Source organism: Cryptomeria japonica, chromosome 8 (assembly GCF_030272615.1).
Source record: "Cryptomeria japonica chromosome 8, Sugi_1.0, whole genome shotgun sequence".
Lineage (NCBI taxonomy): Eukaryota > Viridiplantae > Streptophyta > Pinopsida > Cupressales > Cupressaceae > Cryptomeria > Cryptomeria japonica.
This window is the reverse complement of record NC_081412.1, coordinates 52580009-52651969: the sequence shown is the minus strand read 5'-3', so window position 1 is coordinate 52651969 and position 71961 is coordinate 52580009. Positions and strand designations below refer to the sequence as shown.

Sequence of the window (71961 nt, the reverse complement as noted above, 5' to 3'; positions counted from 1 at the left end):
ATGCTTTTAAATTGCCAATGCATTTGCATACAGTAATATGTACTAGAGTTGTTTCTGATTATGTCCTTATGGATATAATGTTGGCAGTGGGACGCGGGGATTCAGGACATGGTTTAACAGTCTCCTATGGATTCTATAAGTCTAGTGGTTGTATTGGGCATTGACAAGTCGATCTTTTGGTGCAACGGCAACCCTAGCTTGTAACAAGTGGTATTAGAGCTTGGTCACAGGTTCGAATCATGCAGGTTGCGGCGAGTGACGCTGGGAGGGGGATTGTTGGCAGTGGGCCAATGTCCTTCGCGGGAATTCACGACATGGTTTAACAGCGTCCTGTGGATTCTATAAGTCTAGTGGTTGTATCGAGCATTGACAGGTTGATCTTTTGGTGCAACGACAACCCTAGCTTGTAACATATAATGGGTTTCATTGATTCTATTTTATCCAACTTATGCTAAGACTTCTATTTATATTGTGTTCATATATCGGATCTAAAATACTTTGTCAATCAGTTGCTTTACAGATTGGCAAAATTGAATGTGAGCATGCACCGTCGGTTCATGCCAGAGGTTCAAATACTATCATGTATACATTAAAATTTGAGTACCCAAAATATTGAGCTCCAAATTTATCAGCTCTTCTGGCAAACTATTCCAGCTGATGTGTAAAATTTAACAATCCGTGAAGTTTACCTTGCAAACTAACAATGAGATATTTAGGCGGGGAGCTCAAACTCAGATGTTACTAGGAATTATGGGCTAGCATTTAAGCCCTGCAGGTCTTACATACCCAAATAGATGCTATTGCTAATATGCCTTGCTTAAAAACCTTACACAACTTCTTAGTATCCAGGGGAAAATCTGGGCTATTAGACTCTTTATTACACAATGAGTGAATTGTGCATTACCTTTGTCCAACTCTTGAGGGAAAATGTTAAACTACAATGTGCTAAGGAGTGCCAAAAGGCTTTTGATGATATGGAATTGTATCTGATGAATCCACTAGTTCTCATTCCTATTATTCATGGTAAACCTTTGTTACTATATATTTTTAAATTAACTGTTGGTTGTTGGCACAAAATGGTGAAATTGGTAAAGAACATGTCTATTACGTTAGTCATACTTTATTGAATTATGAGACATGATACACTCTCAAGAAAAAATTATCCTTACAAGATCTAGAAGCTATCGTTAATAAGTCTTTGCCTACTTTATGGATTACGAGACATAATACACTCCCAAGAAAAAAGAATACTTAAAAATTTAGAAGCTCTTGTTAATATGAAACATGATGCACTCCAAAGGAAAAATAATACCTAAAAGATCTAGAAGCTACTGTTGATATGTCTTTGCGTAAAAAGCTTCACTTATAATCTGCAAGGGAAAATCTAGGCTATGTCTTTGCCTAAAAAGCACCACTTTTTTTTACAAGGGAAAACTTTAGTGTCTGCAAGAGAAAATTTAGCCTATTAGGCACTTTATTGCACAATTAGGGGACCGTGCAATACCTTTCACTAAACTTTTTAAGAAAGATGTTAAACTCCAAAGGAGTGAGGAGTGGCAAACAGATTTTGATGAATTCAATTATATTTATTAGTTCCTGCCAGGTAACTATAGCGGAGGCTCCAACACTGTTAATCCTTTCTTCATCGGCCAATCAAACTGCCAGAATTGCTGCTGCGCTAGTCCCTGTGGCTATAACCGTCCACCCTTCTCTCTGAATTTGAATTTGAAACTTTATTTTTTTGCACTGGTGCAAACACACTTTTGTGTGAACTATATAAACCGTCTACATACCTTGTGACAAGTCGAGCATGCTATGTTAATATTTTGATAATGGTGAAATTATCAGGTAAAGATCTATGTTTTATTTTTAATTTCTGTATATCTCTTATAAGAGTGAATGCATGTCTTATTTTTTATTTCTCTATTATTCTTATAAGAGCGAATAAATCATTTCATCATAATTGATTTAACAGATGCCGCAAATAGTATTCACGAAGTTGGATGGGAAATTGTTTTTATGCCTGCCTGGAATGGACGGACTTGGTAAGCAAATTTTGAGAAACATAAATTTTCAAAATGTATATAATATCATAATATTTTAATATAATGTGATACTACAATGAAAATCTCCAATCACAATCTGTAACTCAAAAAGGCTTAACAGATAAGTACAATATTTTTAATGTCCCTTAATTATTTTGCTTTCTTTTAGATGACATTACGAATGACCAATCCATTTTAATAATTCATTGGTGTTCTAAAGCCTCTTGGAGTTCTTATATCTCAATTTACAGCATGTGTTAATCTGTTCACCAATATAAAAAATTAGGTATATAAATTCACTGAAATATGTAAACAGGCAAAGGTATTTGTGTTTGCTGAATTCTCATAAATCTCTCAATGCTTCCATATTTTGTTCTTCAATTTTGATTCTTAGATTCAATCTTGAACTTGCGGTAGTTTTGCAAACCCTCCAAAAAAAACCCGTGTCTTTCAAGTCAGACTTCCTATTTATGTAACTATTCAAAGTTTGTTTTGTTTACGTTTGGTTTTTGTTATCAGCCGTAGTTACATTTTCAATGGAGGTGATGATAAAGGGCAAATGACAGTAGTCTTATCATGTTGCATATTCAACAATTCTTGATCTCTATGGGACTATTTTTGTGAAAATGTGTAGAGTATGGAATAAATTCTATCCATTCCTTTTCTATTATTGCACTAAGTGTACTAGTTTTTGTTTGCAACATTTTTTTCATCCATCGACGAGAGATCCTTTGCCATAAGGACGTATTTTATTGTTTTTGACTATATCCCATTTATGTCTTGAACCAATTCAGTTTTATATTTTTCCTTATCTTTTAAAAGACAACTAAATTTTACATCATATATATTTTTTAGTTTTCTGAAGCAACAAATCATCTAATCTAACTTGAGTTTTGAACATTGCAAATCTCCCCTTGGAAGTTCCGAATTAGAATTTTTATTGACGAACAGACTCCAGCGTAGAAGGAACACATATATATGATCCTCATCAAATTTCAGTTGAGAATTTTTATTTACCAAATGGTGTTGGGCTTGGAAGCTTTTAACACATTTAGGGTCTTAATCTGTCCCTTATTTTCTTTTCAGTCATGCATATGTATCCTTTCCTTCTACTCTTTTATTTCTAGCATCTATCTCCTTTTTGACATCATATGGTTTTTGGTGGTGTTTGTGCCAATTTTTTTGGTTTACTAGTCTCACTATTGCTTTCCACTAATTTTGTAATAAATATATCCAGCATCTATCTCCTTTTTGACATCATATGGTTTTTTTGGTGGTGTTTGTGCCAAATTTTTTGGTTTACTATTCTCACTATTGCTTTCCACTAATTTTGTAATAAATATATGTTCTACAATATCATTACTTATGAGTTCAAGGTTGATATTTGAATCAATATTTCTAGCCCACTAGTATTGCATCATTTTGCTTTTTTTAACTATTAAAAATCATTTAGATTTCTGTTTTTATAAATTAGTGGTGTAACCCACACTCATTGCACTTGACATTTGAGAATGTTGTATTTCATTATATCAGTAGCTTGTATAAATGAAAATTTTATTACTTTATTTTCATTTTTTCCGAAGACAAAGAAGGAATCTATGTTTGATACAGATGTTTTGTAGGATGTAACATTTTTTTGTCAGCTGTTCTTTTGGCTGTCTTTTTTTTTCTGGGTTGTCTGAACTTTCTGTTTGGACAACTTTCTGGTTGTGGGTTCCAGATCCTTTCAAAATCTATTTATAAAAGGTTTCGGGTCCCTTCAAAACCTGTTTTTCCTTTAATCAAAAACATGATAATTAGGGGATTTATAGTTTCATTATACGTTGTCATTCATATTTTGTGCAATTTTCATATTTAGATAGCTAAGGTACAATTTTTTCTGTTATCCATTCTATTGACCAAAGAAACAAATTGAAAGATTACCCAAACCCACTAGATTATGAATAAGGGAGACTTCATTTAAATTTGCCTTGTTTCTCTAGAAAAGAGAAACTTCATTTATATTAACCCTAGTTCACAGTAGGAAATGATCAATTATTTCCACACAAATCAAAACTTCATTATTCGAGACTAGAAATTTTATTATGATCAAATTTGAATGTATTTTTTAAGGGTTTAAATGCATGTATAAGATAGGCAACATAAACAACCACTTAGTTTCCTTCAGTAACGCGATATCTATTAATTTGTAAAATCAACTTTAGAAGACCAAATTATGGCCTTGAATCTAAGAAGCGCTAGCAAGACAAAAAGGTGGCAGGGCTTCTACATAGAAAAATAGTTTAAGGTCTAAATCCAACAATGTTACAACAAAGATCTAGAAAACTGTAGAGCTACTTAATCCAACTCTTTCAATGCTCTAGAAAAACTGATGTTGAACATCAAGTAAAATAGATATGATGACACCAAAAATAATTGAGTCCAAATGCTAATTTATCTCAATAAATCTAAGTTGGTATAAAGTACATGCCAAGATACCATGCATGAAATTTGCAATGTTACAACTATGTCATCACCAAAACAAAACAAACAAACAAACATTACAACTCTGTCATCTACAAAACAAAGACAAGCGTTTTTGCACTCCTTGGCAGGAGCTTCGCTGCTCTGCAACACTTGTTCCTATTATTCATGGTAATCCTTTGTCAATAAAAATCTTTATTGTTAAATTATCAAGGGTTGGTGGTGCAAAATGATGAAAATGGTAAAGAACACGTCTCTTACATCTATTATTGCAATTGGATTGCAAGACACAATACACTTACATAAAAAAATTATGCTTAGTTGTGTTTTTTTGTCACAAAAGTAGAGAAACTATATGTTACATACTGAGACATGTGAATATAAAAGATCCTTTGAAATAAATGTTTTCCAATGCTAATATCTCAAACCATGCGGTGTGATGGGTCATGTTACTTACAAAGTTTGATCTTAAATTTATTTCTCAAAATTCTATCAAGGGGCAAGTCGTAGTAGATCAATTAATTGTCCCACCATGTCTTAATCACATGCCTATTGATACATTCCCTCTTTTTGAGCATATACAACATATTGATGCTTTCTTTGACAACTCTAGGGTGGAAATAAGATTGATGCCACCCTTTATTAATTTGATTTTCTTATCATTTCAATTAGATTTGCATGTACCAACAATGTAAGTACGCACAAGGCATTGAGGGTTACATGCAATGATTTCCTTAAAAGTCAAATCTATTAGCATACTTCTAGTGGACTAGTCACGCTTCAGCTCGCCTCCTCCTCCCTCAAAACTTGGCAAAAAAGTAAGACCGGGGCAAGGGTGGTTGAGATTGCTGGGTTGAGTTGCAAATCGAAGCGACATACCATGAAGGTTGAGGATAGCACTAGGTTACCAAAAAAAATACATACACAAGATTCCCAATTAGTGGCTAGACATACTAGTGATTACAAGACCAAGGATGCTAGAATTATAAAATATCATGACCCAAATTTACATTTTTCTGTTCTTGTGACTTATTAACCACTAGTGTCATTACTTGCAAAGGTAATAGATATGCTAATGTTATGGCTAGTGTTGCCTACCTCAAAGTATGAATGATGGTGACCCTTACTTTACCTTTCTTATTCATTGATTATCCCAATTAGCTATATAAGATGTCTTTGTTGGTTTGGTGTTGGGACTATGAGTATAATACACCTTGTGATTTCTAATGTTTAATTAATTTAATTATTTATTATAATGTGTTCTCATGAAATGAGATGTCCCAATTTATGCATTGCCCATTATACAATGCACAATTATTGACATTTACATGTGTAAAGACTATCTTTTCATGGAGGATGTGTAAGAGATCTATGATAAAGATGTTGAAGATATTATGATGCGTAAGCACATGATTAAGAGGGAGGTTGCAAATTGTGTTAGGAATCTTGACCCATTTAAGAAAAATATTACGAAATGTCATAAAACATCTTTCTAAAGGAGGTAACGCGAAATAATGGAGTGTGGATCATATGTATTTTTACCATGTTATTTTTTGACCTTCTTTGGGCCCATGGTAATGCCTTATGGTAGGGTTTTAGGCCTTCATGAGTTTGTATATTGAGGGTTTGAGACAAAGACATTGTGAGAGGAGTTTTTGTAGGATTATGTTAATCAAATTTATACAAGAGGAAGAATATGTTTTTGATTAGTAAAGCAATGTTAACTAGGGCACCGACCCTTAACATAGTAAAAAACTATCAAAAGAAAACAAGCAACATCAAGAGAGATGACGTTGATCTCCATAGGAAGAAGATGTTGATCTCCATGGAGGAAAGAACTTAATATTAAATTATAATGTTTATTGTTGCTAAGTAATACATTGGTTTAGTGCTTTGTAGGTTGGATTATTCTTGAAAGGATTTCCCAAGGTATGCATGTGGTACTCTCTTAAAGTTGGTTTACCTTTCATCTCTTTCTCCTCTCTTTTCTATGTGTTTTTTACATGTCAAAATGCTACAAATTTTTTCTATAGAAATGATTAATGTGTAAAATTCTTTAAAGGGTTATTGTAGAAATTCATTACCTTGCAATCTTATAAATATTTAATGTAAAGACCCTTGAAAAATGTTCTTGGATGCTTAGGGAGTAATTAGAAAATAATTTGTAGTAAGATTCTTTGAGAATATTGGCATTAGTTGTATATGCACTCATGAAGGAGTTGATAGTGGTAGTTACAAAACTATTTTTAGCATTTTTCTCAGTTTAGGCACGAGAATTGAGAAGTTTATGGTGGGTCCCATATAAGCTAGGTGATGATTTTGGATACCTATCTTGGGATATGGGCAGCTATGGAGAAGTTTCAAGTAAAAATGATATAACCTATTGTTAGTGTGGATAATATTTTTGCTATTCATGGCTCATTGGGAGTTATATTTACTATTATGAAAAGAGCCTCTTCATTTTAAATTTGGGAGTTTTTATATTTCACCATAGTCTGATGGTATATTATTTTGAAAAACCATTTACATTATTCCTCTTCCATTTCTCTGTAAGCTAGAGGTACATGTGATAGTACTTTCATAAGTTCATTTTATAAGTATAGAGGTGTTGCCAAAGTGAAGAGTGTTACTATGTTGGATGTGTTTCTTTCTTGAATATTAATACACTTGTCCTCTTTTTCATGTGGAGTTTTTTCCTAAAAGTGTTTCTCCACATAAATATTGCACTCATACGGCTGACTAGTTTTGTTCCTATTGTTGATTTTATGTAGCTAGATAATCATCATATGGTAATCCTTGGATAAATAATTATATACCTAAATTTCATACACTTGTAATAGATTCTAATACAAGAGTTTTAGCTTGTTTTTCAATATTTGGTATCATTGCTAACATTTGTGCATATAAAAGAATGTCTTAGTATAAGTGTTGAAAGGTATTTGGTTATAGTGAGAGATTTTACATTGAGTTGTTTTGCAGATTCATAGAAAGGATTGGAAACCATGTCTTCTCCTTCTCATATGAATATTGAAAAATTCAATGGTATTAATTATGAGATGTGAAAATTGAATATGAAAGATCTACTTGAAAAAATAAACTAATGGTTGTATATTTCAAAAGAAAAGAAGTCATATGATGTACTTGATGAAGATTGGTTGCAACTATATAAATGAAAAACCATTTGATTGGTTCTTACAAATTTTGTCTCTTGACAATTTTTGAGGAAACCAAAAACTATTAAAGTTGTGAAAGTTGATAATTGATATCTATCAAACCAAAAGTTTTACAAGTATTTCTAAAGATGGTTACATTTGTTAAAAATGAAAGATTGTGATTGTGTTGCAAACCATTTAAATGTGTTTAATTTGATTTTAAGTTAGTTGAATTTTGTAGATGTTAAGTTAGAATAAGAGTATAAATGAATCTAATTACTTTTCTCTTTATCTAATACTTGAGAAAACCTAATTTTTTCATTAGTGGTTGTGGTGTAGAGTAAAAATAATAATTTTATTGTAACTTTTCTTTTAGAGGAGATAAGAAGGAAATATATGAATGACGGCTCTAAGATGATTTGTATGTACGGGGAAGGTCCAAAGAAAAAGGAGGGCCTCAAAGGGATGAGAAGAAAGGTAGATCAAAGTCCAAAAGACAATCTAAAACCCTAGAGAAAAGTAGACTAAGGTGTTCAAACTACAAAAAGAAATAACATGTGAAGAAGGAAAGAAAAATAAGAAAAACAATTCAAATTATTTCATAGATGATGATAATGATACTGTGTTTTTTTTTGCTAACACAATTAGTGATGATGCTTGCCTTATTGATTTGGGTTACTACTATCATATGACTTCTCACAAGGAGTGGCTTTCTACATATACAACCCATAATTGAGGACATATTTTCCTTGGAGGCAACACTACCAAATATATTGTTGGTAAAGGAAAGATACAATTGTGTTTTAGTGATGGAAGAGTTAAAAAGATTGATGATTTACATATTCTAGAACTTGCAAAAAATTGCTTTCTATATCTAAGTTGAATATTTTTCTCTACATCTAACATTTGACAAGTTTAGTTGTAGGTCAGTAAGATGGAATTAGGTGGAGGTGAAGGGCACACAATATACTGAGATGGGTGGTAAATCAATACATACCAATTTCTACTTAATTAAATATGAATTGCCATTAATAACTTCTCCAAGGATAAGCCCCAAAAATATTTAAGTACATTTACTAATTTCCTTAAAGATGTAGCAATTAACCAACACATAAAACACACATCCACACAAAAAAACAATAAATTTATGTGAAAACCTAGGATGGAAAAAGACATAGTGAGAATAACTGCTTGGATTTACTACCCAATCTAGCCTCACAAAATAATATCACTTACAATATGAAGTAGGCACCAAACTACTAGAGACACCAATCCCTTACACCGAGATTTGAGCACCAATTTAGCTAGTGAGATGTACCTATCCCACCAGAATACACGAGATGAATTCTACACCTTTAAACTGAATACATAGCCTCCTTTCAATTTGAACACTCTTCAAAATCTCCTCATATGATGCACATGATCTTTTGATAAAATTACACAATGATTGGAATGCAACTCACATTGCATTGCTTCAATAACAAATACTGAATAATTACATTAACACGCACACTAGGAATGAACCTCTCCCTCCCCCTCTCTCTCTCTCACACACACAAAATGCACATGATCTTTATGTATGTATGTATGTATATATATACACACACACATATGTATATATATACACATATATACATATGTGTGTACATATATGCATATACATATACACGTACATGTGCGTGTGTGTGTGCGTGTGTGTGTGCGTGTGTGTGTGCGTGTATGTGTGTATGTGTGTATGTATGTATGTATGTATGTATGTGTACACGTGCACACACACATATATATTACAATAACAACCACATTCACATGTCAACCTAGGATATGATTAATGCATATGCAAGTCAGCCACAAGAATGACCCTTAACAAAAAGTATAATAGGTCATGTCTAAAATCCCACACGTTACTCCAGAAGAGGGAGCATGCTAGGTGTTACCCAATGTAGACTTATCTAGTCCCAATGATCATCCACACACCATTTATATACATACAAATTATATATATATGTATATATGTACACAAACACATATAAGACATGTATACATGTGTGTGTGTGTGTGTGTGTTACATTAAAAACCACATTCACACATCAACCTAGGATAAGATTTATGCATATTCAAGTCATACACAAGGATGACCCTTAACAATGTGTGTGTGTGTGTGTGTGTGTGTGTGTGTGTGTGTGTGTGTGTGTGTGTGTGTATTAGATTAAAAACCGCATTCACATGTTGACGTAGGATAAGATTTATGCATATTCAAGTCATACACAAGAATGACCCTTAACAAAAAGTGTAATAGGCCAAGTCCAAAAGTCGTCACTTTACTTTGTTTATACTAAATAGCTTGAATATAAAATGAAAGTCTATGAAAACTTTTATTTTTTGTAAACTTGATTTTTAAAATATATTTAAAAATAAGTATTTATCATTCTTTCTTATGTACTAGATATTTAGATTTGCCATGGTAAAAGTGGATGCCAATTAATCTATTTTTTCAACAATTAAATAATTTTCTAAATTAATAAAAATATATATCCAAACAATTTAAAAAAATATAAATATTTATTATATTCAAATTTTTAATTTTTAATTTATATCATTTAGGATTCTAAAATACATATTTTAATAATTAAATTAAAAAATTATATCTATATTAATTATTTCCTTTCCTTTATTAGTTTTAGTTCCTAATTGAATACTTTGCATTCAGTTTCTTTCAATAATTTCACTAATCATAGCATAGAATTAAAAATTCTGAACAATATTTCTATAATCATATTTAATTTTCTATTTTAAATGATTGTAAAAATATCATTTATTTGCCTTTCTATTGAAAATCAAAATTTTATGTTTTTAAAGGATGATGTCTTAAATCATTTAATTCACCAATCAAATGTCATTTTTTTTAATTGAAGAAAGCAAACAAAAATTACAAAAAATACAACTAGAACAACTAATAAATCAAAAGAACAAGAAGTTCTTCAAGAACATATGAAACAAATAACCAACAATGGTGGCACCAATAAATGTAAATACATTGCAAACCAATAGTAGTTGCAAGCAAAGTGATCATGACCTCTGAAAACTCTTTCTAAGACCTCTGTAGCTTCATGATCCAAAATGATCTTGTAGAACAAGCAATCCAACCAACATGACAACTAAGATGTCAACATAAGAAGTAACCAACTCAAAAGTGCAACCCCCCAAGTGGTGACAAGCAATATCCCCTTATTAGTACTTGTCGTTAGGCTAGTACTATTGCAATTGATTGCTCTCCATTTTTGTTAACTCGTTATTATTCAATTGTTTCTCAACCAATTAGACCTACAGATTTTTTTGCTCGGTTTTAGAACTACAGATTTTTTGTTTTGATATATATTTTTTAATTTTTATAAAGTTAAGATGAATAATTTTTAAGTTTGTAAATGATAGAAATTAATTTTCTCTAATGTGATTGGCTTGAGAAAATTGCATCTTATTACCAGATTTCACGGATCCACTATCTAATGAATTTTTTAGGCAATTTTTTAGGTACGTTAAAATAATATTTGGTATGTTTAAATTTTCTTATGAAATTTATTTTACATATCCACCAAACAAATATTTAACAATTAATTTTGACTGTATCTAAATCTTTTAAAGCTTTATATAAATAAATAAATATATATATAATATAAAAAAAATTAATAATATAATTTTAATTATCCTCATATGTAATAAATTAATAATATGGAAGATACTTGATTAGAATCAAAAGAAATATCAAAATCTAGGCGGTCTATAACTAGGGTTTGATGTGGACCCCCTAGTTGCGCCTGAAGATTGGGGTCTTCGCTCCTGCGTGTGGAGGTGGTGGTAGAGCTCCTCCACGGTGGTAATTTGCTCTCCCTCTCTCTCTTGTTTTTTTCCTAACCCCTCACCGAGGCTCTCTCCGTGCGGTTTTTGCAGGCGCGGGTGGAGGCGGGCGCATTCAATGCTCGATGGAGGCGGACTCAAGTGGACTGAATGCGTCCCAACTACCCTCCTCAAAAGCCATGGAAGAAGGACTTATTGGCAAGTCCTTTCCAGATGCCATCGTCGGTGATGCTCTGCAGGTCCCCCGTGAAGCCAAATTCCATTTGGTAAGTGCTTCATCTTCTGGTTGCCATGGCGGAGATGGAGGACAAGGTAAGGACCCTTCCTCGACTCCCTGTACTTTTTCTATTTCCCCTAACGATTCCATGGTGGAAACCCTTGAAATAGAAAATAAGAAGCTCCAAGATATTGCCATTTTCTTTGTAGTTACTAATTTAGATAAATGTTCGACTAGGAAATTTCTAGATGATTGAATGAAAAATGTGTGGGTTAGAAATCTAGGGCTTAATTTTTCTTTCTGTAGAATGATTCAGAAGGGTCTATATGTTATTTTCTTTAAGGATAATAAATCGCAGTCAGAGGTCCTCCATAAACAATTCTGGGCCGTTGGGCAAACCACCTTCAGAGCCCTCAAATGGTCCTTTGATGCGATTAACGAAGAAATTCTGGCTATTTCCTGCCCGTGTTGGCTCCTAATTAAAAATTTACCCCCCATTTTTTGGACTTTCATTCCTCAAATTCTTGAATCTATCGGCAAAGTAATTAGGGTTGATCATTCTTCGAATCTTGTCCCCCACCTGGATGCTAGAGTCCTAGTATCCATTAATCCTGGCATTGATATCCCTAGATTTCTCGAAATTAAACTTCGAGACAACACCTTCACTTGTGTTTTAGAAACCCTAGGGGGGTTGAAATCTTGTTTCTTGTGTAAACTGGAAGGTCACATCAAACGATCATGCCCTATTCTCTCGGCTAAGAATAAAAATATTGGTAACCCCTCTGGAACCGCTAATAAAGACGGTTTTGCCCCCCTCAATTCCTCCTCCAGGAATGAAGAATCGCCACCTATCTGAGTTAAACTAGACTCTCTCTGTAAGGCCATTAATAATGCGATGGCTAGTCTCCCAAAAATTCAACCGGTTAACCCCCTTGTTATTGAAAAAGATGCAGACTTCGGTTCCTTTACTGTAGACCCCCCTCCCCACTCGACTGTTTCTGCTGCCATCTCCCAAATGGAGGGAGTTGAGGGCTCTGGCTTCCAGGTGGTCTCTAGAAAGAACAAGAGGACAAAAAAGAAGAATGCCCAACAATTGGCTTTGGAAAAAATCAGGACTAGAGGGCACCAGAAATCATATACTTTTGAGACATGCATGGAAGACGATGGATGTAGGACCTTGCCTGAGACTCTAGTAATTAACAACCCTGACAAGTACTCTCATGTCAAGTCAATTGCTAGGACTTTTGAAGGGATTGATCATGGAGGTGGTGATAATAGAAGAAGGGATGTAACCCCCCTGCCCCCTGCGATACTCAGGCTGCTCCTACCTCTAATTTGTTCCAAGCCTTGGATAATTTATCCAATTCGACCTTAATTCAGACTGGCATTGATGATCCCCTGGGGTTGGAGATTGTGCCCCTCCTTCTATTGTCATTGCCTCCTCAGATTCTATCCCTATGAAATCAAAGTCCGTGATTGACGATGATAATGTCTTCTATGAGGTTATCTCGACCGCTCCAACGATTGACAATCCTAAATCTATTTGCCCATCTGAGACAAGCCTATCTGGGGGAGATTCCCCTTAAGTAACCTCCTCAGTTGACTTTCATGAGTCTGAGGTTGAGACTGATTTAAGATCCAACTTACCAATTATTAGGGGTGAGTGATTGAAGGATAATGATAATCTAAATGAGGAAATATCTGAAACCGAAGCACTCATTAAGAGGAAAAGAGGCAGACCATTAGGCTCTAAAAACAAGCTCTCTCCCCTACATAAAAAATCTAACCAAATGGATAGCTTCCCCAAGTGCTTTAGCAGCTTTAAGGCTGACAAGAATGAAAATTAACTATTTGTCCTCCATGAAGTGCCTATCTTGGAATGTCTGGGGGTTAGAATCTCTAGACAGGAAATATGTGGTGAGAAGAATGCTCAATCAGCATAAGGACTTGGATTTTGCCCTGCTTTAGGAGGTCAAAGTCGTCAGTTTTTCATTAGAGGTCAATCTTAACTTTATTCGGAGGGACTCCCTCAAATTATTCACTAAGCATGAGAAAGGCAAAGGGGGAGCTGCTATTCTTGTTAACCCTACATGGAGAAACTCTATCCTTTACTCAGGAATTTCCCCATGCAATAGAGCTATTTGGGTTACCTTCCAACATGGTGACTCTTCCTATGGGTTGTGCACCATTTACGCTCCCAATGACTATAGGGATAGATCTGACCTCTGACAATGACTTACTTCACTCCCTGACATTCCGTGGATCCTGGGGGGAGATTTCAATATGATTGAACATAAGGAAGACAAAGTAGGAGGAGCCATTGTTGACTGGAAAGGGGGGGAGAAGATTCATTGGAATAGATTGAAAAGCATTAAGAGACTCTTTGATCCCTTGGAAGGTTTAAAACAAGTCTATAAGGGCATCTGGTTTACCTGGTTCAACTATCAGAAAGCTGGCAACATGATCTTTTCCAGACTGGACAAATTTTACACCAATAAAGATGTCTTTTCTTTTATCCCGGATCAACAAGGTTGCCAGGTGGTTGTTAGGCCCTCCTCCCTTTCTGACCATCACCCCATTTTTTTAGATATTGCCCTTAGGAACTTGAGCAAGCCCATTAATAAGAGTGGTGGAAAATTCATTCTTAACAATAAGATTCTTAAAGATCATGATGTCTTAGCTGCTATCCATATTGTGAGGCTATTCAATAAGTGGAACTCTCAAGATGTTTCTAATATCCATAGATGGAATACCTCAATAACTAGTTGGCAGAAGATTCTTTGTACCATTGGCAAGAAGAAGGCCAAGGATGCCAGGCAGGTAGAGCTTATCATATCCTCTAACCTGCATAAGGCGGAACAAGACATTCAAAATAATCCTAACAACTCTCACCTTACCCACTTGGTGGCGGTGGCTAGAGATAAGCTCAGAAATCGTCAACATGATAGAGCCTTGGGAGCCCGAACTAGAGCTAGGATGTTATGGCTATCTCAAGGGGACAAAGGCTCTAAATTCTTCTTTAACCTTCTGAAACAAAAGCAGTGTAAGGAAAAAATTGACAAACTTTGGGTTGACAATAGGGAAGTTTCTGTTGATGAGGAAATCTTGAGTGAATTCTTCAACTTTTACAAGTTGTTGTTCTCCTCAGAGGACTCTCCTGCTTTCATGATTTCTAGGGACAAATGTCGGGCTCTTATACCCAATATTTTATCTCCCGAAGAAGACAGGATTCTTAGTAGACCCTTCTCGATTAAAGAGATCAAAAGAGCCATCAACTCCCTTCATAATGATAAAGCCCCCAGACCGGATGGACTTACCATTGATTTTTATAAGGCTAATATCACCTGGATTGCTAATGACTTGCTTGAGGTCTATAATGAAGCCTCCAAGTCAAGGTCTCTAGGAGCTGACATCAATAGAGGACTTATCAAGCTTATTCCCAAAGAAGGGGATAAGGCTCTTATAAAAAACTGGCGCCCTATTACACTACTTAATGTTTCCTATAAGATACTTGCAAAGATGCTTTCTATTAGACTAGAGAATATCCTACCCAAATTTATCTATTCCACCCAAATTGGATTTATTAAAGGGAGATACATCCTGGAAAATCTTATTACCAGTTGGGAGGCTATGGAATGGGCTAGACTCTCGGATCAAAAGGTGGCCATGCTCTTACTAGACTTTGAAAAGGCCTACGATAGGATTGAATGAAACTTTATCTCCACCATGCTTAAAGCCTTTAGATTCCCTGAGATCTTTTGCCATTATGTTCAGGTTCTTCTTAGGGATGCTCATGCCCAGGTGGAAGTGAATGGGATGATCTCGCAGCCCTTCAAGCGTAGTAGATCTATTCAACAGGGGTGCCCTCTAGCCTCTGCCCTTTTTGTAATAGCCTCTAATGCTCTGTTTTACCTGCTCAGGGACAACTCTCTCCCCCCTAAGGTTAGAGGAATCTCCCTTTCAGATAAATCTGAGTTGCTTAACATCTAGTTTGTAGATGACATTGTGATCTTCTTTGAGTTATCCAAGGAGAACTTGAATGCTTTATCTTCCAATCTCACTCTATTCTGTGATGCCTTAGGGCCAAAGATCTCTCAAACCAAATCTACTATGCTTGGATGGACTGAGCGACCTCCAAATTGGCTCTCCACCTATGGGTTTCAATGGGGAGGACCGAACACAATTGTTAGATATTTGGGGATTCCTTTTGCTATCTCTCCTTGCCTTAAGGATATGTGGGCATGGATTAAAGGCAAGATTGACTCCAAACTTACCAAATGAAACAAACACTATCTCTCATTGGCAAGGAGAATGCAAGTGTGTTAGAAGATCCCATCCTCCTACAATATATTCTATGCGTCTGTTTGGATGTTTAGTAACTACCAAATTAATGAGCTGCAGAAAACCATTAGGGATTTCTTGTGGTCAGATGGTAGAGGTCACAAAAAATCCCACTCTGTGAAATGGGAGTGGTGTTGTATGGACAAATCTATTGGAGGGCTGGGTCTTAAGGATCTAAAAGTGCAAGGGATTGAACTTGTTGCCAAATGGATTTTTCATGCACTGGAAGGTAATGAACCCTGGAAAGCACTCATTCGTAATAATATCAGGCTGGGTGTCCCCAAGAAGGCTGAATCTTGGAAGTTCCTCCCTATTAGTGATCTATTAGCTGGATCTTTCTCAGTCTCTACGGCAGGCTCTGTTGTCTTTAAAACTATTTGGAAAGCATGAGAAACCATTAGATTTAGCATTGGCAATAGTTGGATCAGCCGAGATAACCAAGTCCGTGGGGAAAGATCAATCTAGTGGAACTTAACCCACAATGGTAAACTTCTCGCCCTCACTCAAGGGTGCTCAGCCAAAAAATGGGCCAACAAAGGTATTTGCTGTCTTAAAGACATTATAGCTAATGGTGCTCTCATCTCATGGGATGATCTCTCTGGAAAGTATCAACTCCCTATATCTAATAAAAGGACTTATAACATAATGTGCAATGACTATGATCTCTTGCAGCTTCCTAAAACATGTGATGTGAATGAAGATCAATTTCTCTCCTTCTCATGGATTGATGGCAGCCCGCTTGGTAATTTGAAACATATTTCTATCTATAAAACTCTCTTATAATGACAATATTCTTAATCATGTTAATGCTAACTGGTATTCAGATCTCTCACATGCTCAATGGAGTAATATCTTTAAGGCTCTTTGGAGTTCTCCGTTGGCTCCCAGGAAAAAAATGTTCAGATGGTTGCTAATGCTTGATAAGCTGCCTATTAGATCTGATTATAGTAAAGAAGAATTGTGCACTATATGTAAAGTTAAGGAATCCAATAGACACGTCTTTTTTGATTGTATCATAGCTAAGGAAGTATGACTTATGTTTGGTTTTACTCTTTCGATTCATAGTTGCATACTTGATGTTGTTACTGGGTGTATTAAAGGCATTAAGAAAGACACTAACCTGTTCTAGAATCTGCTATCTGGTGAAATTCTTTGGTATTTATGGAAAATTAGGAACTTAGAAAAATTTCAAGGGCAAGAAAGGGCCCTTACTGAGTCTCTTCGAAGACTCACTTTTCATTCTATTTTCTCGCAGGTTACCATGGTCATTTGGTTGAATAAGGAGAAGTTTCGTAGATTTCTCATAGACGGGCACATAAGAATCTTCATCTTTGAACTCTCTCATGGCTACACCCGGGGAAGGATGAATGCTAAACGAACACCCTTTGTCAATGCCTTAGATGCTCTTATGGAAGAAATAAGAGGTAATGGTCAAGTGGTTCGACAACAGATGGTCTAGTCTGCCAGAATGTTGGGTGATCGAAGGCTGGTGTGGATGGAAGGACATTCAGGATGGATCGCTTGGATTTAGCACAAAACCGTCTCATGGTGGTTATGTTTAGATGGACAACTTTTTGTTTATACTTCCGTAGCTATATAGATAGGCATATTTTGTACACGACTCTGTAGTTATATAGACATGTATATCGTGTAAGGCTGTTTTTTGTCTTAGCATGTACTTCTCAGGTAGGGAGGTCTTTTGTCCTAATCTGCACATTTTCTCTAATATAACTGCATATCTGGAAGGATACCATGACACTCTGATGAAGCTCTAATATAACTATTGTACCTCAGTTTACTCTCTATATTCAATATAAAAAATAAATAAATTAATAATGTAGTACTAATATATATAATAATAAATTAATAAATAACAACATAATAATAAACATATAAACATTTATACAATAATATTATAATATATTAATAATATACTAATTAAAATACAATATTATAAGAATCTTAATGTTTTTCTCTATGAATATCTCTAAATGAACTTTAACATATTTAACCTAAGCCTAAGCTAACACCAACTTTAAACATAACTCTAATTTAATCATAATCCAAACTTAATTTTTGAATTGTATTTAGTATATCATGTATTTTATTAGTAGACAATTAATATATAAATAATATAATATAATTAAAATACAATAATATAAGAACGTCGAAAGTACTAGCCACTACATGGCACTTGTTATTTTATGACTTGAATGACATATCACTATTGCATATTTCATATCTTCACTTTATTGTATATTTTTTATTAATTGATTTTAGAAATGGTCATTTCAAAACTAATTTGTCATTCAATTTTTATAAAATAAGTAATACTTTAAAATCTCTGTTTAAATTATTAATTTTTTAATTTAAATTTTTAATATTTTTAAATATATTAAATTATTTTAGTTATATTTGTGGTCTAGAATTTTTTCATATTTGTATACTTTTATTGATGTATTATCATTTGAAATTTTGATGTTAAAAAAATTAAAAACTTAAAAAAATATTAATCTATAGACTATTTAAAAAAATAATAATTTCTGAGAAATTAATAAAACAAATTCTTCTTTATATTCTTAATCCAATTCTTTAATACCACTGATTAAATTTTCATACTACCTAATACAAATAATCACACTATTTACAGAAACTTATCAATACCTCTATATCACACTATTTACACGCTATTTACACACTATTTACAGAAACTTGACCAATACGTCTATTATTTATAGAAGTAGCTTTCCTCTATTCAGAGAAGTAGGACACACATATTCTTCGAATAATTAACATTTCTAATACAATAGATTCTTTATTTTTTTACCCATTTTACATTGGATTACCTGCTATTATTTAATCTTACGGTTTAATGTCTTTTAAATCTGTACATTATTCTCATCTTAACCTTCCATTCACTCGGCATTTGGTAAGCCTACAGTCCAGAAACAACAGTTTTATGTTCTGAACTCGTTTTCGATATCTCGTAAGTCTTTATCTCATTTTGTTTGCTGTTAATGCATCTAGTTCTGTGAGCAGTTAATATCAGAAAACCATTACTGCTTAGTGGCTTTTAATACTAGTGAAAGAGAAGTTGAATCCCACATTTTAATGAAAGTTTATTTTAATTTATTTACGGTTATTTTGCTCACATGATTAAAATTGTACCTTTTAGAGAACTGTAAGCGTATAATTTGATGAGAACAGGCATCATTCTATTGATTACGTGCTGTGGTTTAATTTTCTTAACAGTACTCCTGTTTTGGGTTAATTTCATTATCATCTATCATCAGAAACAGATTATTGAACCTAACGCTAGTCAGTCAAACAGTAAGTCAAATTAGACAAAACCAAAACCCTAACCCAAACAATTTTCAAGCAAATCTTCTTAATCCTAACTCTAGAAATACAAAACTGTGAGCCCCAGTTTCTCTATGCCCTAAGCTTTGTTCAAATAACTTTTTTTGGTTAATCTAACATAGTACTACACGACCAAGCAACAGGTGGCTTCTCATCTTCAATGTCATACATTTGAGCTGGGGGTGGGTGTTCTGTGCTTGGAAGGTTTCGATCGCTTGAAATTCTTCGCTTGTGCAGGTGGAAGTGAAACACTAACTGAATGGGATCCCTCACATAGTAAAACATAATGAATCGGTGCTATAATTGTCTTTATTGATTGACGTTTTTTCATAGCAATATATGCAAAACGAAACAAACTTAAGTCCATTTCAGTATAATAAAAAACCATGGTAGCACAAATCACAGCTGATCAAAACTGAAAAGATTCAAATTTTCAACGGTATGTTTATTAAATAATTAGATGTGGGTTCTAAAGGAGCCCACTCCAAAGAAAAAACTATTGCAAAATGCATAGTGCTGTAATATCAATAAACATAATACATGGTGCCACATTTCACAAAAGCTACAAAATGGGATAACCATAAGCCAAGAGGAATAAAAAAGGAGGAGCAGGGGCAGCCGAGGATGCTGCAACTCCATCTACGATCATAACATCTGGCTTAACAAACTTCTCCTGTTCTTCTCTTATAACTCCTTGAAGAAGAGTATGGATTGTAAAGAGACTATAAATTACGAAGTTTCTATCTCACAAAACAACTCTCAGATTGTCCACTGCAAGGGCAAAATCCAAACTAAACACTTCAAGGCTATCAATCCTGTTTGATGCAGACACTAACCTACCCTCCTCCTCAGCCACCCTCTACTTCAAACACTCCAGCCTATTACAAAAACATTGCTGCTCTTCATTTGAACTAATTGCTACCTCAACTGATGGCTTTGATGGCATAAAGGATTGCAAATTCCGATCACTCTTGTAGGCTCTGCTACCCTATCCCATAGATTTGCAGAAAAACAATTGAATAACAGAATTTGCCACCCTGAAGATCTTCCTGCTTCCATAAAATTCACCCCCAATATCTCATTCTCATACTGCATCCAAGCTGCATTAGCAATATTAAAACTGTTGTTTAAATCTGCATCAAATAACTCACTCTTCTCATTAGCCAATCTGCTACTTCTTCTCTTCGCCCAACAACAAGATTCCACCATCAAAGCTCCTGAAACCCACCAAAAGCCAACATTATAAGATTGAAAGAAGCCACACAGCTAAGAGATAGATAGATTATTTCACATGAAGATCATAATTTAAACACATATGCCATGGCTTCTCCCTCCATCCAACTCAGAACGATTCATCCTATTGCACACCTTTATAAACTTCAAGCATGCAGAGATACATAAAACTCATGGTGGCAACATGAAGTTAGGAGGAAGATACAAAGCAGCACGTGGCTGATAAATAACGAAGAGATGTTTTATATGCCATCCATTCAGATCGTTGCTCAGCTTAGATGAAAAGGGATGTTGATCTTTGCCTAAATTTGCAACCTATCTGCTTCTTTGTTTTTTTTTCTCTATAACAATGCATGGAGTTCACTTCCTCAAAGCACTTTGCTACTAGAGAAATCTCTTTGACTATGTTCTTCAACACCCAATTGGGCATCCGACTGCCTAAACAGACATTTATAATGTTCTGTGAATTACTTTCCACCTCCAACTTATGAAACCTGCTTGTTTAGGTAACTTCGCTTATTAGTTTTACTACCCAGATAGAAAAAATCACCATAGATGAACAAACCATTATCTGCTCTTAGCCTCTTACCACAGCACCTGCCCCTGCTAACACTAGATTACCTCTTAATGCACTGTCAAAGTTCAGTTTAAAAAACCTTCGTTCAGGCATTTACTTTGTTTTCGACTATTAATTTAATTATTTATCTATTATCCCTTTAATGGGGTAAGCTTTCAATAATATTATAATGGTAGTCTTCTTTATTTACTTTTTGATTCATAAAGGGATGCACAGATATATCGTAAGAAAAATTATCAAAAGGGAGACCTCAACTTGTAGCTTTCTCACGCTCCTTACTTTCTGGAGTGATCCAGGAAGAAGTAACATTCTTTATTTTATTAAATATTTAAAAGAGAAGATGGAAGTTTGCAGAGCCTAGAGGTAAGGCCAGAATCCCAAAATGGGCTAATTGATTTTGTTTACATGTCATTGATTTCTTTTAGTGTAGTATTTTTTGCACAAAGTTAATCTTTCATGGCTATGGCAGATGCTATTTCGGCATAGAAGTTGGTCCTTGTGGAAGCCTTACAGAGGATTTCTTTCCATTCAAGGTTTATCTTATATGCTGTTTGGATTTTGAACCCCTGAGAAATTTTGCCATCCGACCTACATTCATGTAGTTAAGTTATGATGACTGCCCTAAGTTGAGTGCTGTCATTTAAAGAAATAGAGTGATGCAATAGTCCATAGGAGAGATTAAATGTGGCAAACGAATTTTGCTTGGTGTGATGAGTAGCATTCAATTGGGCTGCCCTACATTTGCATTTCCTTTTTTTCTTCAGAAATACATTTTCTCAGTTTTAATACACTGTTTGCCCTGCTGCTGATGGTTTTTTCCCCCACTGTTGCCCTGAAGCATTGCTAGGGCAATGAGATGAAGAGCAGTAAGATCTTTACACAATTCTTTTTTAATTGTTTTATTTGAAATGAAGAGAAGTAAGATTTATATGCAATTTGTTTTGTTTTTAATGCTTCCCGTATTGTAAAGCAGGATTCTTTTATGTACTAATTTTAAATTAAGAAATGAGGTGTCATTGATTTTCTTTATGTAGGACTTCTTAACAATTTGTTTTGATCCTTATTGTTATGTTTTATCAACAGTTGCATTGCCTTTTTCTTGTACCTGATTCTCTAGTTTGACCTGAAAGCTATTCAAATTGTGAGCAGAAACTCTAGTTTAAAGGCACACTTGGTTTTTAAAATTTATTTAAAAATAAATATTAATCATTCTTTCTTATAGATTAGATATTTAAATCTACTTTAGTAAAAGTGGATTGTTGAGACATGGACCAGCTAGGACTCGAACCTAGGACCTTCCATACGCCGCTGGAGTGCTCTACCACTGAGCTACTGGCCCCTCTTGGACCAGTCCTTCGTCGGTCCGGGTGTGGCTTATTTCCAACACCAACACCCCCCCTTAAGCCACACCTCTCGTGTGCTTGGGGCTCCTAGCCTGGATCTGGCTCTGATACCATGTTGAGACATGGACCAGCTAGGACTCAAACCTAGGACCTTCCATACGCTGCTGGAGTGCTCTACCACTGAGCTACTGGCCCCTCTTGGACCAGTCCATCGTCGGTCCGGGTGTGGCTTATTTCCAACACCAACATGGATGCCCATTAATCTATTTTTTTAACAACTAAATCGTTTTCTAAATTTATAAAAATATATATCCAAATAATTTAAAAAAATATAAATATATACTACATACAAATTTTTATTTTTTAATTTATATCATTTTATGATTTTAAAATATATTTAATAATTAAATTGAAAAACTATATATTTATATTAATTATTTCCTTTCCTTTATTTATAGAAGTTGGACACAATTATTCTTCAAATATTAAACATTTCTGATACAATCGAATCTTTATATTTTTCCTCCCTTTACAATGGACTCCTGTTATTATTTGATTATACAGTTTAATATCTTTTTGAATCTGTACATACTGGTGGAATTTCTCTCATCTTAAACTTCATTCTCTCACCATTGATAAGCCTACAGTACTGAACCAACAGTTTTAAGTTCTGAACTCATTTTCGATATCTCGTAAGCCTTTATCTCATCTTGTTCACTGTTCATGCATCTATTTCTGTGAGCAGTTAATATGAGAAAACCATTACTGCATGGTGGCTTTTCATACTAGTGAAAGAGTCCTTGAATCCCACATTTTAATGAAAGTCTATGGTAATTTATTTGCAGTTAGTTTGCTCACATGATTAAAATAATAAAATTGTACCTTTTAGAGAACTGTAAGCGTATAATTTGATGACGACATGCATCGTCTGTTGATTACATGCTGTGGGTTAATTTTCTTAACAGTGCTCCTGTTGTGGGTTTATTTCATTATCATCTATCATCAGAAACAGATCATTAATTCTAACGTTAGTCAGTCAAACGGTACCTCCAATCAGACAAAACCCAAAACCTGAGCCCAAACAATTTTCAAGCAAAACTTCAAATTCTAACTTTAATCGTACAAAACTCTGTGCCCTGGTTTCCCTATCACCTAAGCTTTGTTCAAATAACTTATTTAGGTTAACCTAACCTAGTACTACACGACCAATCAACAAGTGGCCTATCGTCTTCTGTGTCATTCATTTGAGCTGGGGGTGGCCTTATGTGCTTGAGGGTTTCGATCGCTTGAAATTCTTCACTTGTGCAGGTGGAAGTGGGACACTATCTAAATGGCACCCTTCACTCAGTAATAACATATTGGATCAGTCCTATAATTTTCTTTATTGATTCACATTTTTTCATATAGAAATATATGCAAAACCAAACAGACTTAAGTCTTTCAGTATAATTAAAAACCTTGGTAGCACAAATCACAGTTGATCAAAATTGAAAAGGAATCAAACTTTCAACAGTATTTTTTTAGATAAGTAGAGGTGGGTTCTATAGAGGCCCACTCCCAAGGAAAAACTATTGCAAAATGCTTAATGCTGTAATGCTATAAAGCATAATACATAGTGCCACATATCACAAAAGCTACAAAATGGTGATAACCATAAGACGAGGAATGAAAAAGGAGGAGCAGGGGCAGCCAAGGATGCTGTAATTCCATCTGCAATCATAACGCCTGGCTTAATAAACTCCTTCTGTTCTTCTCTTATTGTAAGGAGACTAGAAATTACTAAGTTTCTATCTCCCAAAGCAACTCTTAGGGTGTCCACTGCAAGTGCCAAAATCAAACTAAAAACTTCAAATTTATCAATCCTGTTTGATACAGACACCAGCCTACCCTCCTCCCCAGCCATCCTCTACTTCCAACACTCCAAACTGTCACAAATACTTTGCTGGTCTTTTTATGAACTAACTGCTACCTCAACTGACGGGTTTGACAGCTTGAAGGATTGCAAAATCCAATCACTATTGCAGGACTGCCACCCTATCCTGTAGATCAGCAAATCAATTGAATAACAGATCTTGCCACCTGTTGATGTGTTTTTTATGACATCATGCAACAGAGAATAAAATACTAAGTATTTTATCCTCTCTTGAACAAAGACCTCTCAAATGCTAAGCTTTGTGATCAAATGAGATGACTCCAAGGTTTATATTGTCAAGTCTTGTCTTTATACGTGGATAGACTCAATGATTGTGATGTGATTTGCTGGAATCACAAGGGGACTTACGTTGATACTTGTATGTTTGAATGCTGCTAGAATGTGGAAATTTTACTTGACTTAAAAAAAAGATAAAAGATTGAGGGTTTGGAGAAATCTAATCTACTTGTGAGATCATTGATAGTAATGGATCATGCTAGGATGGACACTTTCTTTAACCAAGCTTTGCTTCATCATGTTGTCAACAACTACACAAAACTGATTCGATCTTCCAAGGGAATTGAAAGGTTTTCATACCATGAATCATTTATCCAAATACCCAATACATTGGCACAACTTGTATAAACACATCCATAGTTGAACTTAGCACATTTTGATGTTCAATCTAACTATGCATTGCAATTGAAAGTCATCCAACCTCAAATAGTATGAACAAGGAATTATCAACATCCACACATTGCTCCACAATCAAACAACTTCATCTAACTTGAAGATACAACAAGAAACCATGCAATTATGTAGAAGAAACAACACATTCCACCATATGTTCAATGAAAAGGATGTTTATTTACAAGCTTGGCAACAATTTTTGCCTTCTCTTACTGTACTTCTAACTGCTAGCTATCTAACATCTATCAACTATTAACCTTTACAAATGAGATTGGAGCCTTTTATAGTGCTCTCATTACAATTGAATGACTAGGATGAAATCCACATCAATGGCCAAGGTTACAAGATAGAAACCCTAATTAGGGTTTGTTGCACCCATTACATAACATTTAATGCTTGACCAATGATAAAGTTACATTTTATGGGACACATGTCCTTTGAATGATTGACCAATGAATAATGAGGTTAGGTACATCGAACTTTGCGCCATGACATGTGGTAGTTATCCTCGTTGAATGAGTCAAGTGCATTGAATTTGGATGCCTTGACTTGGAATGACGTGATTGGGTTGAAGATGACTGGGTGCCACCTCAGCGTACTCCTTGTAACTCATCACAAATGTAGATGATTGAGGCATATCTCTTGATACTCAACATTTCCAAGCACCTGCAGTGATTAATGAGATGATGATGAGAGACTCCCAAATAGCATCATCTTCTAACTTTGATTAACTCTTCTAGAACCATCTCCTGTCTTGATCACCTTTGCATCCTCTTTCTCTTCTATAGTAACTCCTTCCTTATGATGTCTTGAATTTGTCCTTGCATTGCTCTCTTGTTATATTGGCAACAGTTCTTGGATTTCCGACACCTATCTTGAAAATGTTGATATCCTTCCCTTTATGAAGATGAGTCGTTATCTCTCCCTTGCAATGTTGATGAATGTTGGAGTGTTCATCATGTGGAGCAATTTGCTTCCTTGCCTGGTTGTGGATTAGGATCCGTGAAGAAGGTTCCTCATTCACCAAGGCAATCACATTGTCACATCACTTCAATTGATTGCCCATCACTTTCTTGATTGTCCTTGACTTCCAAGTTTTGACCTAAGGGCATCCACCTGCTCACCTAACAACCTATCACACTTAAGACCTATACCTTGACTTGATTGAGAAGTTGCACTGCATCCTCTCTCAAGTGAGAAGGTTAATAGCGAAAGAAACTATTGCCAAGCTAGACAACTAAACTAAGACAACTAACCTACGAGCAAAAAAGTGGGAGTCCCCATTTGCAATGGGGCGATGTGTGAAAACATCACAACACACCCTGCAAAACTTCCTACTGCCATAGCATTCACCCCCAACATCTTATTCACATGCTACATCTGCAATATTAAAAATGACAAATGTTGTTCAAATCTACATCAAATAATTCACTCAGCTTATTAGCCAATCTATAACTTCTCCTCTTTGCCCAATGCCAAATTACAACCTTCAAAACCACACAGAACTCCATGGTGCACATGATTTTTTTGATTTTTTAAGATGCCAAAAACATTGTTGATGAAGCCAAAAAATGGAAATTTTGTAGTGTTTAACCACGGCCCAAGTGGCATTCCCACGTACGGCTTGCAACTTTTACTTACTTGCAGCCTTGACTTATTCCCTGACATACCAACTTGACGGGTTTTCTACGTACAGTTTAGTGTTTCTGTATGGTGTCTTTGAATTCCAATATAATTCCTTTGCATCGTACGACTTCTCCTCTGCCCCGTACGAACTTGACTTCTCCACTGTCACGTGCAGCTCCATGTACGGCCTCAACCCATGCTTCCTCTTCTCTTGTCTGTACGGTATATGAGTTGATTCCTCATACGGTCTTTCATTCCCATACGGCTTATTGTTTCCCCTTTTGTACGACGTGCAGGATTTCCTCTCATACGACATGTTTGTGGTTTCTTTGCACGGCCTCCTCCACACTTGCTTGTACGGTGTACTCATGTACGACTTCTCTTCACGTATGGTAGTGTACTCACATACGACATGTTTATGGTTTCTCTGTACGGCCTCCTCCACACTTGCCCGTACGATGTACTCATGTACAACCTTCTCTTCTTCGCGTACGACTCTCTCACGTACGACTTACCTGGCACCTCATCATCTCCCACGTACAGTGTGTTTTTTCCACCTTTTTCACCTCTGTATGAATTGTGCACTTTCTATTTGTTGTACAAATTACTACTTCTCACGCTTGGCTGGTTGCTTCTCCCTACGTATGCTCTTTGCTCATATGGTATCCTCCTTACGTACAACGTTCTTCCCTTGTACGACTCCCTTGCATATGACTTGCGGAGCTTGGATGATATTTCATCTCCTTTGTACGGCTCACTTCTTTCCACTCCCCCATATAGTGTGTGGTCCTTCCTTCCATACAGGTTACTTTGCTCCTTTGTACGGCTCACTTCTTTCCACTCCCCCATATAGCGTGTGGTCCTTCCTTCCATACGGGTTACTTTCTTTCACTCCAATGTATGGCGTGTGGTCCTTCCTTTTGCACGGGTTACTTCCTTTCACTCCAACGTAGGATGTGTGGTCCTTTCCGTACGACTCTATTGCTTTGCTCACATATGACCTACCAATCTTTTCCTTGTATGGTTCAAGACTCTCGCACAACCAAGTATCCCTTCCTTTGTATGGTCCTGCATCTAAATTCTTGGCATTCGGCATGAGGGTCGAGGAACGTCATGGCCAAACGCTTACAGTGTTGTCCTCCAAATGCTGTCATGCCCTCCATTTAACTTTTTTAATTTTTATTGATTCCATTAAATTTTGTATTTTCTTTTCATTCTCCATTTTCATATTGTTAGATGCATTGTCCATAACTTTACACGCTTTCGTCGGTTGCTCTACACCAAGGGTTGTAGCTTCAAGGAAATTACATGTCGGTGAAAATAACTTGTAGTCCTCCATTTGCTTTCCAGTAGAATAATCCATTCAGGGAACTTGTTTCATCTTTAGAGAAATCTTTCAGTTCGAGCACACCTTCATTGTTGGGTTCCATGCCTTTCCTCTCGTCATCCATTCCTAACTCTCCACCCTCAGACTCTAAGTCGAAGGATGCTAGTTCTTCACTCACCTCTTGGTTTCTCAAGTCAATGATGTGCTTCCTCCCATCACTCTCAATCGAGTGTGTTCTGCTTCCAGTTATGATTTGCCTTGGCAGTAATCAACCATCCCCTCCCAAGGAGTGCATCGTACGCCTTCTTCTATAATAGGATGACTACAAAGTCCTAGAAGAATTGTTGTGGCCCAATCATTACTTTTTGTGCCATCAATGTTGCCAACGGTTCGATGTCGTGTTGGTTGGCACCTACCAAGTGGAAGGTCAGTGGCCAGAGTGTCGGCTTCCCCAAACATTTCCAAGTGTCCTCCGACCGTACATTAACTCTTGAGCCCTCGTCGACGATGGTGTTTGCTAACTTTTGGCCCATTATTTCCATCTCGACAATAGCCAACTTCCTCCCGATGCTCATCGTTAGCAACATTGGATCATTGGCCTCATTCCCTTTAGGTGGTGGTTTTCTCGTTAGTTCCTCCTCTTGTGGCTTACATTGCTTCTGGATGACTGTGTCGTCTATGTTGGCAATTGCCATTCTCAGTTGCGGCATAGTTTGAAGAAGGTTTGCCACCTTGATAGGTATGATTGTCTGTAGCACCTGCCGAACTATGTTCTTCTCTGACTCCAACAATGATGTACTTGGAATTCCATTGGAGGTTACTCGTTCCTTTGCTAGCACTTGTTCTACTTCGGCTTTGGCTTCTCGGAATCGTTCCTTCTTTATGCAAGAGTTCGAATACATCGTCTTCTTTGTCTGTGCTCTTGTGATTGCCAAAATTGCATCTTCTTGTTCCTCCACGTCTAGCATTTTAATACTCTTCTGCTTCGGATAGTTGGTGTCTTCATGGTCACATGGTCCACACCATTTGCACAATAATTATACGTTGTCTTTCTTGTTCTGGCAGCCTCTCCCAAAGTGTCCCCATTCGCTACATTGTCGGCACTGTATGATAGGACGCCCCCTGGAGTCGTACTATATTTGGTTTCACCCTTGTTGATTTCCATTGCTGCCAGGCGATACATTTTGTGGTTTCGATGGGCTTGACTCTCCTCGTGTGAAGAGTATTTGCGTACTTCTAGTCTTCAAATTATATAGACACTCCTTTATTGAATGACCCATCACTTGGCAAATCTCACAAAACATCTTTTGAGGACAATTACCTTTCATGTGCCCCTCAATTTTGCACTTAGTACACCATAGTTCATTACATTCTTTATTGGTTTTCTCTTTCGGCCTTCAATTCTTTCATCATTCTCAACATATCCCGTCGAAGGGCTTGTACGGTTTTGGATGCTTCATCACTGCTACCTTTGGTGCTCTCGTCATTGTCGGTCTTCCTCTTCCCTCGGGAGGAGGTTTTGTTTTCATTCGCGATGTCCATTGCTCGATTGTAAGCATCAACGTACGAGGATGGAGGCACTACTTTCATCTTCTTACGCAGTGAGGGTATCAATCCCTCAGTGAACTGCCTCTTCTTCAACCGATCGTCTGGCTGGTTCTCCATCTTGTTCAACAATTCTTTGAGCCTACGATTGTAAGCGCGCACACTCTCATTTTTCCCTTGCTTGGTATTATAGATTTCGGCCACGATCTCGTTGTCATCCCTCAAGAGTTTGAACTCCTCTAAGAATGCCTTCTTTAGTTCACTCCACACGGCCTTGTCCTTAGCATCTAGGTCTATGTACCAGTCAATATCAATTCCTCGAAGGGTGATGGGAAATGCCTTCAGCCAATAATCATGGTCATCTTGGCCACTCGCCTTCCATATCGTCATACATGTCTTACAATGCCTTACGAGATCCTCTGATCCATCCCTTGTAAATCGAGGGAGTTTCTGCTTCTCCTGGGTGTTCATCATTGTTTTCACTTGGAAGGTACCGAAGGAGTCTTCGGCTCAAGCCCCCTTATTCTCGGTTCCTCGTCGAGGGACAAGTTCCCCAAATTGGGTTCTCACTTGCTTACTCCATTGTGTGCCGGACTTGGGGGACTGTTTCAACCGCTACGTTTCGGTGCTTTCCTTGCACTCTCGGCCACGCATGCATCCTTTACATGTCCACCTCCAGCATCCTCAACACTTCGGGTACTTCTAGGTGTGTCGGACTTGGGTGGACTATTCCGACTGCCACGTTTCGGTGCTTTCCTTGCACTCTCGGCCACACGCATGTCTTGTACACGTCCACCTCTAGCATCCCAACACTCCGAGTACTTCCATGCTGTGACTAGTCCTTGTGCTCCCTCCAACTAAGGGTTAGCGAATCACCTTATCACTTGGTCTTGACCATCCTGTGGTCTCTTCTCACCTTTTTTGGAGTCTACAGACATGAATCATTCAAGGCTGACCCGATTTCTTTTAAGGCAACGACGCCAAAATGTTCATCGCTACAACTGATAAATTAAATACAGGAAATAATAATGTACATGACAATGCATACTAGACACAACAGTAAAATATATCTTTATTCGCACATGCAATTATTACAAAGAAGACCAGAGATGGTCGGCCAAGGATTACAATAGATCCGACTATACTGTACTACTTTCCTTGGTGGTACACAACATATTTAAAGGACCGACAGTTGCCGAGAGGTATACAATTGTCAACCAACCGACACATAACTATCCGAGAGTGACAACCCACTTAATACAATTAATTAATACATTGTCGATAACCAAAATTATCAAACATAACAATAAGCATTTTATGCCAACTACATCTAATATTCCCTCCCTTATTACATCAATCCAAACAAAGGATGAAACATTGCAAGAGTTGTCGTAGCAACCCTTCTAAAGACTTTGATGAAGTGTCTTCACCAATTTTTCTCTCTCACCTAGGAAATACCAAACTGATTCCATCAATGGATCTCTTGATTGTAAATCTTGCAAAACAAATGTACAACACTATAGAACATAAAATGTCCCCATCCTCCTTGAACAATGAGAGCACAACTTTCCTCTGAAAGTCCACATCTCCTCAAAGAGTGTCGAAACCCCTCCTCTAGTGCCGCACATGAAAGAACAACTCTCCTCCAAGAGTCCACATCTCCTCCAAGTGTCTCAATATCCCTCCTCTAGTGCTATAGGAACCAATCCCTCCTTTGTTGTACAAAAGAACCTTAATTGCTGTAGATACATTAACTGCACCCACAAGCTCTACCAAGAAAAACCACGCTCCAACTTGCTCCATGAAGGGACCTTGATAGAAATAGATGCTTATCATGCAATGAATCATCTCAGAGCAAGAAGCTAGCTCGAGATGATAAAATACCTCCATCCTCCGATGCCTCCAACTTCTAATAAGTCAGCCTTTTCTAGCCAGATGTAGCAGTAGAATCTTCAGAAGCTCTGTCAATTGTAGCATTGATGGCCCCAAAAGCACAAACAATTGATAACATAATGTAATTGAACATTCTAAAGGTTTTTAAAAAATGCACCTTTATACAATAATCACTTTATAATTCAATTACAAAAAATTTGTTAACCTCATCACTCCAAAGCACAAAACACTAAACATAGTTATCACACCCAATCTCCATAATGTGACTTTAATCAGCATTAAAATAAAAATCAATCTTTACCTCTTTTCACGGTGTCCAACTGCTTGTACAACAAAACACAAAAAACTTCCAAAACACCAGCAAATACAATCCATTCCAGAGTATACTCAATCATAGAAACATTCACTAGTGGGAGGACAAAGAAATCTACTTCTGGCAGGCAGCGCTTAATTCTCAGAGATCAAATAAATATAATTACCAGAAGTTACCTTCGCATTCAGCACAGGGGTTGTCTTTGCATTTATATGGCATATTCACACACAGAAAACTCATCTCAATATGCTACCTTTGCTGCCATACTCCTTGCACAGCAATTGTTGCTTTCATATATACTAAGCTTCAAGCAAAACTAGATTTAAATCTTGTAGTTTTAGACAGCCAGCAAAGTTTTACTCACCAACAAACTGATTTTATAATATGCCAACATTAATATTCATGGCCAGCAAGACATTATTCACCCAAAAAAATTGAATAGAAGATCTATGTTTTAGAAAACAGCAATCTATCTCTCAATATACTTACCAATTCATAGAACAACCACACCCATCTGCCAAAATAGAGGGACCACTATAATGGAAAATTAAAATCATCAAATTACTTTCCCCTCTCTATGCCCATGCCACATGAATAAAAATGATTATGCTCATATGCCACTGCTCACTGTATGTTTCAAATGAATTCAAGAAGAAATAAACAAGATTGGAAACATGAATTCAACTCCTTGTTTTACCCTAAACAGCAGATTTTTAAACACCACCAAATACAACTCAAGGCATGGAAAACTAGATCATATCTTGTTCCTTCATAACTGTCCACTCAGCATAAACATATCTGTGGGTTTCTTCTTCCTGCGCAGTCTTGCAATGTATCTTTAACCATACAAAAGATTCGTGGCAATGCTTTTATTTCATCCTCATCGTCTGGTTTATTGCTGCCACTTCCCACGCACAACATCAATGACCAAATTCAATACAGCATCAGGGAATTGAGGCGCTGCATATAAAATTTGCACAAGTATTTAAGTCTAATGCTCAGCAATTGATTTTAACTCCCAATAAACAACAAATTGTATGCCTTTGTCAATAAATCTTACAATTATCAGCAAGGAAGCCCATCCTCAGTTTTGCTCTGATACCATGTTGAAATTGTAGAGCCAACATAGAACAGAAAAAACTAAATCATGATTGCAGAGAATGGCACAAATGAAAATTATTATTGATTTGATTCTTTAGGATGATTATTATATTGCAGTACATTGGCTTTAATAGCTTCATTTCCTGTGAATAACCTCCTATGGGAATAACTTCCCAAAACTAACAACTATATATATTTATTATTAAATGTTTATATATTTACTAAACTATAAACTAACCTATATACTAAATAAAAGATGTAATAATCCAACAAATAAAGCTCTTGGTGGCAATCTGAATTTAGGAGGAAGATACACAGCAGCATGTGGCTGATAATAATCAAGATATCTTTTATTTGCCATCCATTCAATCTTTGCTCAGCGTAGATAAAAAGGGATGTTGATCTATGCCTAAATTTGCTAACCGACCTGCTTCTTTGTTCTTTTTTGTATAACAATGCATGTAGTTCACTTCCTCGAGAGTACTTTGCTACCAGAGAAATTTATTCAACCATGTTCTTCAAGACCCAATTGGGCATCTCACCGCCTAAACAGATATTTATAATAACCTGTGAATTACCTTCCACTTTCAACTTATGAAACCTGCTTGTTTAGGTAACTTTATCTATTAGTTCTACAATCCATATAGAACAAATCACCATAGACGAACAAACCCTTATCTGCTCTTACCACAGCACCTGTCCCTGCTAAGTGTAGGTTGCCTCTTACTGCACTGTCAAAGTTCAGTTTAAAAAACCTTCATTGAGGAGAGACCATTTACTTTGTTTTCGAATATTAATTTATTTATTTGTCTATTACCCTTTTAATGGGGTAAGTTTAAAATTAAATTATAATTCTAGTCTTCTTTATTTACATCTTGATTCATAGAGGAATGCACAAATAAATAATATGAAACTTTATCAAAATGGAGACCTCCTCAACTTGTAGCCTGCTCACACTACTTACTTTCTGGAGTGATCTGGGGAGAAGTAACATTCATTATTTATTGAAAATTTAAAAGAGAAGATGGAGGTTCATAGAGCTTGGAGGCAAGACTATAATCCCAAAATGGGCTAATTTGGTTTTGTTTGCATGTCATGGATTTCTTCAAGTGTTGGTTTTTGTACAAAGTTAATCTTTCATGGCTAAGGAAGATGCTATTTTGCCATAGGATATGGCCCTTGTGGAAGCCTTACCTTGTACCTTTTTTTGGGTTTGGTACCCCTGCCAAACTTTTGCCATTACATCTACATTCATGTAGTTAAGTTATGATGACTGTCCTAGGCTGAGCACTGTCCTTCAAAGGAACGGACTGATGCAATATTCCACAGGAGAGATTTGATGTGGCAAATGAATTTCACCTGGAGTGATGAGAAGCATGCAATTGGGCTGCCCTACATTTCCATTTCCTTTTCTTTTTTCAGAAATACATTCTTCCAGTTTTAATACATTGTTTGCCATGCTGCTGCTGGTTTTGTTCCCCCACAGTTGCCCTGAAGCATTTCTAGGGCAATGAGATGGAAGAAAACTCAGATATTTACACAATTCTTTTATAATTGTTTTATTGAAATGAAGAGAAGTAAGATTTCTATGCAATTTGTTTTGGTTTTAATACTTTCCTTATCAGTAATTATTTAAGAATCTATGAGCAGGATTCTATTATCTAATAATCGTAAATCAAGAAATGAGGATTCATTGATTTTATTTGCTTTTGAATTCTGAACAATTTGTTTTGACCCTTATTGTTATGCTTTTATAAACAGATGCGTTGCCTTTTCTTTGTACCTGAATCCCTAGTTTGACCTGGAATCTATTCAATTTATGAGCATGAACTCTTGTTTAAAGGCACACTGCAAAGATGAATGAGTGTCTGTGTGCAAGGAATTAAATTTTGTAGCTTTAAAGCAGAATCTTAAGTGTTATACCTCAGTTTTAGCTAGGCTGAGTAATGTCCCGCAAAATTCAAAACCAGTGAGTTCTTTTTCATGCCTTCTAAAATCTTTTTGATTCTGTTTTTAGAAATGTACATATCCTTAAAATAACTATATTTTTACGTAATATTGGAAACCAATAATCTTTGAAGTCTATATTTCATTTTAATAAATATCTCTTACAACCAATATTTAAACCATAGAAAAAACATGTCCAAAGCTTGAAAACAAACTTATCCCGGTAAACATGTAGAATAGTTTGTCTCTCCACAAATCTCATGCAGGCCAACATCCTAATCAAATTATAGGCTCTAAGAGAGTGAACCAATTAACAAACCAATTCTCACATGCCTTTCAAGAAAACCTTGTTAGGCATGGTAGGAACATAGTATCAGGAGATTTATGAAACATGAAAAGATTTATCTCCTTTAGATTTAAAGAGCTAAATATTTTCTCCACATCAACAATGAACTCCAATGTCATGCCCCCACCATGATTGCACCAACCAAATCGCAGCCTCAATTTATAATAATCACAGGCAACAGCATAAAAATCATTTAGATGACTAGAATAATTTTCCCAGGCGACAGCATAAATAGTATTTAGAAACCAGCTGAGATAATATAAAAGGGAAAATGATTTCAATTAGCTATTTACCAAATGGGCCGACTAAATGAAATATCTTAAGGCGGCAATTAATAAACATTTCCTTCCTGCAATGCTTCACGAAGAGAGGTATACCTTCCCAAATGAAGGGGTATATAACTCCCTCCACTAAGAGAGATATAAAAGAAGAGAAATTTCATTTGAGAGGGGCAACATGGGAGCAATTATAGGATTCTGAAAACAAGTGAAAATTAGAGAACACAAAGGAAAACTAAGATACAAAGCAGAAATAATATTGTCTTCAGCAATCATACTATTTTGAGATAAGTTTTGAGTATAATATTAGATTATGAATTAATAGAAGTATTGATGTACTTTGCAGAAATCAAGTGATTGCTGTTTGTAAGTAATTTTATTGCATTTCCTTTATGATTATTTACTAGCAAATACATATAACAAATTCCTATAGGAAATCGGTTTTGAATTTATTAGAAATGGCTTGCAAATAATAAGAATGACCAGCTTTCCGAGTTCATGAGAGATGGAGTACCGGCCTTTCCTACATCAAGTATGCCAGACCAAGATGGATGGATTGGAGATCCTACAATGCTTGTTGGCCGGGAGGCAAAAGGGCTCCTGGGCTTGTTAAGGAAGGCAGTCTTCATGCGTCTTATCAAGCACACCACCTTGAGATGGGTGGATTGGAGATCCTGCTATGCTTGTGGGCTTGGAGGTAAATGAGTTCTCTTGGGCTTGATCAAGGAGAATGGTTAGCCTTCAAGGTGGATTGAGGGATAGAGTGGACCAAGATTCTGCCATGTTTGTGGGCTTGGAGGCGGATGAGTTCTCTTGGGCTTGAGGGTCTTTTCAAGTACGCCAGCCAGAGATGGATGGATAGGGAATCCACCCATGCTCTTGCAATACAAGGACAACAATATTTGAGATTGCGGTTTGCAAACGTTTCCAACGAATTCCAAATATGGTTAGTATAGGAATATGCCTTGGAATAATTATTAATGCTATTGAGGTACTTTGATTTAAAAAGGAATGATGCTCATATGGATTTAAGTTATTAGGAAATCTTGATATTTAATGTTAATTCTTTGTAAATTTAGATGTTATCATATATTCTTGCTTCTTAATGATTATTAATTCATATTGTTGTAGGACCTAAACCGAGATTAACTTATATAGAGTATTACATTAGATAATTTTTTAATAAAGTTATGTTTGTAAATGAGTTGCATTCTTCGACATAAGTTGGAATTACTATTCTAGGGCAAAAAGGGAGAAGATCCCAAGAAGGGACATTACAATTGGTATCAAAGATTTGATCCCAATAGCCCACATATGAAAAGAGAGTTTATGCAACTAAGCCAAAGAGCTCAAATGGCATTAGAAAGAGAAAGAAGGAAACTTGCAGTAAGTAACAACCCTACTCAAAGTGATAAAATAGGTGAACAACTAGGAAATGAATTGAGGGCCTTAATGGAATAAAACAAGAGGATAACCCGATTGCTTCTCCAAGCCCTACAAAACATGAACAACATAATCAACACTCTTAGACCCAACCAAACTAATGGGAGTGACCTATCAATTCTAATCGCTTGAGGAATAACAGTAGAACACCATTTTGGGCCAACACCATCATTCTTACCTAGGGAAGAGCCAACAAGAGAAGAAGAAGAAACTAATCCACCTGTTAATGACGTTGACGAATATGTTGAGGCCTACTCAAGAATTGACCCTAAAATTAGGAGAAGCATCATTTAGGGAATATTGTGATGCTAGGGCACGATATACCCCTAGAAAGGAAAAAAGACATCCTAATAAAGACTTATGTCAAAGGGTGAGTAAAATGACTCTCCTCAATTTTGATGGATCGAGAAAAGTCACTGCACATTCATGGATCCAAAAATTGAACATATTTCTCCCTTAGTCCCACGACACAAGAGTATGCTATCAAATTTTCCATTTTACATTTGAATGGGGTTGCGCATGATTGGTGGCATCATGGTATCATTACTGAAGGGCACAAAAATATAACAAACAACAATAAATTTACACAAAAGCTCATAGATTGATTAAAGCATTATGAAAGGCACTTAAAATAACTAACACAATCAAAACAAGGATCGATAGAAGATTATGTGCTGGATTTATCAAACATCCAAGGTTTGGTGAGTACCTTGATCTCACATCTCTTCAAGATGCAATCCAAAAGGCCTTGAGGTTAGAAATCACAACAACAAAATAAAGGAGCTATTTGAAGAATATATCTTGAAGGTCACATAACCAACCCTCGTATTAAAGAAATTGGAAACCAAGGACATTACCTCCTCGATCACACACACCAAGGGAAGACAGGTCAGAACTTCAAAAAAAGGGATTGTGCTTTTATTTTAAGGAGAAATGATGGCAAGGCATAGGTGTGAAAAAAGAGGACAGACACACAATTTAGAAGCAATATTGGATGAAGAAATGAGTGAAGAAGAATTTGAAACTCAAAGAAAGAAAAGTAGACAAGACTATGAATAAAATGGAACACTAGCTACACTCTCGAGGACACCCAAGTACCAACCTTTCCAAATTCATAGTGTTCTATGAGGACATGAAGTGTCTATCCTAGTAGACAGTGGTGCCACCCATAACTTCATTGATGAAGGATTGGTTACAAGGATGAAACTAGAAACTGAAAATTTGAGGGATTCATGGTGGCCATTGCAGATGGGTTCACTATTCCATGCACACAAAAGATCTGACACCTGAGCATCGCATTAGGAAGACATCAAATTGAGGACTTCTAAGTGGTGGTTTATTTGATGAGTCTCCAAGGGTAGTATCATCCAAAAGAATGGAGAGAGCCTTTAGACATGGACAAGTAGAGTGGGTAGTGTTGTGAGGTATCCACACATCGCCCCATTGCAAATGGGGACCCCCCACTTTTCGCTTTTTAGGGTTAATCCTTCTCGTTTTCTAGGTTGTCTTAGAGTCTTTGCATTGAAGGGATAGAGTTTCTCAAGTAGCTAGAGGGTTCATCAAGTCAGGTTGGTCTCCTGAGGTTGGAGTAAAGACAGTCAGTTGTCAAGGCTTTTGAAATGAATGACTTTTATCTTGTTTGCAGGGTTATAATTGAAATGGGAACTAAGAAAATCAAGTAAGTTGAGCATGATAGGTAAATAGAAGGACTCCTTTGTATCATGCCTAGGTTTCTTGTGTTATCTGATCATACTTCTAGTTGCAAGCACAAGCCTTGGTTGTTTGAATGGTGTCCTCCTTGAATTTTTGCATTTAGCTCCCATACCTTACCAATGTTCAAGAGCGAACTTTGTCTTTGAGTCCCGTCCTCCCGAAGGTCATAGAGCGAATTCTCACATCTTGACCTTGTCCTTCCAAAGGACGGTGAGTGAAATTCTCACATCTTAACTTCGTCCTTACCTTGGTCCAAGAGCGAACTGCACTTTGGGTCTTGTCTCTTACTAAGGACATAGAGCAAAATCCTCATCTAGGTCATGGAGCGGGCTTCTTGACTTAGTCATGTATCTTCCATCAACTTAGACCTTGTCTTTGGAGAGATCATGAACCGAGACTTGATAGGGCCTGTCCTCCTCAAGGTTGTGGAGCGAATTTTGTCTTGTCCTTACTAAGGATAGAGCGAAATCCTCCTTTAGGTCATGGAGCAAGTTTTCAAGGCCTGTCCTCACCATGATCATAGAGCGAATTCACCTCTTGAGTCTTGACCTTGTCCTTGGTGATTAGCATGCCTTTTCCTTGCTGATGGTTGAGCGAGCTAGAATCTGAGCTTTGTTAGAATCAACTTCTTACTGGCTGATCATAGAGAGAACTTGAAGATGAGTTTAAGAGAAAACTTTATTTAGTATTATGCCCTGTCCTTAGGTCGGTCTGAGAGCGAACTGTCATGTAAATCTAGTCCTAAGGAAGGTCTCAGAGTGAAATTTGCACTTTAGGGCTTGTCCCTACTAAGGACACAGAGCAAAATTTGCACTTTCGGGCCTGTCCCTGCTAAGGACACAGAGCGAAATTTGCACTTTCGGGCCTGTCCCTGCTAAGGACACAGAGCGAACTGCCTTAGGAGGCTTATTCTTAGAGAGGACAATAAGCGAATTGCTAATAGGTCTTGTCCCTAGCAAGGACAGAGAGTGAACCTCACTTTGACCATGTCCTCATGAAGGACACAGAGCAAAATTTTTATATAGGGCCTGTCCTTGCTAAGGACATGGAGTGAAACACTTATCTTGGCCTTAACCACCCAAATAACATGCAGCAAATTGATGAGAACATGCTTTACAAAGGTCAGCAAATGAATTTTGATCATATAGGTACTATCCTAAGCAAGGACAAAGGGCGAATTTCATCTTAGAAGTCTTGTCCTCTCAAAGGACAGTGAGCAAGCTTTATTATAAGGTCCCGTCCCTAGCAAGGACATAGAGCGAAGTCACTACATCAAGCAAAGTTCATGTACCTTACTCACTTCCTAGAGTGATTTTTACCAAATGGCATGTACCTTACAAGGACTTTGGAGCGAACTTTTCAAGTATGTACCTTACCAAGACCTCAGAGCGAAATTTTTGAAGTGATGTACCTCACTAGAGATTGGGAGCGAGTTTCACAAAATGATGTACCTTGCTGATGATTGAGGGCGAGTTTTATCAAATGATGTACCTCACACTCCTCCTAGAGTGAACTTACCTAATTGATGTACCTTAGAGAGGGTCTAGAGCGAAATTCCTTGAAGATATGTACAATGCCTCTTAATTTGATCGAATTGCACCTATAGCATGTACTTTGATTAAATAGGAGTATGAAAAGATTATAAATCATGTGTGTTTGATGTTTATTTGTTTATTTTGTAGAAAATGAGGAAAGAAATGAAGAGAATCCCATTGGAGGGGGATCAAAACAAGTGTCCTAAAGAGAAAGTGTCAACATCAAGATCAAGCTGCAAGGAAGATATCAAGGAGACTTCATGAACGAGCACAAGTAGATGACTACACAAATTTTTTTTTACCAATGCAAGAGCAAGATCTACAACAACATGCAAAGGGAAGGCTTCATTTACAAGCACAAAATACCTAAAGAGGAATCTTGATTCTCACCACACCCTGGAGGCACGAACAGATAAGAGAAGTATTAAGGAGAAATCATACAATCGCTCCAAGGCAAGCAAGTGAGGATGAAAGAATGACTTAGCTACGTCAATACTGTTGGCCATTTGGTAGAATTGATTATGTGTTGCATTGATGTTTTGTCATTGATGTCAACACTAGCTGTATGGATGCTTTACCGACACCCTTCTGGTCTCGGTAGTTTAAGTGGTTTCTATTTAACTTGGATCCGGTAGGCTCCAGTATAGTCTTGTGATGGAATTGGCTTGCTCATGATACTTACACTCATATTTGGTCAGTTGGTTTTGGTCTGGTGATTGGATACTATCCTGTTTGCTTAGAAGATTGGTTTTTGGTTCCGGCGAGGGTTTCACCGGTTGAGCTTTTGATGGAGATCTTTGATGAATTGCATAAGTGGTGTTGGTGCAGCTTCTGATGGAGTTTCAGGATGCTGTTGGTGATCATGTTCGAGACTTGGTGGATGGAGATCATTGCTGAAGCGTGTGGACCTATACTTGGTCTCAGTTGATCTAGGTTATGGACCGACTTTAATGTAATGTGTGGATAGGATCTATTGATGTATTTCCGGGATGTCTTATGTGTTGATATTACTTGTTTGGTCTAAGGCCGACATGGTTTGTAATTATGTAATTCGTTTATTATCTGGTGGTTGACCTGATTGTTTATGGTTGAGGGTTTGTATAAATAGATGTAAGATCTCATTGTAGATCATCATGGTTAATGTAAGAGGTCATGGTCAAGGAATGTAATTTGTGAATAATGTAATATCATTCAGGCAGAGGAGTTGGTCGATCATTGGAAATCGAATTGGGTTTATGTAAGAGGATTTAGTCCTCCGATATTGAGCTTAACTGGAACTGTATTCTGGCATAGGAGATGCTATCTTTTGCAGTTCAACACTTCTCCGGATCGTAGTCTAGATTTATATGTAGTCAGTGAGGCTCCTTTTGTGATGAGCAGTGTGCGCTAGGCTGTTGGCCTTCCTGCAAGTGCAGGCCCCTTCATTGTAATTCACATACTTACTGCAGAAGTATTATCTGACTGTGGGTAGGCTTCCCACCGTGGTTTTTCCCTTTATCGGGTTTTCCATGTACAAATCTTGGTGTTGTGTGGATGGTTTTTATTCTGTGATTATTGCTTATGCTTAATTGATTAACTGCTATTCCGGTATTATTGTTTTGGGTTCCGGTATTAAAGTTTTAATTGTTGAATGTTCCTGTAATCTGTGACAACTGATTCATCCCCCCCTCTCAGTTGTCTTCCGGTTACCTGAACTGTCTAACAATTGGTATCAGAGCTTTGGTCCTCTCTGCAGAAAGCTTAACCGCTTGAGGAAGATCTTATGGCGACTAACAGTTCAAGTTCATCCAGTTCTTCTGGAGCTATCTTTCGAAAGAATATTTTGAGGCTTGATGGAACAAATTACACAGTATGGAAGATTCAGATGGAGACTCATCTGAGATGTCTTGGCAAGGAGATTTGGGAGATCACACAGAATGGTGTCACACCCTATAATCCGGGATTTGACAATCCTCCTCCTGCAAACCTAGACAAGGAGATTGAGAATGATTGTAGAGCAAGAGAAGCCCTCTTGTGTGCACTTTTTGATCAACAAATAATGGGATTAACTGACAAATCATTTGGAAAGGCTATATGGGATAAGTTGGAGACTCTTAATGAAGGTGACCCTACAGTGAAGATTGCTAAACTTGATGGTTACCGGGTGAGATATGAAAACCTGAAGATGGAAGAAGATGAAAGGATTACTGCATTCATGGAAAGGGTAAATGAAATTGTTATGGCAATTCAATGTTGTGGTGGAACTCTGAGTGAAGATGAAATTGTTTCTAAAGGCCTGAGAGCCCTACCACTGGCTTACAAAATGAAGGTTACTGCTATTAATGAGTTGAGAACAATGGCTAATACATCTGTCAACAAAGATACTTTGGTTGGGAAACTATCTGCTTTTGAGCTTGAGGAATTTGGACCTTTTGGAGCTGTGAAGATTGAACCTTCTTTTCATGCATCTACATCTGCAACCAGTAAGCAAGACTGGAAAGCTTTATATGCAAAGGAGTTAGAAGATATGAAGAGAGAAGATGATGAGTTTGAGCAACTTGAAGCACTATTTGCTAGAAGAGTACCAAAAGGACCGGTAGGAAGTAAGTATGAAGGAATAACACCTTTTAAATATTTTGCATGTAATAAAATTTGTCATTTTGCATCTAGATGTCCTGAAAGGAATTCAAGATTTGAAGAAAGAGTTAAAAGATCATTTAAGCCTAACCCTGGATATCAGAACAAATATAAATACAAGAAGAACAAAGACAAATCATGCTACATAGCGGATGAGGAAGGCATTATTGATTCAGATGATGAACCGGCAGAAGACTCTGCTAGTGGATCCAGCAATGGGAAGAAATGGGTGTTCCTGGCTATCAAGGAAGATGATCCGACACTAGAAGAGAATGTACCTGAAGAGAAGGCACTTGCTGCTAAAATTGAAGACAAGGATGAATGGGTAATTGATAGTGGTTGTTCACATCATATGATTGGAGATAAAAAGAAGTTTGTGTCTTTGCAAGAATTTGATGGTGGACTAGTTAGATTTGGAGATGACAAGGCATGTATGATTAAAGGAAAAGGAACTATATCATTCGATGGTAAGAAAAATACTGACAATGTTTATTATGTTGAAGGTTTGAAGCATAATCTTTTGAGTGTAGGACAATTGGTAGATAAGGGATTTCAATTACAGTTCAAGGATGGAAAATGCAAAATCATTAACAGATCTGGCTTGGAGATTGCAACCGGTACACAGACAAAAGGTAATATATTTCATTTGAACTCTGGTGAGAAGACATGTTTGATAACACAGATTGATGAGAGTTGGCTATGGCATAAAAGGCCGTGTCATGTGAATTTTGATTGCATTGTGAAGATCAGTTCAACTAAGGCAGTTAGGGATATACCTAAGATTATGAAGCCCTATAATCCGGTATGTAAAGAATGTCAAATGGGTAAATAGGTCAGAACCTCTTTTAGGAGTATAAAGATAAATCAAATGATGTTCTTGATCTTATTCATACTGATTTATGTGGCCCTGCTAGAGTTAAAAGTTTTCATGGTGATAGATATTTCATGCTAATCATTGATGATTATTCTAGAATGATGTGGGTTATTTTTTTGAGAGAAAAATTTGAAGTATTTGAAAAGTTTAAAATCTTTAAGGCTAAAGTAGAAACTGAGACAGGATTGAAGATTAAATGTTTGAGATCAGATCATGGTGGAGAATTCACATCCGATGAGTTTACTAACTTTTGTGACAAGCATGGTATAAGAAGACAATTTTCTGCTCCCTGGACACCTCAACAGAATGGAGTTGTGGAAAGGAAGAACAAAACTATCTTGGATGTTGCTAGAACAATGATGATGGAAGCTAATCTACCTCATATCTATTGGAGAGAAGCAGTGAGTACAATGGTTTATACATTCAACAGAGTACATATCAAAGGGGAAATCGGTAAGACACCTTATGAATTATGGTTTGGCAATACACCTACAGTTATGTAGTTCAAAATTTTTGGTAGTAAATGTTATATCAGGAGAGATGATACTATTGGGAAATTTGATCCTAGATGTGATGAAAGCAAAGCATATAGATGTTATAACAAGAGATTGCAGAGAATTCTGGAGAGTGCTAATGTCAAAGTAGATGAGCTGATAGAAGTCAAATCAGAGTTTATGAGAAGGAACCGACAGTGGAAATGATTATATCTGAACCGGTAGCACCTTTACTGGAACAAAGAGTTGAACCAGTTACTCCGGTAATATCAAAGAATTCTACGGTAACTGAAGAACAGGGAAGAGGAACAGAGAGTCAGAAGACTCCTAGGTATGTGAGATTGAATCATTCTGAAGATCAAATCATTGGGGATAAGAGCTATGGAGTGATGACCAGAAGAAGACTGACAACTAATGAGGTATGTTTAATTTCACAAGTTGAACCGGTATCAGTAATTGAAGCATGTAAAGATGAACATTGGTTGAAAGCTATGGAAGAAGAATTAGATCAGATTGAGAAAAATAACACATGGACTTTGGTTCCCCGGCCTAAAAATAAAAATGTTATTGGAACTAAATGGGTTTTTAGGAATAAATTAAATGAGGATGGTCAAGTTATAAGAAATAAGGCTAGATTGGTTTTTAAAGGATATTCTCAGAAGGAAGGAATTGATTATGGAGAGACTTTTGCACCTGTAGCTAGGATTGAAGCTGTAAGATTATTTCTTGCCTATGCTGCTTATAAAAACTACAAAGTTTATCAGATGGATGTTAAATGTGCATTTTTGAATGGGGATCTTAATGAGGAAGTTTATATTGAGCAACCTGATGGTTTTTCAGTATTAGATGATACAAATATGCTTTGTAGGTCAAGGAAAACTTTATATGGATTGAAACAAGCACCTAGAGCTTGGTATGCAAGTTTGGATAAATATCTTTTGAAGCTTGGTTTTACTAAGGGCAGTGCTGACAGTAATTTATATTATAAAATCACTGATGATGATATACTGATTGTTGAAGTATTTGTTGATGACATTATTTTTGGAGGTGAAGATGAGTTATGCATAGAATTTTCTATGAATATGGAGAAAGAATTTGAGATGTCTATGATTGGTGAGATGAAATTTTTCTTAGGTTTGTAGATTACTTAGATTTACAAAGGTTTTTTTATCTGTCAAACTAAATATGCTAAGGAATTATTGAAGAAATTTGGTATGGGAGATTCTAAACTGGTAAGTACACTTATGGTTACAAGTGAGAAATTGACAAGAAAAGATGTTTCTGCACTGGTAAATCCTACAAGATACAAATCTATGATTGGAGGTCTGCTTTATTTGACTCAAATTAGGTTTGACATTATGAATGTTGTTTGTATTGTTTCAAGATTTTAGAGTGATCCTAGAGAAAATCATGAGATGGCGGTAAAAAAGATTTTTAGATACTTGCAAGGTACATTGGAATATGGCTTATGGTACCCTAAGGATGATAACTTTACTTTATGTGCATATACAAATGTTGATTGGGTTGGAGATGTTGATGACCAGAAAAGTACTTCCAGTGGAGCTTTCTTTCTTGGAAAGAAGTTGGTTTCATGGATCAGCAAGAAACAATCATGTACTTTTCTATCTACAACTGAAGCTGAGTATGTTGCTGCTGCTACTAACTGTACACAAGTTTTATGGGTGAAGCAAATGTTGAAGGATATAAAGGTGGATTGTGATGCACTGGTAGTTATTCACTGTGATAACTCTGCTGCTATTGATATATCAAAGAATCCGGTATTTCATTTTAAAACAAAGCATATATCTATCAAGTATAACTTTTTGAAGGAGAAGGTGGACGCAAATGAAGTTAGACTGGTTTATGTGAACACTTAAGAACAGATTGCAGATATTTTCACTAAACCTTTATCCAAGGAATCATTTGAGTACCTGAGAGATAGACTGGGAGTTTCTGCCCCTCCGGTAGAGACTTTATTGATGCGGTTCGACATCAGTCCGACATGCATTATCTGAGATACTATTCATTCCAGCACTGATGTGGGATGCTACTGCTCAGGAGTAGTTAGCTTTGTGATTTAGAGGCTTATGTTTTTGCTTTTATATTTCTGTCAGATTTCTGGCATTGATGTCAAAGGGGGAGAGATAGTGACGTGAAAAAGAAAAAGAAAGGGGGAGAGATATTCAGAGCTTTATAGAGATATTATTCAAAGGGGGAGAGATATTGATATTCAAAGCTATATTCGGGTGATTGTTGGCTGTCTTCCACAGGGGAGATTTGTCTGGCATTTCTTGGTACTTATATGTTTTTCATATCTAGTGTTGCCATCAATGCCAACGGGGGATATTGTTGGCCATTTGGTGGATTTGATTATGTGTTGCATTGATGTTTTGTCATTGATGTCAACACTAGCTGTTTGGATGCTTTATTGGCACCCTTCCGGTCCCGGTAGGTTAAGTGGTTTCTGGTTAACTTGGATCCGGTATGATTCGGTAGGCTTCGGTATTGTCTGGTGATGGAATTGGCTTGCTCATGATACTTATACTGATATTTGGTTAGTTGGTTTTGGTCTGGTGATTGGATACTATCCTGTTTGCTTAGAAGATTGGTTTCTGGTTCCGATGAGGGTTTCATCGGCAGAGCTTTTGATGGAGATCTTTGATGAATTGCATAAGTGGTGTTGGTGTAGCTTCTGATGGAGTTTCAAGATCCTGTTAGTGATCATGTTCGAGACTTAGCGGATGGAGATCATTGCTGAAGTGTGTGGACCTATACTTGGTCCCGGTTGATCTAGGTTATGGACCGGCTTTAATGTAACGTGTGGATAGGACCTATTGATGTATTTTCGGGATGTCTTATGTGTTGATATTACTTGTTTGGTCTAAGGCCGACATGGTTTGTAATTATGTAATTCGTTTATTATCTGGTGGCCAACCTGATTGTTTATGGTCGAGGGTTTGTATAAATAGATGTAAGATCTCATTGTAGATCATCATGGTTAATGTAAGAGGTCATGGTCAAAGAATGTAATGTGCGAATAATGTAATATCATTCAGGCAGAGGAGTTGGTCGATCATTGGAGATCGAATTGGGTTTATGTAAGAGGATTTAGTCTTTCGGTTTTGGGCTTAACCGGAACTGTACTCTGGCATAGGAGATGCTATCTTTTACAGCTCAACACTTATGCGGATTGTAGTCTGAATTTATATGTAGTCAGTGAGGCTCCTTTTGTGATGAGTAGTGTGCTCTATGTTGTTGGCCTACCTGCAAGTGCAGACCCCTTCATTGTAATTCACATACTTATTGCACAAGTATTATCTGACTGTGGGTAGGCTTCCCATCGTGGTTTTTCCATTTACCGGGTTTTCCACGTACAAATCTTGGTGTTGTGTGGATGGCTTTTATTATGTGATTATTGCTTATGCTTAATTGAACAACTGCTATTCCGGTATTATTGTTTTGGGTTCCGGTAGGATAGAGGATAGAGGATGTCCCTAAAACAGCCTTTAGATGTCATTTTGGGCACTTTGAATTCCTAGTCTTACCATTCAACCTAACCAATGGCCCCGCTACTTTTCTATCCGGCATGAACCGCCTATTTAGCAAACAATTAAGAAAATTCCTCTTGGTGTTCTTTGATGACATATTGATTTACAACAAAACTTGGGAAGACCACTTAAGACACATTGATGAAGTATTGGGAATACTTGAGCAATAGTCATTATTTGCTAAAATGTCCAAGTTTGAATTTGGAATGGACAAGATTTTATATATAGGGCACAAAATTAATGCCCAAGGAGTTGGCATTGATGAAGGAAAGATCAAAGCTATAAGAGGCTAACCAAGACTAAGAACCTTGTGATGTCCCCTTCTAGTTGACATCTGTCAGTTGAGTAGATTAGCCTATCACTGACCCTCGTAGGCTGATGAGGTTGGGTAGAGGGTCCTCCAGAGTTTGATTCACCACCTTCAGAGCAAGCACTCCAGGTTTGGTCTTCGTTTGAGGTCTCCAGGACTCCGTTTGAGATACTTTCTATTTTTAGCAGTCCTGCTATTTATAGCAGTCCTGCTATTTATAGCCAGTAGGTTGGGCAAGGACAGATTATGGTTTGGCAGTCTCCAGATCAGACGGCAGGCATTTCTGATGAATACTTAGAGAGATATTAATATTTAATTATTTTTAATTAAATATTAAATGGCGAACTTTAATGTTTTAATGTTTTAAAAGTCACTTTAAGTTATAACTTAAGTGAGGGTCTATTTCTCATCAGATGGGGCTAGTTTTTATATTAAATGGAAGATGATTTATTTTTTGACACTTCAATAGTCAAAAACAAATAATAAAAGTTAAAACATCATTAAAGGCCAAATCGCACCTTTCTTGGGAATCGTGCCAACCCTAAATGGAGAAGATTAAAGAAGATTTTAGGTCTTCTTTTCATTATGCTAAGTTTTGATATTTTTGTTTGGAGCTCTGAGAGGAGTTTTGGCCAAGGGTTTCAACAGAAGATTCTTCTGCAGTGATTAGAGGTATCAGTACAGGAAAACGTGGGACTCTTGTACAACAGCATCAGAGGCTGTGAAATATCAGTTGATCTTGCTCTTACAGTTGGTTTCATTCAGGGACCAAGTTTGTGCTTATTAGTCAGAGAGGCACCGTTGTTTATCAATATTTTGTTGCTGCAGCAAACAAGGAAACAAAGATACCCAAAGGAGATAATTTTTGATGGCTGTACGGCTGCTTGGGGAGTAGCGCCAATCACCTAAGGGGCTGCGATTTGCATGTTGGAAGGATCCAAAAAAATAAAAAAATAAGGAGAAGGTGCGCCTAGCCTAGAGTCATCCATTGAGCTACCATGCAAGCTATTTGGGTTAGTCTGGAGTGAGTTATAGCATGCTGTCATAATGGATTGTGAATGACCAGCAAGGAAGAAATAAGGGTTTCCAAAAATTCTTGGTATTTTTTTTCAGTTCCTATCTTTTATTGTCTGTTTATGTATTGAGGGTAAATAAAGGTTGAATACATGTAATAAGGGTTTGATCAGTTTATTACTGAATTAGAATTGATTTCTAGTGTTTCCCTATAGTTGCCTTTTGTGCTTAAGTTTGTCAAAATTATATTTGCTGTTACAAATTTGCAAAGAACACACTTGAAACGCAACAGGTTCAGTTAAACGTCAGTTGTCTCAATTGAGGACCTTTTAAGGTTCTTACATTGGCATCAGAGCTAAATCCTACCATCCTAAGGGTTTAGCAGTTACATGCAGTCGCAGGAAAAGGGTTCACACAGGTATTACACACGCAGTAGAGTCCTCCTTGAAGGAGAACAAAGCAATAACAAGCAGTCAGATACTATGGGTGACAGGCATGCAGGTAGTCCACCCAGAGGCCACAGAACTGAGGATGAGGAGACAAGAGAATTTTTTAGGACTATGGCTACGGGGCAGCAGCAGGTTGCTCAGGCTTTACAAGCACTCACCACCATGATGGAGCGTATGAATCCTCCAAATCGAAACAATCAAGAACCAGAGGACAATAGGAGTGTAGCCAATATTCCTAGACCTCACAGGGTAGCTACATGCACAGTTGACAAGCCTTCAAGGCCTAATTTCTTGGCAGAAGAACCTGAGGATGTTGCCAGGGCTGAGGTGGAGCTTGTCTTTGTTGATAATGTTATGATGGTACATGATGAGTGGAGTCTTCTTCCACCTGATGTGAGGCAGAATTTGAATTTTGATCAGTTCATGAGGCAAAAATGGGAGGTAGAGAGAAACAGGCAAGAGAGGAGGCCTCGTTTCCAACATAGAGATCTTGAGTTCGCCACAAGCAAGCTCACTCTACCTTATTATGATGGCAGCGGTGCAGTTACAACTAGGTCTTGGATCCATAAACTGGATACATACTTCACACTGAGACCCATGATTGAAAGGGATGCAATTAAGTTTGCAACCTTACACTTGGACGGTACTGCACATGAGTGGTGGCATAACGGACTCATCACTCTCCAACATGATGAGATTACCACCTACCAGGAGTTCGCTGATTTGTTAGTAGAGAGGTTTGATAAGAAAGATCCTGAGTCATACTTCCGGGAGTTAGCACAACTGAAACAAACAGGGAACTTGGAGGTGTATGTTTCAGAGTTTTTGAAGTTGTCATGCATGGTAAATAACATGTCAAATCAACGGTTAGTAGTTTTGTTTATAGAGGGACTCATGGAGCCTTTGAGAGGCTGGGTAAAGGCATTTGATCCCCCAACACTTCTACTTGCCATTAAAAAGGCACGGAGTATGGATGTGATAACCACTCAGAATAAATTTGGGTCAAAAGGATCAACATCTTTCAAAGCTAATAGGAATTTCAGCAAAGGGAAAGAAAAATCAAACTTTAAAAATGATTACAAACCAAAGCCAGCAGCCCCTCCCTTAGATCGGGAGACACTTAACGATTTAAGGCAGAAGAAACTCTGTTTTTATTGCAAAGGTCCATATGATGCCAACCATGATTGTCCTTTGAGGCCTAAGGGCAGGGCAAATAGAGTAATGTGGGCATATTATGAAGATTCTGAATCTGATCATGAAGGTCAGCCTGCTGGTTATGAGGATTTAGAGGCTGAAGATGACACACAGGGTCCTCTGAGACTTGACAAAATGGATGCAGAAGTTGATGAACACCTTAAGGAGGCACTTCTCACGAGTATTCAGCAGGAAGGGTCATTTAGAATGAGAGGAGTACTTGCTGGTCAGAAAGTTATTACACTGCTGGATACCGGAGCCACACATAACTTTATTGATGCCAGGTTGGTGGAGAAGAGAGGAATCCAAACAGAGGAGTTTGAGGGCATTCGTGTGAGGGTAGCAAATGGTTATACTTTAAAGTGTAATAGGATGATCACACAACTCCCATTACGTGTAAACAATTATGAATTCAAGACTGATTTCTATGTGGTTCAGATGGGAAACACAGATTTGGTCCTTGGTATGAAGTGGTTGCATGAACTAGGCAAGTTTACACTTGACTTGCAGGAGATGGAGATGTCTTTCACCATTGATGAGAAAACACATGTGCTGAAAGCGATTAAGGACAGCAATTTCAGAATGATTACACTCAGGCGGATGGAGAGGCTTGTACACCATGATCAGACTGAGTGGGCAGCAAAATGTATGATCATGCCCATACAACAGGATGCTCAAAAAGTTGAATATCATCCTAACATTCAGATACTGAGAACCAAACATAGCAAGGTTTTCAGTGACATACCATCAGGGAGGCCACCAGATAGGGGTTTTGAGCACATCATTGAGCTAGAGGAGGGAGCGAAGCCAGTGATGATTACTCCATATAGACATCCGAAGCGCTTGAAAGATGAAATAGAGAAAACCATATAGGAGCTTCTGGCCATGGGACATATTCGGCCTAGTAAGTCCCCCTTTGCTTCTTCAGTTGTTTTGGTGAAGAAGGATGGCACATTGCGGATGTGTATTGATTACAGGGTCCTGTTGTGACGTATTCACACATCGCCCCATTGCAAATGGGGACCCATGTTTTTTGCTTTTTAGGGTTTGTTTTCTAGGTCTTTTAGGGTTTTGTTAGTTAGCCTTTGCATTTTGAGTGTCGCCCAGGTGATCACATGGATAAGCAAGTCCGGCTTGAGTGATGTCTTGATCCTGAAATTTGGCTAAGTCTGGAATGTCCTGAAATTTGGGCTAAGTCTGAAAGTCCTGATCCTGAAATTTGGCTAAGTCTGGAATGTCCTGATCCTAAATTTGACTAAGTCTGGAAACTGAAAAACCTCAAAAAACTAGATTTTGCAATATAACTCCTGGAGGTCTGAAACCACTCTCAAACATCCTGAAAGTATATATGGAATATAACTTATTCTATGTTTCTTCTTTCTTATACTTAAATGTTATATTCCATTAAAATTGTCCTGATAGAGAGTTCGAAAAGTCAAATTCGCTCCTGTCCCTCTCCAAGGGTCCAGAGCGAAAAGCGCTCCTGTCCCTCTCCAAGGGTCCAGGGCGAATCGCTCATGTCCCTCACCAAGGGTCCAGAGCGAAAAAGCTTAGTGGAGTCATTCCTGACCTTGTTTGGACAAATTGAGACATCAAAGGCATGATGGAGGACAAAATGAACGTGATAGAGCATCCAGACTTGATTAAGGACGATGAAATAATGGAGTAATTGTCTAGAAAGGTAAATTCGCTCCTGTCCCTCACCAAGGGACCAGAGCGATTTTATTCATATACACATTTTTAGACCTTTTTTGGACATTAACTTTTATTCATAGCATGAAGTAAGATGATATCTTCCTTAGCCAAGACATTTTTTGATGAAAATTGTAACGATTTGGCCTAGAGAGCAAAATTCGCTCCTGTCCCTCACTGAAGGACCGGAGCTTGAATTCCAATTTCGCATTATCCTTGCAAGATTTAAGTGGTTTCCCGATTTGAGGAGGTCAAGGGAAGTATGTTTTGCCCGTTGAATATAACTTAAGTACGCCACAATGAAGAAAATCGGCCTAAGTAACAAGTTCGCCCCTGTCCCTCTCCAAGGGACCAGGGCTATTATCAAAGGGCGCTCCTGTCCCTCTCCAGGGGACCAGAGCAATTTTCCCTCAAGGCAAGTTTTTGGCAAAAGGAAAGCAAGTTTCGCGTTTGAGGTGGATGGAGGAAGACACAATCGATCCGTTGAAGATAATTTTCGAAGCTAGCAAAGGACGAATTGGCTTGTAATTGCAAAAGTGCTCCCGTCCCTCACTGAAGGACCGGAGCTTGAATTTCAAATTTGCACTGTTCTTGCAGGATCAAGACAATTTTATGATTTGAAGAGACCAAGGAAAACATGATTTATCCATTGAATATAATTTGGAAGGCTAACAAAGGACGGATAAGCTTGGATTTGCAAAATAACTCCTGTCCCTCACCAAGGGACCAGGGCGAAAATGCTTTAAAGTGCACTCATTTCAAAGATCGAATAAATTGAACTCGAAATTCTAAGTAAAAATGCCATCTTGGACGTCAAAAATGAGGTCTTGGATGTAAAAAACAAGAAGTGTGAGGTCTAGCATGAGATCGCTCCTGTCCCTCACCAAGGGACCAGAGCGATCTTGTTAATAGCCATTATTTCCATGCTTGGGCGCCAAATATCCTTCAAATTACATTAAATGCCAGATTCGATAAAACCTTGAAATATTTTTTTGCATTTAATAAAAGCGCATGGTATTTAATAATTAATTTTGAGCCTAAAAAATCGAATTTTTTTTAATTATAAAGGCATTTAAAATTAATTATTATTATTTTAAAAAATAAAATAAAATTGGAGCGCTTGGGGTATTATTTAATGTTTTTATCAAGTCGGCCTCTTCTTTTATTAATTTTTATTTATTTTTTGCCTTTATTTGCAAGGTCGGCCTCATGGGTAAGTGGAAGGTGAGCGCTCTATATATTGGAGTTGTTTTTTTTCACAATTCAAATCATTCTTGCATTATCTCTCATGCGAACTTGAAGAGCAATTTGAAGAGGGCGAAATTCATCTTCAAGGCTATTGGAGAGGAGAATTTCTTGCTAGATTGGAGGATAATTTCCAGATTTTTGAAGACATTTGAAGGCGAATTTCCAGATCTTGAAGAAGCTAAAGGTGGTGGAGTTGATGCTTGTGAAGACTAAAGGGGGCGCATTTTGCTAAAGGGAGTCTTGATCTACATTTTGCCTAGCGAATTCTCCTATTTTTGCATCATTTTTTTTTAGAATTAATTCCCAAGTGGAGGTATGGCGTAATCACCATGGCACCATTTTTGAAGATTTAAATTTTGCTTTGAAAATCCTAAATTAGGAAATGATAATTCAAAGATTTATCATAAAGTTTCCTATTTAAAATCTTGAATCTTCCTTTTAAAGTTTAATTTTTAGATTTCAAGATATATTACTAATTTTGAAATGTTGTGTAGGTATCAAGATGGCGACTCCCAAACTCGAAGGATCTACAAGTCGGAAGGCTCTCATCAAGGACAATCAAGCCAGATCAAGGACGGTCAAGCAAGGACAAGGATGACCTTCTTCAATCCAGCCTAGCAAGGACAAGGGCGACCTCCTCTAGCCTAGCATCGACAAGGACGGCCTTCTTTGGACTAACGTCATCAAGGGCGACCTCTTCCAATCCAGCATTCCAAGGCGAGGTACATCATCATCCTGCACATCAAGGACACAAGAGGTTAGAACAAGGGTTCGTTGAAGAAGCAGATAGTTCCAGATGAATTAATTAAAGCTAGCTTCTCAACAGCACCAAGTTGAATATTTACCAAGTTACAAGTGTCAGACAAGGTGGCATCCTAGTCATCACTTCTCCAGTCAGTGTGGTCCACCTCAGCATGTCCAGATTCAATGTACCTAACTCATGGAAGGTGGCACAAACTCCGATGTACCTACCCTAGCTATCCATTGGTTGAATTTTCTAGAGAGGACATGTGTCCTAGCAATACAATTTTATCATTGGTCAAGCATTAAATGTTATGTAATGGTTGTAACAAACCCTAATTAGGGTTTTCATTGTAAAATCTTGGCCATTGATCTCAAATCGATCTAAGCCATCGAATTGTATTGAGGGCACTATATAAACCCCGACTCTTCATTTTGTAAAGGCAATGAGAGATAGTATGTAAATAGTTGAAGTAGTTAGAAGATAGAAAGTAGTTAGAAGGTGATTAGAATAGCAATTAGAGTAGAGTAGAGAGAGAAGGCAAAGGTTGTTGCCAAGAGGTTGTTGTAAAAGACTTGTAACTTCATTGAAGAAATGGTGAAATTTATGGGTCAATTCGACAATTTGCATGGTCTTTATACTTCTCATATTTGATTTCATGTTATTAGATGAGTGGAAGAAATATGCTTGATTGATGGTGAAATTCGCATATCCATACTACTAGCAGTTTGTTGATTGCAGACTTGCCTTGTGTAGTCAACTGGAATCGTTCAGCTTAAGCTTAACTTCAATTGTCGCTTCTTCATTGATATGCATCAACCTGATGGTGTCTATGCCTGCAGTGATGATTTGAACATCATAAAGCGTCCCTTCGAAGATCGCACTAGCCTTGTGGAGATGGTCCTGCGATGTCAAAACAAGACCTAGTTAGAGTTTCATCAAAGATCAATCATTGCTCCTACATTCTTAGTATTAGGATTAGATCCTCTCTTCGCCCTCATCTTTTTTCCTTTTTTTCAAATCTAAGCTAGTGAAAATCCTGTGTTCCAGCAATATTCAAAGCAAATCAGAAGTTCAGGCATCAAATGTAAGTCCCCTTGTGATTCCAGCAAATCACATCATACCACAGAGAGCTTATCCACACGTAGAGACCCTACATACAAGAACCTTGAAGTCATCCTGATTGATCCTTTTTCGCGATATCTTCAGCAATCAGAGGCTTTACTCAAGAGAGGATAAGGTACCTTTAGGTATTTTATTCTGTGTTTGATAGTGTACAAAATACACGTCAACAGGTCCTTAATAAGCGGACGATCAAAAACAGATATCCCATTCCACGTATTGATGAGCTCATAGATGAATTACATGGGGCCTGTTATTTTTCAAAGATTGATTTGAGATTAGGCTATCACCAGATCAGTGTTTGTGAGCAGGATATTGAGAAGACTTCTTTTCGTTGTCATTATGGACATTTTGAGTTTGTGGTTATGCCTTTTGGACTAACCAATGCTCCTGCTACTTTACAGTCCACAATGAACAAAGTCTTCAGACATCAGTTGAGGAAATCTGTATTGGTGTTCTTTGATGATATACTGGTTTACAATCGTACTTGGGAGGAGCACCTCAGTCACCTAGATACAGTTTTGAGCATTCTGAGCAGGGAGTCCTTGTATGCCAAGGAATCCAAATGTGACCTTGGAATGACTGAGTTATTGTACTTGGGCCATATTATCAGTGCAGAGGGAGTGCGGATGGATCTCGAGAAGATTTGTGCTATTGTAGATTGGCCTACTCCAGTGAACCTCACTCAGTTGCGTGGGTTCTTGGGCCTATGTGGTTTCTACCGCCGTTTTGTTAACGGTTATTCGTGCCATGCGGCACCTTTGACAGACTTGATGAAAAAGGGTGCCTTCTTATGGACTCCTCAGGCCCAGGAGTGTTTTGAGAGGTTCAAGGAGCTCATGACTTCATGTCCAGTACTTGCTACACCTGACTTCTCGAAGTCATTTGAGTTACAATGTGATGCCTCTGGTGAGGGCATTGGGGCGGTGCTTATGCAGGACAAACACCCTATTGCCATGAGAGTAGGAAACTCCGTGGACCTGAGAGAATTTACAGCATTTATGATAAGGAAATGTTGGCCATAATGCATGCACTAGCCAAGTTTAGACAGTACTTAGTGGGCAGCAAGTTTTGCATTAAGATTGACCACAATAGTTTGAGACATTTCCTTGGGCAGCGTGACTTAAATGACAGGCAACAAAAGTGGGTCAGCAAACTTCAGGCTTAGAACTTTGATATTTCCTATATCAAAGGCACACAGAATGTAGTTGCAGATGCCTTGTCACGTCGTCCCCACCTGAATTCTATGGTCCAGATAGCAGAGGATTGGCGGCATATTATAGTGGCATAGTACGCCAAAGATAGCTGGGCTGCAGGTGTGATAGAGGGGTCAGTAGTGGACAGCAGGTATAAAGTTGTAAATGAATTGATCATTTATAAGGGGAGAGTGTACTTGATCCCAGGATCGGAGTTGAGGAGAAGGGTACTGCGGTTCTGTCATGATGAACCGATAGCAGGACATCTCGGGTTTTTCAAAACCTATAGACAGGTGCGTGAGCGCTTCACATGGAAAGGGCTCAAGGCGGATGTTCTACAGTATGTTAGAGAGTGCCTTGTTTGTCAGCAGAATAAACAGGAGCATACATACCCTATTGGTTTACTTCAGCCACTTCCAATTCCTGACAGGAAGTGGGAATGTTTGTCTATGGATTTCATCACAGGGTTACCGAGAGCGCAGGGACGTGATTGCATATTTGTGGTTGTGGATCGTTTGACGAAGTATGCTCACTTCTATCCGATCACCACCACTTATTCAGCTATTCAGGTAGCATTGTTATTCTTTAGAGAGGTATTCAAATTACATGGGTTGCCTCGGACTATTGTCAGTGATAGGGACACGCGGTTTTTGAGCCACTTTTGGTAGGAGCTTTTCAGACTCTGTGGGACCGATCTTACACTGAGCACCAGTTACCACCCTCAGACTGATGGCCAGACTGAGATAGTTAACAAATGGGTGGAGGGATACCTCAGGAACTATATTTCAGGGCAGCAAAAGGCGTGGGTGAAGTGGATTTACCTCTGTGAGTACTGTTACAATACCACTCACCACATGTCCATTCAAATGACTCCCTTTACAACACTGTACGGGTATGAACCTCCCAGTTTCATTGACTTATTGTTGAGTGACAGTAGGGTGCCTAGTGTGGGAGACATGATACAGGAGAGTCAGGACATTGTGAAGACTCTTAAGGAAAATATAGCCAAGGCACAAAATCAGCAAAAACAATATGCTGATCAGAAGAGGACAGAGAGGTCATTTGAGGTAGGAGACATGGTGTATTTGATGTTGCAGCCTTATCGACAGTCTACTCTCAGGAGGAGTGGAGTAGAGAAGCTCAAGCCTCAATATTATGGCCCTTTCAGAGTAACCAAGCGTATAGGTGAGGTGGCTTATGAGTTGGATTTACCGGTAGATAGTAGAGTACACAATGTGTTTCATGTGTCACATCTCAAAAAGGCGTTGGGACACCGTATTGTTCCTTCCACGGTCTTACCACCCCTGGATGATGAGGGAAAGTTGATACTCGTACCTAAGGCTATCATTGAGTTCAGGGAGAGGAATTTCAGGAGACGAACTATCACAGAATACCTGGTGAAATGGAAGGATTTGCCGGTAGAGGATGCTACTTGGGAGAGCGAGGAGATTTTACAGCATCCAGAGTTGAGATTGCTTGAGGACAAGCAATTTCGAGAGGGGCGGACTGTGATGTCCTCTTCTAGTTGACATCTGTCAGCTGAGTAGATTAGCCTATCACTGACCCTTGTAGGCTGATGAGGTTGGGTAGAGGGTCCTCCAGAGTTTGATTCACCACCTTCAAAGCAAGCACTCCAGGGCTGGTCTTTGTTTGAGGTCTCCAGGACTCCGTTTGAGATACTTTCTATTTTTAGCAGTCCTGCTATTTATAGCTAGTAGGTTGGGCAAGGACAGATTATGGTTTGGCAGTCTCCAGATCAGACGGCAAACATTTCTGATGAATACTTAGAGAGATATTAATATTTAATTATTTTTAATTAAATATTAAATGGCGAACTTTAATGTTTTGATGTTTTAAAAGTCACTTTAAGTTATAACTTAAGTGAGCGTCTATTTCTCATCAGATGGGGCCAGTTTTTATATTAAATGGAAGATGATTTATTTTTTGACACTTAAATAGTCAAAAATAAATAATAAAATTTAAAACATCATTAAAGGCCAAATCGCACCTTTCTTGGGAATCATGCCAACCCTAAATGGAGAAGATTAAAGAAGATTTTAGGTCTTCTTTTCATTATGCTAAGTTTTGATATTTTTGTTTGGAGCTCTGAGAGGAGTTTTGGCCAAGGGTTTCAGCAGAAGATTCTTCTGCAGTGATCAGAGGTATTGGTATAGGAAAACGTGGGACTCTTGTACAACAGCATCAGAGGCTGTGAAATATCAGTTGATCTTGCTCTTATAGTTGGTTTCATTTAGGGACCGAGTTTGTGCTTATTAGTCAGAGAGGCACCGTTGTTTATCAGTATTTTGTTGCTGCAGCAAACAAGGAAACAAAGATACCCAAAGGAGATAATTTTTGATGGCTGTACGGCTGCTTGGGGAGTAGCGCCAATCACCTAAGGGGCTGCGATTTGCATGTTGGAAGGATCCAAAAAAATAAACAAATAAGGAGAAGGTGCGCCTAGCCTAGAGTCATCCATTGAGCTACCATGCAAGCTTTTTGGGTCAGTTTGGAGTGAGTTATAGCATGCTGTCATAATGGACTGTGTATGACCAGCAAGGAAGAAATAAGGGTTTCCAAAAATTCTTGGTATTTTTTTCAGTTCCTATCTTTTATTGTCTGTTTATGTATTGAGGGTAAATAAAGGTTGAATACATGTAATAAGGGTTTGATCAGTTTATTACTGAATTAGAATTGATTTCTAGCGTTTCCCTATAGTTGCCTTTTGTGCTTAGGTTTGTCAAAATTATATTTGCTGTTACAAATTTGCAAAGAACACACTTGAAACGCAACAGGTTCAGTTAAACGTCAGTTGTTTCAGTTGAGGACCTTTTAAGTTTCTTACAAACCTTAACTCATCTAAGGAGATTTCTTGGGCTTTGCAGATTTATATACCGTTCTATTCTAAAGATGTAGTCCATAAAATTAACTTGTTATGTTTTGTTCGTATGTTTTATTTATTTGTCAACTTGTGGGTATACATAGGAGTTGGTTATAACTGGTTATTGGCAATTTTGTTCTATTTGGTGCCTGTTGGGCACTTCAAATATGCTTCTCATAGTCAAGGATGGTAGTTTAATTTGGTACATGATCCTCTCTAATCTACAGTTGGATTGTACAAGCACTAGCTTTGAATAAAGCATTCATCGAGCTTCATCTATGGTTATCTAGTATGTAGTGTTATATTGCATTTATATTACAATAGGTAGTGTTATTGTTTGGCAGTAAACATCTAGTACAACACTTATGTGTGCTGAATAAAGCACATCTCCTTATGAGTTTTGCTACATTATTTTTCATTTTTGGTAAATACACATAGCTTTTCAAAGGTGCTGAGGTTTTTATTACATTTAAGTGATTAAATTTTTTTGAGTATGAATCCACCTTATTAGCTGAACTCGTCCAACTATAAATCTACAAAGCTCTCCCAACTTGTAAAATAACCTTCTTGAAGGTAAAATTTTTTCTTGGGCTCAAATTCTACACTCTCTACCTGTTGACAATGTCAATATACCTCCCAGAATTTGCATATGTTAATATTCTTCACCATACGTCTCATGGACAAATGGTTCAAGAAGAGTTACAATGCTCAAAGCTAAAGGGAAAGTGATCTAGACAACTTATAAACCAGTTTGCTAGTCATGCCTCTTTTATGCTTAATAATCAAATGAAACAATTGGCAGGGAGCCATCCATTTGTAGTGCCTTGCTTCAATTTTGACCTTGTTTTGCAAATATTGGAGTGGTTTGTGATTTGTGTAGATGATGGTTTCTTTTTCTTTTAGATGGTTCTCCCATTTCTTACTTGCTCGAACTAGAGCTCCCAACTCCTTATAATATGCACACTAATTTAAAATTACTTTTGAAAAAATCTAATCAATAACAAATGAGCTTATTCCCTTGCAATAGAATAGCTCCTATGGAATAATCATTTGCATTCAGTTCATCGCAAATCGTAGTTGAAAATTAGTTACTGCCAAAAGTAGTGTATTCTTAATTATTTTGCTTGAATTTAACAAACGCATTTTGTTGACTTCTATCCCAAACAATGGGCATGCTGCTTGTTATGGGATGCAAAGGTGTTGCCATTGCAAATAATGATTTAATGAACTTTCTCAATTATTGAGCAACCACTTCTCCAAATCAATTCTTAGCTCTCCATCTTCAATCAGATGCCTAAAATAGATGAACGATTGTTATGCCCACATTTCTTCTTATCGAGAATAATTTATTTTTCTTTGAAAGTTGTAAGATTTGGGTCAAATGCATTTGATGTTCATCATAAGTTATGCTATAATCCAGGATATCATACAAGTAAACAATGATCTAATTATCTACGAACTGTCTAAATATCTCAATCATCAATCTCATGAAAGTGACATGAATATTACATAAAAGAAAGGGAGTGTGGCAACTCATACAAACCTTGCCTTGTCTTAAACGTTGTTTCCCATATATCCTTCTCATTGATTCTTACTTGATAATAGAATTCCTCATGTAACTATGCATTTCCCTAATGTATTTTATCTCAATGTCATAATCTTGTAATCCATTACCCATTCAGACTGCCTTATTTCCGAATTGGCTTATATATCCTTGTATATTTTGGCCTTGTATTTGCCTTACGTATTGCCAATTAAAAGATCTTTTTTCTTCATTAAAAATAGGATAAAAAATTCCTCTTAATCAAACCAAGGGCGTGCATAAGTACCCAATTTCAATCTTGCAAAAGAAGCTTCTTGTTCTTCATTAATAGTATGCAAAATGAAGCAAACCTGAAGTCAAGCTAGTGAATGATCAAACTTCCAAGCATTTATACCACCTTTGATCTCTGATTTGAAAGAGAGCTGAGCTGAGCATCTATGGTTGGCACAAAGCAGTTCTTTCTAATGCACTCGATGATGTTCTTTGCTTAGTGCTTCATTTGTTATGGGATTCTCTAGAGAAATTTCTAGCTTTGCCACAAGAGCCTCCATGAACTTCTCCAATCTATTATGCTTTCCAATGGATTGAAAAGTACCTGCAACATGCACTTCTATCTTGATGAATCTTGCTTTATCATTATGAGGTGCTCTTTCTCACTCGTGACCCATGTGTTTCACTCCTCTATTATGCTTCCATGTAGATATCCCTTTTTATAAAAGAACCAATTGATCTTCTCCACTTGCACTAGTTGTCCTACTTATAGGCATCAATTTTGAAATCAATCACACCATAAGAAACCCACACAAACCTAGAAACTATAAACTGCAATGTTACCATTCTGATTTGTAATTTACATAGGTATTCCTCAGTTAATTCACCAATGGAAATTAGATCTTATGAAAAGAAACAACTTAGTTGATTTGTATGCCATTTCCTTAGTATTTTCTTAAGAAAACAGGTAAGATTGTTCTTAAAAATGAGTGATCTTAATGTTGTAGTTACTATAGATTATTGCATGCATAAAATGAAATAAGCAAGAACTGGAAACACACTAAAAACGTAGCTCAAGACCAGGGATTTACTATGGAGAAACACAATATGGGATTATCCAAACGAGCAAGGATTTATGCCTTATCTTGCCACCATTTCTTGCAACTGTATAAGTCAATCTACATATTCAAAGCCTAGAACAACACCACAAATACACAATAATTGTGCTCTTACAGCTTGCTACGCTTTGCAAATTGCTTGAATACACCCTTAGTAAACTTATATGGTATGATTCCTTATAACACTGAACTAGGTTGCAAGAAATGACCAAAATGACTGAGATGGCCTTAGCAAGTGTACATACGATAATCTAGCAGGGATGAATCAAGTATATAGTCCAAATGCGAAAGGACATGGAGAGACATAGTTTTCTCCCATTACTTTCTTTTGTCAAATTCAGGCAGAATCACCATAGACATCAAGGCAAAACTGCCATGACATAAGTGTAATCAGCATGCCACTAGCATATCTGCCTTTGCTCTTGTAAAAGCTACCTGTCACCATGCAACTGCAGACTGTTTTTACCATTTGATTTCAAGAAACTTCTTTAGCCATTCATGAACCCAAGTTGTTTGGATTGCCTGAGAATTCTTCTGCAACCTCTGTAGATCCCTGTACTGTCCCAGATGCTCCGTTCATGCTGAAACATGTCATATTAGGAGTGATGGAACATTTTAAGTTACATGCTTAGAGATATAAATAATTAGCTCCAAAGTACGCTGGACCATTGGGTTCATGTCATTCCTACTCTTTTGAAGTGTTGTTAACAAACTAAGAGGAGGAATTTGTCATCAAACTGTTGCAACAGGGCTGTGGAAATGACTAAGGCTGATTAGGGATGGGAAAGGACATCTATTAGAAGTTTAACTTCACATTCAAAGTTGCAGACCCCAAAACAACCCAGAAAACCTACTTTGGCGACTACTTCAGTTTGCAACATGAGCTGAACACGTTTGCCCTGACAAACATGTCAAACCCTGCAGCAAAATTTCTGTATACCCTGACAGATTTGTTAGAAAGTGTACTGGTGGAACCAGTGAACAGGTCCTAATACAAAACAGTGAGTAGAATTTGGAATGTTTTGGTGTTCGATCTTCAATTTGGTCAATTGGGTTTCCCTTGCATGTATGAGAAGCTGTAGGCAAATCCAGGAAGGATTTGAATCTCATTCTGTAGTCGTAAAAGTCCATCTTCGTGACAGCTGCAAGGATGAATGCAAGCTTGAGTGAGGTGAGTGTGTGATACAGTGATGTTAAATTCTTGATACTGGTTGTGCGTGCTCATTGGTGCCAATTGGGTATCGCAAACATCTACATCAATCCTTTTGATTGTGGAATGGAGGGTAAATTGTTCTCCAGGGTAAATTGATTGTGTTCTGTTTTGTATGTGTTCCCATTGTCATTTTCCATGTGTGCATAAATCTCTGTATTTACTTAAATTCACAACTTTGTGAATATGGCATCCATGTTTAAGTGGTTTTAGAGAGCGTGCTAGGGTATTTCAGGAGTTCTTTGCATTGAAATCTGTCTACTCACAGCAGAGTGAGGAATATCCGGCCTGTTTACAGATCCCTTAGTCAACTGGAATAGTGAATGAGATAGTGGCTTAGTTGAACTGAATCCAACTTACTTCATGATCCACCATGGGTCGCTAACTTTCATACCTTCTGTGGACAAATTATTACAGCAGCTTTGGGAGTTTGGGAAACCAGTAAATTTTGGCGCTTTTGACTATCAAAGAAAGCTAAATTACCGATATCATAGTACCAAAAAAAGTTTAAGCTTTAATTCTGGTGATTTACAAAATGTATAGAATAGAGAAAAGGAATACTTTCATAAGCAAATGGACTGTTTCCCAAAGAACATCTATGTACTATGAATGTGTTTTAATGACTACTCTTCTTTCACGAGGCATTTTTAGGCTAATGTAATTTAAAAAATCCACGTTAATTTGGATATAAAGGATCTGAATCAATTTAGTCTCTCATTTACATGAACCATATGACTATCTTCAAATTTTGTTGTCTGTTTTAGACTGAATTTGAATATTGATTGTAAACTTGAATAACTTTGTTAGTGATTTTGCAGATAGTTTTGTCCAATAAATCAGCAGGTCAGCTTTAAACATCCACCTTTTATATCTGTAAATGTATAAAGGTGTCTGAATTAGCATTCAGCCCTAGAGTAAGGAGGTTTGCTGAGTTGGTTCTCCATTGCTGGAAATGGGTGATCTTGTAGTTCACAAGGGTGGTTGCCATTGTAGAGGTGTGAGATGGCAAGTACAGGCACCGGTTGATGTTGTAGCATGGAATTGCAATTGCTCTAATTGTTCCATGCGAGGCAACACGCACTTCATTGTTCCAGCGTCTAATTTCCAGTTGCAGGAAGAATCAAAAGAATACCTGACAACCTACACCTTTGGTACACACACGGCAAAACATATATTCTGCAAAATATGTGGCATAACTTCATACTATATTCCGCGTTCCAATCCAGACGGGGTAGCGGTGACTGTTAACTGTGTTGACCCCGGCACCATAAAAAATGTTGAAATCAGATACTATGATGGGAGGAATTGGGATAAGTCCTATGAGAAATCTGGCGTTGCATCATTCTCAAAGTTGAGCACCAAGGTATGACCTCACCGTGTTAAGAAGCTGGCCCAACCGTAAATCTCCTTAAGATATGACACAATGGAGCGAATGCTTGTGTGCATTAATAACTACAAATTCAGAAAAAGAACCAGGACAAGGACAAGGCTTTTAATATGGGACTATGACAACACATTTGTATGATATTTTATTCAAGTTGCCAATATTTGAATTGTGTTCTAGATTAGTTTTCTCACTCGAGAGGATATGACGGTTCAAATTCAGAGAGGATCCTTTGGAATTCTGGACTTTTTTGAATAGGTAATTATATCACAATTTTTTTAATGTTAAATTGTCATAGAAAAAGTTTAAATAATATATATCTTTATTATAAATCTAATTTGAGAAAATTAAATATCAATATTTTTTGAACACTTTGAAAAGATAATTATGTCATTGTTATGTTATATTGATATAAAAAAATCTTAATAATGTGCATCTTCACTATTAGTATATGAATTTTTTTTAATATTCAAATGTAATGTTAGCAATTTTAGAGATTAGTGGTGAAGGTTTTTAATGTCATCTATGAGTTTTAGAGACGTTATAGCATTTTAATATATGGATAAATTATTTCATTGCCCTTTAAATTCTAATATAATAACTACTATATTAAATGAAAGTTTTATAAACTTTTAAGCTTTAATAAACACTATTATTTGATAAATTAGTTTGGACAAACTTTTAACTTTAAATAAATAAAGAGTTCGAAACAAGGAGGCCATGGTATTTTTTATACATATAATCTTTTAGATTAAATATCAAAACATTAAACTTAAATAATTGAGAAATGCAAAGTAATAATGTACAAAGTAAGGTTCTTATAAGGTTTGTTTATCTAAAAAAAATAATTGTGATTGGTAATAATTTAAAAAGTTTGCACATTTTAAATATATAAATTAAGTATAATAAAAGAAGGGAGAATCACAAGAAGGTAAAAATAAGGGAAAAAATTATAAATTGAAAATTTTCAAAGAAGTTTTGCAATTTAAGCAATTTTAAGTCAAACACACCATTTGCATGGGCAATTATAAATCAGAATGCTAGGACACTGTGTTCAAAAGAGACATTTGACAAGTAAAATATGGGCCTCATTCACCTAAACTAAAACCAACAAACTATAATCACCAAATGAAAAATTACAAAGGCTTGAGAATGGCAAACGATATAAAATGTAAACAATATGCATGCAATGCAACACACTACATTTTGATGAGCAATAATCACCTTTGTTGCTCCCCTCTTTTATTGATCACTAAGCAAAAAACCACTAAGGTACTTACCAAAAATGCCACAATGGTTAGAACATAACAAAACAAAACAAAACAAAAAACCATTAAAAGCAAAATAAAATTGCCTAGTTATTCAATATACAAGACAATGGCTTCCTTTATGAATCCTACAAAATTCTTTAGGGTAATATTGGTGGTCATTTCTGCAAGGTGTACCTTGAAGCTTTCACTCAAGATCTTTAGGGTCACTTGTTAAAAAAGAAAATATTAATTTAAAACCTAAAGCTAGTGATACCTTTTTTTTTTTTACTAAAAGAGGGGTAAAAATTTATTCAATCACAGAAGAGATACAAACAGAGAGATGAGAAGAAAGGACTAGAAAGCCCTATCATTGTCCACTAGCTGATCTAGCCTAAAAACCATATCCGGAGGCAATTGCCCCCTATCCACTATATTCCATCCTTGCATCTGCCCCGAGGCCCATTTTGCTAAACAATCAGTGACACCATTCCATTCTCTAGGAATGTGTGTGAAAATAACTGAATCCAGAGAGCCGCACACCTGAAGGATCTGCCTAATAACTGAAGTCGAGTGCCAGCTAACATCCCCATGCTCTTGTTGGGATAACAAATTCACCACCACTTGAGAATCAGATTCACATATAATATTGCGCCACCCAAGAGTAGAGCATTGTCGAACAACATACAAAATGGCAAGAGCCTCCATTAAATTATTAGAATTAAAACCTTTATAAATAGAGAAAATAAACTGATATTCAATTAGATACTAATTGAATTTATTAAACATCTCTTGCAAGATCATTGCTAAGGATATTACACTTTATGTTCAACATCTCTCATTGGTTGTCTAGACATAGGAAATTGGATTCATAAGTAGAAAATTTGTTTCAGACAATGCTATTAAAATCTAAGAAGTTATGAATGCTACAAAGTCCAACCAACAAGTAGGCTTTATTAAAATTGATTATAAGAAAACTTATGATAGAAAAAAATGTCCCTTCATTTTGGCCATGCATGGTGCCTTTGGCTTTGGCTCCAACTTTCTGTAGTTGGTTAAGATGCTATTTGTTGATGCTTTTCCTTGGTTTTATTGTTAGTGATATCCAATCCAAGCAATTTGGGCTCTTCAAATCTATTTGTTAGGGCTACCCTCTTGCATTGTCACTTTATTTGTTGGTTGTTAATGAGTTTGGTATCTCATTATTAATGCCACTTTGTTGAGTTGGGTTAATGGAATTTTACCAAGAAACAATTCCCACTAACTTGTCAATTGCCATTTTGTTGATGACTGTTTCTCACCTTTCTTGAGGATAAAGACAACAATAAATAAGTATTTTAAGTCTCTTGACTTTTACTTCACTTATGAATACAATATTTAGTGGAATAAAACATAATTTTATAGGTAGTCCACCACTCCACTACCAAATTGGATTCACAAGTTTGGGTGGACACATATTGATCATGGGTAGGTATTCAAATATGTTGGGATTCCCTTCCCTTTTCAATCTTGATTGGAAATTCTTTGGTAATAAGTGATTGATAGAATTGGGAAAAAAATTCATGCTAGATTACTATGTCATTTTCATTGGCTAGTAAATTCTAAAAAATGCTCTAAATTTATGGTTGCCATATACATTTATTACTCCTTTTGTTTGCCACCTTCTAAGACATCTTATAGCAAGTTAAAAAATCTTTGCATGATTTTTTGTGGGCCACTTATGTTGCAACAAGAATTTTTGCAAAGTAGCATGGGATTTATGATGTCTTGTTAAGTACTTTGGTGGCCAAGGGCTTACTAATGTCTACGTACAAGGAATTGTGCTTTGCACTAAGTGAATTGTGAGAGTTTGTCGTGACACGAAGCTTAGGAAACTCTCTTAATGAATTGCTTTCATTTGGTTCCCCTTATGAGAGACCACTATGAAATGACTTTGATTTTCATTGCCTTGTTATTTCTCTCATTCTTGTTAAGATTGTATGAACTATTGTGGTAAACAACAAATGGAAATCTTGGGAAGCCATCAAGTCATGGCTTTTGCAGAATGAAGTGGTTTTCACAAAGAGATCTATCAATCTTTTGTTGTTGCGGTGGGCTTTCACAATTCCTTTTCAAGGCAAATCACTGGTACATGAATACTCAATAGTGTATCTCATGTTAAGAGTGAGTCCGTCCTAGAAATGAAAGCATTCCTTTTTCGTAAGCAACATGATAGGGTTTCTTGTGTCAAAAAAGATATTAGAGCAAGGTGGATATCATAAAACACTTGTAATTATTATACAAATAAAAGGGCAAAACTAACTTGGCATTCCATCAAATCTAATATCCCCTCTATCATTAGAAATAAGTTCTTTCACCTTGGCAGAGCAATGATTGAATTGAATATTTCTCCATTCACTAAAGCTTAGCACCTAGTTAGAGACTTCATTCGTAGTTTTATTAGATTCCTTGTAAACATGCATAACTTTGGATTGAAGAAAGCCCTTGAGAATGATTTTACTCTCCTCAATGATTTTTCTAATATTCCAAAAACTATCAACCTCTCCATTAAGAACATCCACAATTAATTTCAAGTCCCCTTCCAGGACTATTTTATGATAATTAAGTTTCTTCAATCTTTTCAAACCTTGCCAAGTAGCTAGGGCCACACATTATTGCTAGTACCTGCTCCTAAGTTTTTCCCATAACATTCTATAAGTCTTCCTTTATTATCTCTTATGACACTTCCCACACCAGAGACCCTAGAGTTGCCTTTGGAGCACCCTTCAAAGTTGCATTTGACCCACCCTTCTAGAGGGGCATGTCATTCACTCATTTCCTTAAGAAAATTTTATGCAAATTTATCTTTGTAAGATCCCATTCTATCTCCCGCATTTGTTTCTGTCTCATCTCTGAATATGACGATTTTTTTTTGAAAATCCATATGAAGAAATATTGATGTTCTCTTTGATTTGTTGTTTTATGATAAAAAACAAGTTGGAAGAAGATTTGGATTGTTCCTTGAAAATGTGATTATTTCTTTCTTTTCATAACCTCCAATGGACAAAAGGGGGGATTTTTCTCCAAAGGTCCACAATGACCAGGTGGGAAAAAAGGGCATAAGTTCCAAGTGTCCAAAAATTGTTTCATGTTTCTAGGGATAACCTAGGAAACAACCAAATTAGAGAGAACAACAAACCAAAGTTCCCAAGCAAAAAGATAATGGAATAGAATATGTTCAATACTTTCAACATCCACATAATAGAGAGAGCATCTGTTGACAAACATTAGTCCCCTTCTATTCAAGTTATCAATAGTGAGGATGTTATGATGAACATCAATCCACCATAAACAATTGATTTTGGGGATTAGCTTTGGAATCCAAACCTATTGCCAATTCAAAGAATCTTGAGGAACATTTCCATTAAATTATAGGCAAATTTCACAAAAAAAATACTAGAGGGAATGACTTTCGAGATTATTCCATTCTTTCTCTCCAAAGAGATAAATGAAAAATCTCCTAGTTGTTGGTAAAGAGGAGCCAAGGCATTATCCCTATAATTTTGGAAAGGGGCCTCGTTGGGAGGAATGCTATTTAACTAAGCTCCAAAATATTTCCATCTAGGTGAATCGCTATTCCAGTCAACATAATCTAACAAAAATTTACCGTTGCACCTACTTAGGACCACTTTAATTTGTAAGAGATCATTAACAGAGGACAAAGAAACATCCTTATTCCACACATCCTCCCAGAATAGGGGATTTTTGCCATTCCCAACCAACATTCTACTACCTTGTTTAATAATATTCCTTATCTTCATAAAATTGTTCCAAACAACTGATCTAGGGAGAGTGACATAAAAAATAAATTGTTTAGATAACCCATTATTTATGTATTTAGCTCTTATGATATGGATCCAATCCTTACCTCTTTCAAAATTTTTCCAACCAGATTTGGCTAGAGTAGCTTTATTGAAGATCTTGATTTGTCTTATTTCGAAACTGCCATGTTTCTTTGGTCTGCAAACCTTTTCCCAACTAACTAAGGAGATCCAATATTTTTCTTTAGTGCTTTTCCATAAGAGTTTCCTTTGAATTTTCTCTATTTTCTTCACCTGGTTAGCAAGGATCTTAAAGATGGATAAGTAGAACAATGGAATATTTTGTAATGAATCCTTTGAGTTAAAGTTTTCTTGCTTCACTGAGAAGCTTTCCATTCCAACCTGTTAATTTTTTTGGACTCTTTCAATAATGTAATTCCAAAAATTGCTAGCTAGATTTTTAGCTAGATTTTTAGAGACAAGAGGAATCCCAAGGTAGGAATCTAGGAGAACAACAACATTACATCCCAAAATATTAATAATTTTGCATTGAATAGTGGGAGTGGTATGAAAGAAATAAATCTTACTTTTATTATAATTCATGTGCTGACTTGATATCATAACATATCCATTCAGGATTTACTTCCATCATTTGGATTCCATAATAGAGGATTCTCCAAATATGATAGTGCCATCAACAAATTGTTTGTGAGACAAGAGAGGCAGAGAGGAAGCAATTTTAATAGCTTTAATAAGATTAAGATTGAGGTACTTCTAAATATTTCTTCTCAAAACCTCAAAAACAATGATGAAGAGATAGTGGGAAAGAGGTCCCCCTAACATAATCCTCTTCCACAAGAGAAGTAACCATGAGGTGAGCCATTAACCAACATAGGAAAAAAAAGGAGGTCATCATGAATTTTGACAACATTTTTAGAAATATGCAAGTAAACCCTTATATATTGAGGAACTCAATGAGGAATTGCCAAGAGACTTTATCATAAGCTTTAAATATATTTAATTATGAATCATATTGGATTTATTATTGGTCTCCATAGAATGAATTAGTTCATGAGTGGCGAGAGCTATGCCTAGAATATGTTTTCCTTTAACAAAACCTTTTTGGTTAGGTGAAATCATCTTATCCAAAACCATTTTTAGTTTATTGATCAACAACTTGGAGATAATTTATATATAATATATTGCAAAGACTCCTTGGTCTGAAGTCTTTCATAGAAGCAACAATCACAGATTTGAGAATCAAAGAAATGGAAGTTGCATTAACCTATTTAAGTAATTCACTAGTTTTGAAAAAATATCTAATAACATTAAAGAGATCATTAGCAATCACATCCTACAAATCTTGAAACTTTTTTTGGTGGGAACCCATCTAGGCTTGGAGCTATGAAAGCTCCAAAGGAGAAAACAACATCGTTAACTTATTGGAAGGTCATAGGTTTAGTCATGTTTTTCAAATCTCATTCATCAATGACTTGGGGTATAACTTCTAACATTTCCTCAAAATCCCCATTAAGGTTATTTATGTTGGCTTGAAAAATCAGCAAAAAAATAAACAACAATCTCATCTATGTCCCTCTCATCTGTATCCATAATACCAACTTCATTTTGAACATTTCAAATTTTATTCCTGCTCCTATGCTTCATAGTGAATTGATGAAACAATTTGGTATTTTTGTCACCTTCAGTAAGCCACTAGATCCTTGACTTTTGTTCCAAAAAATCCTCCTCTTTTGAAAATATGAACCATTGAGGTAACAAATCCCTTTCCTCCAAACAAAAATTCATGGCATGATTACCATTATCCAATTCCATATTTGTTGGATCTCTTTTATCTTGTCCTCAAGACCCTTTTTTTCTATAAAAGATGTTCCCAAAAGAATTTTTGTTCCATTCTTTAACTTTCTCCTTAATGGATTTAAGTTTTTGAACAATTTGGAACATAGGAGTTCCATTAAAAGGGGTTTTCCACTATTTTCTAAAATTTGGATGAAAGGTCCACATAATTTCATATTTGA

General features: G+C 36.8%; 3 protein-coding genes across 9 annotated transcripts; all 3 read left to right on the top strand.

Moving 5' to 3' along the window:
* Positions 1-18845: 18845 nt before the first annotated feature.
* On the top strand, positions 18846-65215 carry LOC131038803 (uncharacterized). Of its 7 annotated transcripts, none has more exons than XR_009104545.2 (3): positions 18846-19056; positions 21447-21603; positions 21710-22181. XR_009104545.2 is itself a non-coding variant. In XM_057971350.2 (3 exons), exon 3 carries the CDS (start codon positions 64447-64449, stop codon positions 64861-64863), a length of 417 nt encoding a protein of 138 aa, XP_057827333.1. In that variant the 5' UTR covers positions 18896-19056; positions 21447-21603; positions 64313-64446; the 3' UTR covers positions 64864-65215. The 7 variants fall into 7 exon arrangements, 6 of the variants coding, with proteins under 6 accessions (XP_057827334.1, XP_057827333.1, XP_057827330.1 ...); XM_057971350.2 differs by lacking the exon at positions 21710-22181 and adding an exon at positions 64313-65215 and having other exon boundaries at positions 18896-19056; XM_057971351.2 differs by lacking the exons at positions 21447-21603; positions 21710-22181 and adding an exon at positions 64313-65215 and having other exon boundaries at positions 18878-18999.
* LOC131857345 (uncharacterized) lies at positions 48446-57421 on the top strand. The gene is made up of 2 exons (XM_059209773.1): positions 48446-51729; positions 55729-57421. The coding sequence occupies exon 1, from the start codon at positions 49498-49500 to the stop codon at positions 51622-51624; it is 2127 nt and encodes a 708-aa protein (XP_059065756.1). The 5' UTR covers positions 48446-49497; the 3' UTR covers positions 51625-51729; positions 55729-57421.
* Positions 55966-58966, top strand: LOC131038775 (uncharacterized). The gene is made up of 5 exons (XM_057971325.2): positions 55966-56569; positions 56872-57114; positions 57217-57320; positions 57420-58148; positions 58865-58966. The coding sequence occupies exons 1-5, from the start codon at positions 55966-55968 to the stop codon at positions 58964-58966; spliced, it is 1782 nt and encodes a 593-aa protein (XP_057827308.2).
* Positions 65216-71961: the final 6746 nt, after the last annotated feature.

Coding starts and splice junctions, on each gene's coding strand:
- LOC131857345 (XM_059209773.1), top strand. CDS start 49,498: ATGCAGTCGCAGGAAAAGGGTTCACACAGGTATTACACACGCAGTAGA.
- LOC131038803 (XM_057971351.2), top strand. CDS start 64,447: ATGGGTGATCTTGTAGTTCACAAGGGTGGTTGCCATTGTAGAGGTGTG.
- LOC131038775 (XM_057971325.2), top strand. CDS start 55,966: ATGAACAAAGTCTTCAGACATCAGTTGAGGAAATCTGTATTGGTGTTC. Junction 57,321..57,419: donor CCACTTATTCAGCTATTCAG/GTAGCATTGTTA, acceptor CACTTTTGGTAG/GAGCTTTTCAGACTCTGTGG. Junction 58,149..58,864: donor GAACTATCACAGAATACCTG/GTGAAATGGAAG, acceptor GAGCTCTGAGAG/GAGTTTTGGCCAAGGGTTTC.